This window comes from Oncorhynchus kisutch, linkage group LG14 (assembly GCF_002021735.2).
Source record: "Oncorhynchus kisutch isolate 150728-3 linkage group LG14, Okis_V2, whole genome shotgun sequence".
Lineage (NCBI taxonomy): Eukaryota > Metazoa > Chordata > Actinopteri > Salmoniformes > Salmonidae > Oncorhynchus > Oncorhynchus kisutch.
The window spans coordinates 75032462-75102532 of record NC_034187.2 but is presented as its reverse complement, the minus strand read 5'-3'; the positions used below and the strand labels follow the sequence as shown (position 1 = coordinate 75102532).

The window sequence follows — 70071 nt, the reverse complement described above, 5'->3', positions numbered from 1 at the left end:
CAACTACTACTACTACTTCTAATACGACTAATATTACAACTACTACTACTACTTCTAATACTACTAATATTACAACTACTACTACTACTTCTAATACTACTAATATTACAACTACTACTTCTAATACTACTAATATTACAACTACTACTACTACTTCTTCTAATACTACTACTATTACTACTACTACTACTTCTAATACTACTAATATTACAACTACTACTGCTACTACTTCTAATACTACTAATATTACAGCTACTACTACTACTACTTCTAATACTACTAATATTACAACTACTTCTACTACTTCTTCTAATACTACTACTATTACTACTACTACTACTTCTAATACTAATAATATTACAACTACTACTACTAACACTAACACTAACACTACTATTACTACAACTACAACTAGTATTACTATTACTACTATTACTGCTGCTACTACTACTACTACTACTACTACTACTACTATCATTACTACTACTACTAATATTACTTCTACTAATACTACTATTACTGCTGTTGCTGTATCTGCTGCTACTACTACTACTACTAACACTAACACTACTATTACTACCACTACTATTACAACTACTACTAGTACTACTATTACTACTAATACTGCTGCTGCTGCTGCTGCTACTACTACTACTACTACTACTACTATCATTACTACTACTACTAATATTACTTCTACTTCTACTAGTACTACTACTAGCACTACTACTACTGTTACTGTTAGTACTACTACTACTGCTACTAAACCTGTTACTACTATTACTTATACTAATACTACTATTATTACTACTACTATTACTTCTACAACAACTATTACCACTACTATTAATATGACTACTTCTGCTACTACTACTAATACTACTACTACTACAACTACTGCTACTGCTACTAATACTGCTACTAATGCTGTTCCTACTACTACTACTACTACTACTACTACTGCTGCTGTCTACTACTACTACTGCTGCTACTTCTACTACTAATGCTACTAATACTACTACTATTACTATTACTACTACTACTATTACTTCTACTGCTACTACACTACAAATATTACTTCTACTGATACTACTACTACTACAATTACAACTACTGCAGCTAATATTAATACTAATGCTACTACTACTAATACTACTACAACTACTGCTGCTACTACTACTACTGCTGCTACTTCTACCACTACTACTACTACTACTGCTGCTACTTCTACCACTAATGCTAATAATACCACTACTATTACTATTACTATTACTACTACTACTATTACATCTACTGCTACTACACTACAAATATTACTTCTACTCATACTAATAATACTACTATTACTACTACTGCTGCTGTTACTACTACTACTACTGCTGCTTTTCGAGGAACCAGATAAACATCCACCCTGATCTACCCAATATACTACCTACCGTGTACGGTCAGTTGCTAACCCGACTCTGACAGCAACAGTAAACCAGAAAAGCGGATGAGGTCTCTTAGATGTCAGTTAACACATAAATTGTTCCCTAATCCCTCATATATTGTGTTGCCATCGTTGCTCTGTCAAAACGTACATTCATCATATAAAGGGGAGTGACAGCTTGAACGCTGAGCACTTCTCAGGAAAAGGCAGGTGAGCTCAAGTGATCTGACGATCATTGCCATGTCCCTTAGGGCAACTCACACACTAACAGAACTCTCCCGACGTGTAGACATTTAATCTGAGGGTGGTGAAACCCTAGGTTTCTCTGGGGTGGGGAAAGGTGTGTGGAGGGGGGTGGGGGGGGACCTCTTGTTTCTCTCTGTGATATGTTAGCAATGATCTCCAGGTGGCATTTGTACACATTGTTGTGTTTCTGTCGGAATGGCCACTGTAGGTAAAGATCACAAGCTCAGGTGTTTTGTCTATACACACTGTTTCTCTCTCTCCCCCTCTCTCTTTCTCTCTTACTCTCCCTCTCTCTTTTTCCCTCTCTCTCTCCCTCTCTTACTCAATTCAATTCAATTGAAGGGTTTTATTAGCATGGGAAACATATGTTAACATTGCCATAGCAAGTGAAGTAGATAATAAACAAAAGTGAAATAAACAATAAAAATTTACAGTAAACATTACACTCACAGAAGTTCCAAAGGAATAGACACATTTCAAATGTCATATGTCTATATATAGTGTTGTAACGATGTGCAAATAGTTCAAGGGAAATACAAAAGGGAAAATAAATAAACATAAATATGGGTTGTATTTACGATGGTGTTTGTAATTCACTGGTTGCCCTTTTCTTGTGGCAACAGGTCACAAATCTTGCTGCTGTGATGGCACACCGTGGTATTTCACCCAGTAGGTAAGGGAGTTTATCAAAATTGGGTTTGTTTTCAAATTCTTTGTGTGTCTGTGTAATCTGAGGGACATGTGTGTCTCTAATATGGTCATACATTTGGCAGGAGGTTAGGAAGTGCAGCTGAGTTTTCACCTCATTTTGTGGGCAGTGAGCACAAGCCTGTATTCTCTTGAGAGCCAGGTCTGCCCAAGGGTCTGCCTCAATAGGTCTGCCACAATAGCAAGGCTATGCTCACTAAGTCTGCACAAAGTTAAAGCTTTCCTTCATTTTGGGTCAGTCACAGTGGTCAGGTATTCTAGTTTGCTCTGTTTTTTTTAGTATCAATGTATCAAGTAATTATATATTTTTTCTCATGATTTTATTGTGTGCAATTGTGTTGCTGTCCTGGGCCTCTGTTTGTGTTTGTGAACAGATCCCCATAACCAGCTTACTTAGGGGACTGTTCTCCAGGTTTATCTCTCTGTGGGTGATGGCTTTGTTATGGAAGGTTTGGGAATCATTCAGTTGAGGTGGTTGTAGAATTCAATGACTCTTTTCTGGATTTTGATCATTAGCGGGTATCTGGCTGATTCTTCGTTGTATAGAGTCTCAATTTGGTGTTTGCCCAATTTTGTGAATTGTTGGTTTGTGACTGGATCCCAGACCTCACAACCATAAATGGCAATGTGTTCTATAACTGATTAAAGTATTTTTAGCCAGATCCTAATTCATATGTCGAATTTTGTGTTCCTTTTGATGGCGTAGAAGGCACTTCCTGCCTTCTCTCTCAGATCGTTCACAGCTTTGTGTAAGTTACCTGTGGCTCTGATATTTACGCCAAGGTTTGTATAGGTTTTTGTATGCTCAAAGGCCGGTATTCCCAAACTACCCCAAGGGGTACGATCAATGCCGTCGGGGGTACGCCAAATAAAAATGTGATTCGCATAAAAAAATATAAGCTCAGCAAAAAAATAAACTCAACTGTGTTAATTTTCAGCAAACTTCACGTGTAAATATTTGTATGAACATGACAAGATTCAACAACTGAGACATAAACTAAACAAGTTCCACAGGCATGTGACTAACATAAATGGAATAATGTGTCCCTGAACAAAGAGGGGGTAAAAATCAAAAGTAAGTCAGTATCTGGTGTGGACACCAGCTGCATTAAATACTACAGTGCATCTCCTCTTTGTGGACTGCACCAGATTTGCCAGTTCTTGCTGTGAGATGTTGCCCCACTCTTCCACCAAGGCACATGCAAGTTCCCAGACATTTCTGGGGGGAATGGCCCTAGCCCTCACCCTCCGATCCAACAGGTCCCAGACGTGCTCAATGGGATTGAGATCCAGGCTCTTCGTTGGCCATGCAAATCCGACCATCACCCCTGATGAGACAAAACCGTGACTCATCAGTCAGCACTTTTTGCCAGTCCTGTCTGGTCCATCAACGGTGGGTTTGTGCCCATAGGCGACATTGTTGCCAGTGACGTCTGGTGAGGACCTGCCTTTACAACAGGCCTACAAGCCCTCAGTCCAGCCTCTCTCAGCCTATTGCGGACAGTCTGAGCACTGATGGAGGGATTGTGCGTTCCTGGTGTAACTCGGGCAATTGTTGTTCCCATCCTGTACCTGTTCCGCAGGTGTGATATTCGGATGTACAGATCCTGTGCAGGTGTTATTACACGTGGTCTGCCACTGCGAGGACGATCACCTGTCCGTCCTGTTTCCCTGTAGCGCTGTCTTAGGCATCTCACAGTACAGACATTGCAATTTATTGCCCTGGACACATCTCAGTCCTCATGCCTCCTTACAGCATGCCTAGGGCACGTTCACACAGATGAGCAGGGACCCTGGGCTTCTTTCTTTTGGTGTTTTTCAGAGTCAGTAGAAAGGCCTCTTTAGTGTCCTAAGTTTTCATAACTGTGACCTTAATTGCCTACCATTGAAAACCGTGTGAAGTTATTTGGGTTTTTACGAATTATCTTTGAAAGACAGGGTCCTGAAAAGGGATGTTTCTTTTTTTGCTGAGTGAAAAAAAATATATATATATACATGTATTTATTTATTTGTAATTTTTTTCACATTTTTAAACAGTCCATTTATGTTTTCTAACGGGACTATACACTTGGGTGAGGTTTTTTTCTTGCCTATGTAGCCTCGCTTCACTACCAAAGATACAATTAAACCATCTAGTGTTCTGTGAAATAACAACACAATGCAGGTAGCCTAGTCAAGCAATTAACATCCAAAGTGGCAGGTAGCCCAGTGGTTAACGTGTTTGGCCAGTAACCGAAAGGTTGCTGGATCAAATCCCTGAGCTGAGAAGGTTAACAAAAACAATACTAATTTGTTTCTCCCTGAACAAGGCAGTTAACCCACTGTTCCCTACTAGGTTGTCATTGTAAATTAGGATGTGTTCTTAACTGACTTGCCTAGTTAAGTAAAGGTTACATTAACTATTACTCCTCCACTAACGGTCTGTATGTAGCTACTGCTCATTATGTTTGCTCGAGAATTGTTTAAAAAACAGTGAGGTCCGCGTCCATGGAGATGTTCTATCTCTGCTGGTAGTACTGCTACTACCAGCAGTACTACACCTGCACCTGTTGATGACACAAGTTGTTCTGCATCCATAGAGACACATACCAGCTCTACTGGTAGTACTGCTACTACCAGCAGTACTACACCTGCACCTGTTGATGACACACGTTGTTCTGCATCCATAGAGACACATACCAGCTCTACTGGTAGTACTGCTACTACCAGCAGTACTACACCTGCACCTGTTGATGACACACGTTGTTCTGCATCCATAGAGACACATACCAGCTCTACTGGTAGTACTGCTACTACCAGCAGTACTACACCTGCACCTGTTGATGACACAAGTTGTTCTGCATCCATAGAGACACATACCAGCTCTACTGGTAGTACTGCTACTACCAGCAGTACTACACCTGCACCTGTTGATGACACAAGTTGTTCTGCATCCATAGAGACACATACCAGCTCTACTGGTAGTACTGCTACTACCAGCAGTACTACACCTGCACCTGTTGATGACACAAGTTGTTCTGCATCCATAGAGACACATACCAGCTCTACTGGTAGTACTGCTACTACCAGCAGTACTACACCTGCACCTGTTGATGACACACGTTGTTCTGCATCCATAGAGACACATACCAGCTCTACTGGTAGTACTGCTACTACCAGCAGTACTACACCTGCACCTGTTGATGACACACGTTGTTCTGCATCCATAGAGACACATACCAGCTCTACTGGTAGTACTGCTACTACCAGCAGTACTACACCTGCACCTGTTGATGACACACGTTGTTCTGCATCCATAGAGACACATACCAGCTCTACTGGTAGTACTGCTACTACCAGCAGTACTACACCTGCACCTGTTGATGACACACGTTGTTCTGCATCCATAGAGACACATACCAGCTCTACTGGTAGTACTGCTACTACCAGCAGTACTACACCTGCACCTGTTGATGACACAAGTTGTTCTGCATCCATAGAGACACATACCAGCTCTACTGGTAGTACTGCTACTACCAGCAGTACTACACCTGCACCTGTTGATGACACAAGTTGTTCTGCATCCATAGAGACCCATACCAGCTCTACTGGTAGTACTGCTACTACCAGCAGTACTACACCTGCACCTGTTGATGACACACGTTGTTCTGCATCCATAGAGACACATACCAGCTCTACTGGTAGTACTGCTACTACCAGCAGTACTACACCTGCACCTGTTGATGACACACGTTGTTCTGCATCCATAGAGACACATACCAGCTCTACTGGTAGTACTGCTACTACCAGCAGTACTACACCTGCACCTGTTGATGACACAAGTTGTTCTGCTTCCACGAGCACATCCAATGATAGCATTAGTAATTCTACATTTGTTGTTCCATCTGTAGCATTTCTTAATAATATTCAGTTCCTTTGGCTTTGCCGCCTCATTACTGAGTATTGCTCTGTTTAGGTGGACTGTGACTTTGCTGTGATCTGCTAGGGGTGTCAGTGGGCTGACTATGAACGCTCTGAGAGACTCTAGGTTGAGGTCAGTGATAAAGTAGTCTACAGTACTACTTATAAGGAATGAGCTGTATGTGTACCTACTGTATGAGTCCCCTCAAAGCCTATCATTGACTATGTACAGACCCAGCATGAGACAGAGCTGCAGGAGATCTGACCCATTTTTGTTGGTTGTTTTGCCATAGTTGTGTCTAGGGGGGGGCATATTTGGCAGGGAATGCTGTCACCACCGGGTGTGTGTGTGTCCCCCTGTGTGCTGAGAGTGTCAGGTTCTTGTCCAGTTCTGGCATTTAGGTCACCACCGACTAGTACATGTCCCTGGGTCTGGAAATGGTTGATCGCCCCCTCTAGGATGGAGAAGCTGTCATTGTTAAATATGGGGATTCTATTGGGGGGATATAGGTAGCACACATGAGGAAATGTTTCTCTGTTGAGAAAATGTCCTTGTTAATTTCTAGCCAGATGTAAAATGTTCCTGTTATGACTAATTTAATAGAGTGTCAGGTCTGCTCTTTACCCAATTAGCATACCCCCTGAGTCCCTTCCCCGTTTCTTATGTGGTAGTTTGGTGGATGGGGCTACCAGCTCTCTGTAACCTAGAGGATAACCAGTAGGTCCGTCTCATCCATATCATGTTTCTGTAGGATGACAATGTCTGTATTTCCAATTTCTTTGATGAAGTATGGGTTCCTGCTCTTTAGGCCAAAGGCAGATGATAGTGGGGGGTTGGGCCTGTTGCTCTGCTCACGGCCTGGGCATATGTCCTGCTGTCATGTTAAGGTTCTTGCTGAAGGGGCGGGGGGCATGGGGGGGCAGAAGGGGCATAGTACTGATGTGGGGGGGACTACATAGGGTGTGGCTAGAGTTTGTTTTGGGAGGGGTCGACTGGTTGGGGTGGGGATGTGGCTGGTGGTGCTATGGTCTGGGTGTAGGTCCTCTTGGTGCAGATCCTCCAGGTAGAGGCCACTGCAGGTCTGGGGCAGTGTCTCGCTAGTCTGGGCAGGGTGTCCGTTTCTCGGTTGCTTCTGTGTGAGGTTCTTGGGCTGCGTTTGCTGGTGATGTCCTTCAGGGTCCTGGCAAAGGTGGGTAACTGCTGTCTTGTAGAGGTCGACCTGGTCATAAAGGCTGTTCAAGAGTAGTGGTGTGCCAGGTAAACATTTAGTTTTGAGGCACAGTCCCAGGAAATGCTTGCATTCACTTGCTGTATGGTGTCAGGGTAAGTCTTTTCGTGGTAGCAGGGTGGAGATAACCACTTGTGCGTTGGGGAAAGTGGAATACGCTTTTCAATCACTCCCTTTCCTGCTGGGCTCTCAGGTTGTTTGTGCCTTATGATGTGGCTGGGGAACCCTAGTCGGTCCTCTGACAACAGCTCCATGGCACCCCGGGGTGTTCGGACAACAGAGTTTAGCCACTTGTGTTTTAGAAAAAGTTACCTCTCATCAATGTATTTCCCATTTCATTCAATGAGGAGCACAATCTCTGTCTTTTGTCCTCTGTAGGTGTGGGGGTGTTGCCAGGAGAGCTGACGGGCCTGACGGGGGGGGGGCCTTGACTGTCCTGCTGTGGTGTAAAGACTGGTCGAGGTCTGAAGTGGGCTGTCCTGTTGGTTTCTCCGGGGGGATGGCTAGCTTTCTCATGAGTGGTTGATTGTCACACCGTAGCTTTCTCACCTCTTCCTGCAGTGCTGTTAGCTGGGCTGTGTGTTCCTCTGTTAGCTGTGCCATGTGTTCCTCTCTCTCCTCCTTAAGTTCTCTCACCTCGGACCAGAGTGCAGCCAGCTCTATCAGACAGTCGTCTATCTCCACCTCCAGCCCTCTGGGTACTGTAGAGGGGGTGGTGTTGTGCTGGTCTGTTTTGTGTGTCGGTGCTGTCTGGAGTGTGTGGACTAGCTCTCTAAGCTCCAGCATGTCTCTCTCCAGCTCTGTGAATTTATCCCTCTCAATGATGGAGGAACAGTGCAGTTGTGGGACCCGGGTGTGTTCAGTGCTGGTGGGGGGGGGGGGGGGGGGGGGTGACTATCCTCGTCTGCAGGACAGTTTGAAGAGGTGTGATCAGACTCACTCGGGGTGGGGGAGTCGTCACCAAGAGAAAGCTTCTCCTGCCTGATTCTGCGGAGGTCCTGTTGGAAATGTATGAAGTTGCCCTGCAACACCACTGTTCCATTCTTGTACAGGTTGACATCCCTCAAGTGGTGAGGGGGCTGTGCTTCGGCAACATGGGTGGGGTTATATTTTGCCTTGTTGGCCCTGTCCAGTGGTATCGTCGGACGGGGCCACAGTGTCCCCTGACCACCACCTATCTCAGCCTCCAATATCTATGCTGCAATAGTCTATGTGCCAGGGAGCTAGGGTCAGTCTGTCATATCTGGTATAATTCTCCTGTCTTATCTGGTGTCCTGTGTGAATTTAAGTATCCTCCCTCTAATTCTCTCTCTCTTCCTCTCTCCCTCCCCTCCGGAGAACCTGAGCTCTAGGACCATGCATCAGTAATACCTGGCCTGATGACTCCTGGCTGTCCCCAGTCCACCTGGTTGTGCTGCTGCTCCAGTTTTAACTGTTCTGCCTGCGGCTATGTTCACCGGACGTGCTACCTTGTCCGGAACCTGCTGTTTTCGACTCCCTTTATAAATACATTTGATTGATTCCTTGTTTTCCAGTATTCAAATTTTCCACCCAATGTCAATACTTCTCTCTTTAAAGAGGGTTAGTGTGTTCTTATAGCTGTGTGCCATTACCAGGGATGGTCTGTGTGGAAGACTAGGTTGCTTACATTCCCATTTTTGTAGCGGTCAGCAAAAAGTGTCTCTGGATTGTCCATGAGGAGCTTCTCTTTGTGGTCTTTCTGTGCCTTGTCATTTTTATATCCAAGGGGTACTGTACAGAGGGATGTCATGGAGCAGGGAGCCAAAGAGGCCTCTGCATTTGGGTGGGGGAGGAACTCTGCTGCCGTTGTTGGGCTCAGGGCCTTCACACCTCTCACTGCACACTTCAGTGCTAATTAATGTTGCAGTCGTTTCCTAGCAAGCTTTGTAGCCTTTTAACTTAGCATTCAGTCTTCATAACGTTAAATATCTAGAATTTATTGTAATGTTCTTTTCACTCTAGGCGTTCAAAGTAGCTTCAGACTGAACATTTCCTACTCAGTTCCAGGTTGGATGATATTTTGCTGGTTGCTGGTTTTTCAGAAAGTTTTCTGGATCGTCCTTGGCAGTAAGAATCCACGGTAAATAAAATCCTTCCAGAATCATTCCAGGTCATTTTGTCCAAAATCAGGCTGTAGATTTGGAGTTTCGATTTGGAGTGAGGGTTATGTTCTGGAGGGTAGTAAACTGTTTAACTTAAATCTATATTTTTGTAAAAACATGCAATGACCTCTCTCAACTCAATTTCATTTCCTTTCGATCTCTCTGCTTTCTCTCTCACTCTCCCTCCCTCCCTCTCCCTCGCTCACTCTGTTTCTCTCTCTCCCTCTCTCTTTCTCTCTCTCTCCCTCTCTGTTTCTCTCTCTCCCTCTGCTATCTCTCTTTCTCTTTCTCTCCCTCTGTTTTTCTCTCTCTCTCCCTCTGCTATCTCTCTTTCTCTCTCCCTCTGCTCTCTCTCTCTCGCCTCACTATTTCTCTCCCTCCGCTCTCTTTCTGCCATTCTCTTTCTCCCTATCTCCCCTCTCCATCTCTCTCTCTGCTCTCTCTCACTCTCACGCTCTCTCCCTCTCCCTCTCGCTCTTTCTGCTCTCTCCCTCTCTCTCGCTGCTCTCTCTCTCTCTCTCTCCCTCTCTCTCTCTCTTTCTCTCTCTCGCTCTGCTGATTCTATGGTTGACCGTGTAGTTCTATAGGCCAGAGTCAGAGTTTAGTGTCCAAATTATTGCCACAGATCAGAGATCACTTCACTGATTTGGGGTATTTATGACAACATTGTCTAATCCATGGTTTATATGTGATTATAACAAAGCCTGCTGGAAATCCTGGGGAGGATTCTGGAGTGATCCATCTGCAGCTTCCAATACCGTGATTCCGTACAGTGACCATTCCAGTCTGGTGAGAGAGGGGGATGGGCTTGCCCATCAGTGTGTGTGTGTGCGAGCGTGCGTGCGTGCGAGCGTGTGTGTGTGTTTGTGTGGAGGAGTAGCCTTTCTGTCAGGTGTTGGTACTCACATTAGTCACATAAAAACAAAGCATTCTGGGAGGTGCTGATGGGCGACACAAAGGGAGCATCCAGACTCCCCTCTGTGTCAAACGATACCCGATCCCCTCTCTCTCTCTCTCTCTCTCTCTGTGTTTATGTGTTTATGTGTGTGTGTGTGGCGAGGGGGGTACTGGGGATGGGGGCGTCTTATTGGCTGCCAGGCTGGGGTCACAGTGAGGTCGAGACTTACGTGATGGATGGACTACTCTGTCTCTACCCTGGGTTTCCTTCTCCTCCCATTCCCTTGCGCTCTCGCTCTCTTCCTAAATTGTTTTCTCTACTGCGGTCTCCATCTCATGCTCTCTTTCTTTCTTCCAATTCCCTCTCTTTATCTCTCCCAGTGTCTTTCTCTCTCACTCTCTTTCTTTCACTCTCTGTTTAAAATAAAATTCCTCGCAATATCTCTAAATGCATTTCATTTTAATGCATTTTCTCGCTCCACTCCTTCGGATTCAATTTCCCTCTCAGCCTTTGTCATTATTTTACAGATCACCATGTCTCTCTCCCCTCTCCCCCCAGTCTTCATCTCTCTTTCAGATGTGCTGGTCTTCCATCAGTCATTTCAGGCCTAAACCAGAGAAACCTCATCACATGCCCTTCCACTTTCTGCTCCCTCAAGCCCTCAATTCTTTGTTTTCCCTTCCCTCCATCCCTCCTCTCTTTCTTCTCTCTCTATCCCTCCTCTCTCTGAACCCTCCATGCCTGCTCTCTCTGTTCCCTCCATCCCTCCTCTCTCTATTCTCTCTCTATCCCTCCTCTCTCTGTTCCCTCCATCCCTCCTCTCTCTCTTCTATCTCTATCCCTCCTCTCTCTCTTCTCTCTCTATCCCTCCTCTCTCTCTTCTCTCTCTATCCCTCCTCTCTCTCTTCCCTCCATCCCTCCTCTCTCTTCTCTCTCTATCCCTCCTCTCTCTTCTCTCTCTATCCCTCCTCTCTCTGTTCCCTCCATCCCTCCTCTCTCTCTCTTCTCTCTCTATCCCTCCTCTCTCTCTTCTCTCTCTATCCCTCCTCTCTCTGTTCCCTCCATCCCTCCCCTCTCTCTTCTCTCTCTATCCCACCTCTCTCTGTTCCCTCCACCCCTCCTCTCTCTCTTCTCTCTCTATCCCTCCTCTCTCTGAACCCTCCATGCCTCCTCTCTCTGTTCCCTCCATCCCTCCTCTCTCTGAACCCTCCATCCCTCCTCTCTCTGAACCCTCCATGCCTCCTCTCTCTGTTCCCTCTATCCCTCCCCTCTCTGTCCCCTCTATCCCTCCTCTCTCTGTCCCCTCTATCCCTCCTCTCTCTGAACCCTCCATGCCTCCTCTCTCTGTTCCTCCATCCCTCCCCTCTCTGTCCCCTCTATCCCTCCCCTCTCTGTCCCCTCCATCCCTCCCCTCTCTGTCCCATCTATCCCTCCTCTCTCTGAACCCTCCATCCCTCCCCTCTCTGTCCCCTCCATCCTTCCCCTCTCTGTCCCCTCTATCCCTCCCCTCTCTGTCCCCTACATCCCTCCCCTCTCTGTCCCCTCTATCCCTCCCCTCTCTGTCCCCTCTATCCCTCCCCTCTCTGTCCCCTCTATCCCTCCACTCTCTCTCTTCTCTCCATTCATCCTCTTTCTGCTCTCCCCATCCCTCCACTCTCTGTTGTCTCCATCCCGCATGCCTTCATCAGAAGGCCTGAAGACTGCTGAGGAGAGGATCTTTAAACGGAGAGACAAGGCCGGTAATAGACTCATTATTATCATGTAAGTACAGGTGAGACTTGCTTCTAATCCAATAAAAATAAGAAAGTGATTGGCTGCTCACTACTTGACAGGCCCATGAAACTGATGTTTATTGAGCTAAAGTTCACCCTTGGGAGCAATAAACAGCACCATTCACTCTCTTTGTATTGCTTTATCGTTTGACATGTTTAGGTGGTTGTAATTCCTGGATTTTCAATTGTTCATTATAGACACTCTTCAATGACTTAACCTGACCTAGTTCACCTAGTTAACTGAGCTCCCGAGTGGCGCAGCGGTCTAAGGCACTACATCGCAGTGCTAGAGGCGTCACTACAGACACCCTAGTTTGTATCAGGCTGTATCCCACCTGGCCATGATTGGGAGTGCCATACGGTGGTGCGTAATTGGCTCAGCATTGTCCTGGTTTGGTTGGTGTAGGCCGTCATTGTAAATAAAAATGTGTTCTTAACTGACTTTCCTAGTTAAATAAAGGTTATTTTAAAAAACCTGTCCAAGTAGGGTTGTAAAATGTTGGTAACTTTCCCAGAATGTCCTGGTTTTCCAGAAATCCTGGTTGGAAGATTTTCAGAATCGGGGGATTAAGCAGGAAATCTGAGAATACTCCAACCAGGATTTCTAGAAAAACTGAAATGTACAACCCTATTTCTACCTTGTGTGAAGCAGTAGATGTAACTGGACTAGAGATAACTGTAGTAGCTTTTTTTTTAAACTGCATTTCCAGCCTAACGCTACATCGCACATTCTACAAGCAACATCAGAGAGACATAATGTCATCTCTCACACTCTTCCTCTCTCTCTCATCACCGTTCTCTCTCTCTTTATTTTTTTCTCGATCATACTGTCAATCCCTCCATTGGCTCGATCCCTTAATCGGCACCCGGAGACCCACATCTGTCGATGGTGGAATTCATTTTGTCTGCCACTCAGAGGGGAGGGGTCAATGGCTGCCGACGTGCCAATAACCAGACTACCCTGATGAGTTCTGTCTGTCTGTCTATCAGCCTGTCTCTCTCGCTCTGTCTGTCTGTCTGTCTGTCTGTCTTGTCTGTCTGTCTATCAGCCTGTCTCTCTCGCGCTGTCTGTCTGTCTTGTCTGTCTGTCTATCAGCCTGTCTCTCTCGCTCTGTCTGTCTGTATGTATGTCTGTCTGTCTGTCTGGTCTGGTCTGTCTGGTCTGTCTGTCTTGTCTGTCTGTCTGTCTGTCTGTCTGTCCGTCCGTCCATCTGTCTATCAGCCTGTCTCTCTCTCTCTCTGTCTATCTGTCTGTACATCTGTCTATCTGTCTATCTGTCTGTACATCTGTCCATCTGTCTATCTGTCTATCTGTCTGTACATCTGTCTATCTGTTTATCTGTCTGTACATCTGTCTGTCTGTCTGTCTGTTTGACTTTCAGGATCTGGACGTATGTCATTGCATCATGTGGGAGGTGTGTGTGTGTGTTTGTGTGTGTGTGTGTGTGTGTGTGTGTGTGTGTGTGTGTGTGTGTGTGTGTGTGTGTGTGTGTGTGTGTGTGTGTGTGTGTGTGTGTGTGTGTGTGTGTGTGTGTGTGTGTGTGTGTGTGTGTGTATACAGTGCTGTGAATAAATATTTGCCCCATTTCTAATGTTCTCGACATTTGTGGGTTTTCAACATGAACTGCTCGCTTCAAGTCCTGCCACACCATCTCAGTTGGGGTTAGGTCTGGACTATTTGTTGCTTTTTAGCCATTTTCCTGTGGACTTGATTGTGTGTTTTGGATCACTGTCTTGCTGCATGACCCAGCTGCACTTCAGCTTCAGAGCTGACAAGGTAAAAATCTGTTGTTCTGCCCCTGAGCATGGCAGTTAACCCACAGATTATGGCAGCCCCCCCCCCCCCCCCCCCCCCCCCACACCGCTCTGATTCAGTGGGGTTGGGTTACATGTAGAAATCACATTTCAGTTGAATACATTCAGCTGTACAGCTGACTAAGTATCCCCCTTTCCCTTTCAGCTGGCAGACGGATGGCCTGACATTCTCTTGTAGAAGTTTCTGATACAGAGCTAAATTCATGGTTCATTATATGAAGGCAAGTCGTCCAGGTCCTGAGGCACCAAAGCATCCCCAAACCATCACATTACCGCCATATTGGTCTTACTGTAGAATGCAGTGTTTGGTTTTCGCCAGCCATAATGGGACCGATGTTGTCCAATACGTTATACTTTTGACTCATCTGTCCATAGAACCTTCTTCCAAGAGTCTCGATGATCATCCAGGTACTTCCAGGTGTTTTTTGGCAAACTTGAGTTTGCTCTTTTTGGAAGAGATGGTTCCCATTATGTCTGGTGAAAACCAAACACTGCATTCTACAGTAAGAACCTTATATCAAAATTCCTCCACGGTGAGGTGAGAGACTGATCAGCAACTACAGGAAACATTTGGTTGGAGTCATTGCAGCTAAAGGTGGCACAACCAGTTATTGAGTGTAAGGGGGCAATTACTTTTTCACACAGGTGAATAGGGTGTTACATAACTTTGTGTGTGTGTGTATTTGTAGCACACGTACATGCATGTGTGTGTGTGATAACCACAATCAGTTGTATTGAGGGCCCAAGGGCCTATTGCTGTGGGTGTTTACTTGTACTGTTCAGTGTGTGTGTGTGTGTGTGTGTGTGTGTGTGTGTGTGTGTGTGGTGTGTGTGTGTGTGTGTGTGTGTGTGTGTGTGTGTGTGTGTGTGTGTGTGTGTGTGTGTGTGTGTGTGTGTGTGTGTGTGTGTGTGTGTGCGCGCGTGCGTGCGTGCGTGTGTATTTGCGTGTGAATACCTGTGTACCTTCAGCTGTCCTGTCCCTTTCACACTGTGATGGCTGCTGATGACGTCATATCATCCCTTTATCACATGTTCCTTCTTATCATCATCTGATGACTCTTCATCGGCTCTCTGCCTAAAGAAGGGAGCAGAAGTGAGGACAGACGTCTGGCATACCTGATCACAGAAACACAAAGTGTTGTTTGATGATATCTTCATAACATAGGTAGGCCTATAGGTTAATGTATACAAGGTGAAATTTATCCACAAACACATACAGACAGACGCACACACACATAGTGAGAGAGCGAGCGAGAGAAAGAGAGAATTTCAATGGTGGATGTCTCAGATCTGTTTAGCATGTTCAAACATCACCTCGTGCTATTCTTGTCATTGAGCACTAATGCGAAACCCCAAACTGTTTATGGCGTATCCTTTGGAGACACTATCCACTTCACAACATTGATTCATGTTGAGAAAAAAAAGATAGAAACGTTTTGGGAAGAAAAACTGGCTCTGTGCTGTCTACTCCCCAAAGGAGTCTTCCTTGGATAGAGAAAAGTCTGAAGAATAGAAAACTAAATGGACAGATTCGTGATAAATAACGTTTCAAACTTCTGAGAGGGTTTTAGTTTACAAATGGAACGCATTAAGTTTAACAAATTGTTGAAAGAGTGTGCGCGCCAGCCCGAATGTCCGCGCCAGCCTGCCTCAATCACTCTTGCACAGATGACATCGATAAACACAACAGAAGTCCAGAAAGCAAGGCTTGCTGGGAAAACGAAGAATCAAACAAAGTTAAAAACTGAAGTAAACCGTTGAACGAATAGATATTTATTTTTGTTGCTAACAATGCATTTGAGAGTTGCATCCATTAGACTCATCTGAGAAAACTTAATCACAACACAGTAGTATTTGGTTCCTGTTAAGATGATTTAGTTATGTTTTTAGCAAGTGAATTTTGTCAGATAATATAACAATCAGCTGTACATGTTATTGAAAATGTAGTGGTTTGTGCTATCTTTTTTATTTCCACAATGTTAAGCATTAACTTCTTTGAATAAAATTGAAAAGGGGAGAGTGCAACCCAGAAATTGTAGGGCCTATATCGGAATTGCATATTATAACATTTGTTTATGTATTGGTCTAATGGTTACAAAAACAAATGACAAGAAAACGTTTCTAGAGACATTAGCCTACTATTACTATGATCTTAACGATCCAGTTGAAAGAGAAAAAAAATGAAATTACGATATTATATTAGACGCTTCCTCAAATAATTAGTTTTGGTCTAAAGCATTCAATTAATCTAGTTTACAAAAGATAATCAAAAAAATAAACAAACGAGGTTGTTATGGCAAACGTGCTAATACCTTTCCGATTCAGTTGAATCAGTTAAAACCACTTGTTGAAAGTTAATATAATTAGATTATGGTACTTTTACCGCCGGAAAAAAAACGGTTGGTTTCGAAACGAGAAAAATTATAACATTAGGCCTCCCTAGAATATATCAAGACAAATAGAAATAGTCCCGACATATTTAGATTTCACTTGAAAATGTCATGTGAGCACTCAAAAGGTGTTTTTACATTTGGATAATAAAATGTTGCATTACATTATCCAATGCTCAAGTTGTTTTGCACAAATTGTCCTTCCTGGTCCAAATCCAGGATACACGATGAAATATTTATTCAATTTCATAATCTACGTCACCTCCTTATGTCAAAACTTTTAAACATCTATTCCCCCATCACAAGGCCGTAATTGTTTACGTCAGACATCTATCATCGAACACTGTTTATCCGTGAGCCTAATGGGTACCATCCTCGGAGAGGAATGGTGACTGCGGAATGACCCCGAGTTTTCTTTACTTGGTGTTTTTAATTCAATCCTCTTCGCCGTGGTACCCAGAGTTCATACGGTGTTCGTCGCCCTGGTACCCAGAGTTCATACGGTGTTCGTCGCCCTGGTACCCAGAGTTCATACGGTGTTCGTCGCCCTGGTACCCAGAGTTCATACGGTGTTACTGCTGGTGTGGGGGAACGTTCAGTGGTTCCAAAGGCCTCGTGTAGGCTACAGAAAGAAAGAAGAGAATAGCGGATAGGCTTCATATACACAGACGGATATGAAACTCCAGGCAAAAACTACACATGTTGGTAGCCTATAGCCTACAGCTGGGTTATTTTGGTAAATATTATGTATTTTGAATTCAATTGAATACAGGCCTAGCCTATATCATAAACTGACATAGATATGGATCATAGCATGCATCATAGATAGAACTGCTGTAGAGCAGTTGCTAAAGATAGCCTACGTTGACTATAGTAGGGAGTATAGTAACGTTGAGTATAGTAACTCTAACCATAGTAATATCTGATAGGTTGTCCTAATATTGTAATATTATTGCATGAAAATACATTTACAATTGAACCATGGACCAACTATGAATCATGAAGATTATCGAATGAATGTTGCAAGAACAACGTTTTATTTGAAATAGTATTGGAAATTATATTTTCTGTTTTGGCCATTTATTCTGGATAAAACTCGAACATTATAGTATAAATGTAATTTTAAGTATTTTGAGATTCAAATTGTCAAACTACAAATAAATAAATAAAACCCTGTTTGTGGTGGACATGTTTTACAATGACATACATGTATTTTCCAATGGGCCTGTGTTAATACATGTCCTTATTTCCTTGTGCTTCCTGCGTTATTGGCGTTTTAAACAAGTCTACACAAGTAATCGCATTAATGATTTCATAAGCACGGCCCTGCACGGTGACGCAAACGATATAGAGACAGACGCCAGCTCTCTCTCTATCCTCATGGCAAACAGAAAATATAATACCAACGGTCATTTTGTAGATATCGATTACATTTCGAAAGATTCGAAACACAAACAAGGGTCTAGGTTTATGTTAAAAGATTATTGGACAAATTTGTGGAATTAAATGTTATGTAAAATGATCTCTTCGAATTAATACATTGTGATCAATTGGCTTTACTGAAAATTATCTTGCAAATTTCTATTATTTCAAATAAAATATTTGAAGCAAGGAAAATAATTGTATTTTAAATCATGTGAAACAATGAGCTCATTTTGGATATGCTACAGGCTCAACATTGGTGTAACATGTTATCGTAATTGAACATGCAAATAGGGTATTCACTATGTAACATTCAGTGAAAACACGTGTCATATTAGCAGGTCAGATTTTGAGCAGAGAAAACGACAAGTTCATTAATTGACTATTGGGAACTTTTGATCACATATGGACCATTGTATGTAACATTTAAGAAGAATTGTGTTCACGAAAATAGCATATATTTATATCTAAATAACATATATATTTAAACTGTATATACAGCCTAGGGCCTCAACCAACTGGTAGGCAGGCCAATGTTTGAAAGTGGCTAGACGACCGAAAAAACATGACTGGCCTGGTCTATCAACCAACACAAATACCAAACCCCTGATGAACATCGTTGTTTATACGTATGACTATTTATACAGAAACACCCCTAGTATTCAGCAATGACGGTGTCTTTCAGGATTGTACCCTCACAAAAAAAGTAAAATGGGACAACAAGATGTCAATGTCTAATCAAACAATCCTTTTTTTTGTGTCCAAAACTGATCAGATGGCGGCCCAATTTCAAACCAATAAGGAGAATGTCTATCATTAGAAATAACTAAACGATTCCCAAACTCTCCACGGAAAAAGAAACGTCAGCATCACTTACGTTGCTAGTCCAATCTCCTGAGAGCCCGAGCTAGCTGGCGAGGCCTAGCGCACAATAGCAGCTCTCTCAGGTGGATTTCAACCTCGAGTTCAGCTAGCAGACATGTTTTGCCTGAAAAACGTAACGTGAAGTGTTCAGAATAAGTAACAGTTCTTTAAAGAAAAATCTGTCGTTTTAGACCAGTGTGTAAACTTACTGTTTTGTGGCAGCTTGAAACTCATCCAATTCATACCAATATTTGCCTTTGCCACTTTCCAATGGTCGCAATCCAAATTCACAATATAAAAGAAAAAGGCAGGTTAATGTGTTCGGTGTGAGAGTGGTGAGGACGGTGAATTGGCTTACTATTTTGGTTTATTTTCATATCATATTCACATATTTTTTTCCCTCAATGGAAGCTATTGAAATGAGGAACAATAAAGGTGTAAGTACCAGCCCACGTGTGTCCAAATAATACACACTAAACCCAGTCAACATTTGAAAATAGGTCCGCTGTGTTTGTATGATTGTTTGATTCAACATCGCTAATGGGAGATGAAGCACAAGTAGTCCTACCGTAATCCTTTGTGTTGTGTGTGTGTGTGTGTGTGTGTGTGTGTGTGTGTGTGTGTGTGTGTGTGTGTGTGTGTGTGTGTGTGTGTGTGTGTGTGTGTGGGTGTGTGTGTGTGTGTGTGTGTGTGTGTGTGTGTGTGTGTGTGTGTGTGTGTGTGTGTGTGTGTGTGTGTGTGTGTGAGTGTGTGTGTGAGTGTGTGTGTGAGTGTGTGTGAGTGTGTGTGTGAGAGAGAGAGAGAGAGAGAGAGAGAGAGAGAGAGAGAGAGAGAGAGAGAGAGAGAGAGAGAGAGAGAGAGAGAGAGAGAGCGATAGAGAGAGAGAGAGAGAGAGAGAGAGAGAGAGAGAGAGGGAGAGAGGGAGGGAGCTCCTGACTTCATTGCTGACTTTATACTGGGGCGGCAGGGTAGACTACTAGTTAGAGTGTTGGACTAGTAACCGAAAGGTTGCAAGTTCAAATCCCCAAGCTGAAAAGGTACAAATCTGTCATTCTGCCCCTGAACAGGCAGTTAACCCACTGTTCCTAGGCCATCATTGAAAATAAGAATTTGTTCTTAACTGACTTGCCTAGTTAAATAAAGATTTAAAAATACTCTCCAGTCATTATGACAGACACTCATCTTCCCGTATGACCACTTACAAGTAGTGCATTGACATTTCTCTGTATTTATTGGACATAGTCCTACATCTATCTAATAGATCAATGGACATAGGCCGACATCTGTCCTCTATTTGTCCTTCTCAATGTGGATCCGAAAGCGCATGACTCCCATCGCACACCGTTGGTACTTGACACGTCATCTAGCACATTGCAATATTTGTACCTGCACCTTATGTACTGCCGAAGCCAAGTCTCTGCCCATATTCAACCGTGGATCTAGAGCATCCGTTCTGACGTATCCTTTCCCAGCCTTATGCCGTCAGGGGGAGATGCCACACATCTCTGGTACCGTGAGGAGCCTGACAGACACACCGAAAATGACAGGAGCAGAGGGGCTCATCCTTGTCAATATCCTCCTCTCGATGTTTTAATCTATTACCTTTTTTTGTCCCTTCAATAAGCCAGCAGCTCGATAAGGTTGTCATCGCGAATGCCACTGACTTCTGCGCTCTCATCCCTTCCGTGGAAAAACATGCCTTTATTATGCCAATAATGCTTTACCCCATGGGACGGGAGTGCGCACGGCTGCATGCACTGACAACGTTGAAACTGGAACACATAAAGCCCTATGCTGGAGAGATAATGACGTTGAACTTCGGACATGAGAAACCTTAAGCTATTGTATTGTAGTCGATTACTATAGTCGGGTCATTCTCAGAGGCCTGTATACAGGTACACTTGCAATGCTATCATATAAGAATAACACTATTGTAGTAGCATCTAGGGGCATATGGGTCATGTCTTCCACTTTGCACGGGTCTCCTTTGACAGATATGGGCTCTGTTCCATTTTGACGAGAGATCCAAATTTGAATGCTTGGTCATGCATGGCGAGAAAAAAGGCCTATGATCATCCTTTTAGCCACAATAAACATACATCCAGAAAATGTCGTAGAGGCAAAAGCACTTTAATACACATATTTTGACCCGTAAACATCGCGCTGAAAAACCCTTTACATGTGCTCTGCTCGAATAAATAGTAACAGACAAGCCTTATAAGACATACGTCATCATCGGTCTCCAAACTGATAAAACTCAGTGTCCAATCAAGTATAGGCTACATGAAAGCTTGGCGTATCATGCAAACCTCACACAATACATTCAGATTGACACTCGCGACACTAGGATAGTACAAACACAGGCCGGAAACACAGGTTTGAAAATGATTCGGGAGGTATTCTAAGAATGTGCCAGCAGTGATTCCACACATAAGAGTTCTCCTGGCTGATTGTGCGTAAAACACAACTCCTAGTGCAAACAGTCTGCGAAAGTAGTGCTGCACTGTCTAATGAATCAATCTGGCACACATGAGGTATTTGTTTCGTTGTGCAGATTGTGTAGGTTATAAATCCAGCTCGTTGTGGAGCAATGGTACACTCTGCAGCATTTGACTTGGGAAAGTATCCCATGTGCACTATGATTACTCTACACATGAACGAACAATTGGAATAGAAATCTGACAGATTTGAACTCACAACTCCATGAACTGGTCAGATGTGTTACCCTGTTTAAACCACAAATTACAACACACCATAGATGAACCACGTAGCCAGGACAATAGCCCAATCTCATTGTCTCAAAATTCACCAAGTAGTGCATACATTTTTATATTTACCTTGTTCAAATTAATTTAACCTATCCGAATTAGGACTTGTATATTATATTTACTATATGTAGACCGTTGCCACGCGGCAAGGATTCTTTAGCTGGAGGAGTATGGGTCAACCCCAGAGGACACTGTTGAAGAGGCTGGAGATGGGGTGGAGGGGGCGGAGAGGGACTTCTCAGATCCGGCTGCTTTTTCCGGGCAGCTATCCCTCGGGTCTGACACTGCGGCATTGGTGGGCAGCAGGCATTCCTTCTCGCGCTTCTTCTGTTTCATCCGGCGGTTCTGGAACCAGATTTTGACCTGAGTCTCGTTCAGCTGAAGCGCTGCCGCGATCTCCACGCGCCTCGCGCGGGTCAAATACTTGTTGAAGTGGAACTCCTTCTCAAGCTCGGTGAGTTGTTTGGTGGTGAAGTTGGTCCGGACGGTGTTGGACTGCCCCCCATAGCCATACTCCCCTGATCTGCCTGTAGAGGAATGAAGGGAGAACATGAGGGCTACCTGGAGGTCAGGACTAAATAAAGGCCAAGGAAGTTGGAGAACAGACACATTTCTCCCAACTTATGATCCTTAGAAATCGTGTGCCATGCACACATGTTTGGAAAGGTACTGTCATTTTTACGCACAATGGTTTAAATCCACCTTTTTGATCGCCAGAAGTTAACATAACTAAAAGTAGTTCAAATGTATATGTTCAAATGCACAACAATGTAAACATTGCCACAATTACTTTGTGACATGTTAATTTTCACGCATTCAACCTTTCATGCATGCTCAAATCACTTATGATGACATCAGTGGAATGCTTCGTTACTTTCTATTCAATATTTTACGAAAGGCAAACAGTTCATCACCGTTTTCACGCGTCATGCGTGGGTATTAGATGCCTGCTTAGATGTCCACTTTCTCCAACATCCCAAAATGTCCCATGCATTCCAGATATCACACCCAAGACAAACCAGACACCATACCAATAGCTTACCAGGCCTACAACTCAGGCTTACAACTGGTAATTATATATGGCCCAACACTTCAAAACACGTCCTAAAGGAGAGTTTGGCCAACTTGAGAGCTGAATACCATAGAACTGAATGCCATGTTGTTGCATCTAAGAAGCGTTCCATAATGTCACTCACCATGCGTAATTTGGATACGATCTATGTGGCGTCAGAATGGCTGCCATGACATTGTGGTGTTGTGTCAGTGTGTCATTGTGAAATCATATCTATTTGAAACTGCAATGGCCAAACCTTCATCCTCCACTCTGCACTTGGGTTACTTCCTCCAAAATCTGTCTTTACTACACCTGTTCCAATAATAACAGGCGGCCAATCGATCTATTACTCACACTCTACATTTGGGTTTATGAGAGGTGCATTCATCTGTCAACTTATGCATGGTACGGCACCCACCTGTCTTGGGCGGGTTCCTCTTCACTTTCATCCAATCGAAGGTCTGTGCGTTGGAGGCGCTCTCGGAGGATAGGGGCGAGCAGCACGAGTCAAGGTGGGCCGCGTGCAGGGGTGACAGCGGGTTTGAGCACCCAGAGAAAGGAGGCAGGTTCGCCTGCTCGTGCCCGCCACCATAGGTGGCGTGAGCGTACTGGAGCTGACCCAGGGGCGCTCCCCCGTAACCTTGGCGATGCTGCGGTACCATGGACGAGGAAATGTTGCCGGAGTACATTAATGGGGCGCACTGGGGGAAACCCGTGGCCGACTCCACTTCCTGGTTCAGTGCGTAATGGTTGTAGGTGGCACAGAAGCCCTGGGGTCCATAGCCCGAGCCGCAGGCAGGATGGGCCCCATAGGCTAAACCCAGAGAGCCAGTAGGAGTCTGGTAGGACCCCGTTTGGTGAGGGATGCCATCCGGGGAAGACCTATTGGGCATGAAGCGCTCATCCGCCCCACAGTTGTTCACGGTGACTGCGCAGGACTGGAATGTAGTAATTCCGTGGTCTGAGTGGAAAGCCCTGACTGAGCAGGACCCGCCGTCGCCGCTCATCACAGAGTAATCTAAGAAGCTGCTCATTGTAGCATTGTCTCAGCGGGACTGAGACCGTCCACAAAAGGCCCGGTCTTCTGATGAATCTCTCCTTGTCTCACCCTGGGTGACCGTGCCACCTTACCGGTTCCCTGCCTTATCAGATAAGGGAGGGGGCAACACAGGGCGATATCAATGAAACGGTGGGTGGTCACGTGGACCGGGTCAGCCAGTGAGCTGCTTGGCCCTGTCCCCTTAGCTGTGACAGATTGGTGTCTGAGTGGGTATTTAAATTCCAAGCGCTCGTCGATCAAGGTGACGTGCTTCGGCACTAATGTATTGGCCGAGCAAACAATGAGCCCGGAGGCAGACACCGCAGACAGCGCTCAGGTCGCATGTAGAGCGGGGAACAGCAAATACGGCATCCACTCTATAGCCTGCCCAGCTCGGATGACTGTCTGGAGAATAGTTATAGGCTATCCCAGACCCTCCAGGAAAATGACCTACTCTGTTTCTTCAGTATGCACGAGGTAAGGTGGCATTTCAAGATGAACAGGGGGATATGGAAACATAACTGAATGTATTTTGAGAGAGAGAGAGAGAGAAAGAGAGAGAGAGAGAGAGAGAGAGAGAGAGAGAGAGAGAGAGAGAGAGAGAGAGAGAGAGAGAGAGAGAGAGAGAGAGAGAGAGAGAGAGAGAGAAAGAAAGAAAGAAAGAAAGAGAGAGAGAGAGAGAGAGAGAGAGAGAGAGAAGAGACTGTGTGTTAATGTCATCAGCTGCTTGACATGGAGACGTGAGTCCCGCGATGATATTTGAAGACCACAGAGTTGACCCATCACCAAGAATCATAGTGACACAGTTTTAATAGCGTTGCTCCAAAGGCCAGTCTACAGTGTAGGTTCCTCTCATGATCAAGTGATCAGCTGATTTAATATTGTGAGGTCTGTGTTGTAAGGCTCCTACAGCCTGAGGAGAAACTGCAGCTTGATTATCCTGTTATGAGACCGTTTGAGAAATGAATGGTGATGAAATATACTGTTGCAGAGAAAGGGTAAAATATAGGGTGACTGGTACTCACAGTCCTGGTGCTAAGCTCTCTCAATTGAATACAAACGGATTTATTGGCATGGGAAACATGTTTACATTGCCAAAGCAAGTGGAATAGATGACAAACAGAAGTGAAATAAACCATCAGAAATTAATAGTAAACATTACACTCACAAAAGATTCAAAAGAATAGAGACATGTCAAAGGTTATATTACTGGCTATGGACAGTGTTGTAACAATGTACAAATAGTTATTCAAGTAGGGGTTTGTTCTTCAATGGTTGCTCTTTGCTTGTGGCAACAGTTCACACATATTTCTGCTGTGATGGCACACTGTGTTATTTTACCTAGTATATATGGGAGTTTATCCAAATTAGATTTGTTTTCAAATTCTTTGTGGGTCTGTGTAATCTGAGGGAATTATGGTCATACATTTGACACGAGGTTAGGATGTGCATCTCAGTTTCCACCTAATTGTGTGGGCAGTGGGCACATAGCATATCTCTCTCTCTCTCTCTCTCTCACACACACACACACACACACACACACACACACACACACACACACACACACACACACACACACACACACACACACACACACACACACACACACACACACACACACACACACACAAAACCCAAGTCATATAGGCTCCATCATAGTCACAAAGTATGTTTTTATATAACGTCACAAAGACATGTGACATGATGTTTCAAAATCAGTTGCAAGCTGAACTGTATGATCATTGTTATCGCACACAGATAGACACATATCAGAAGGGCACATATCACACTCACACTTTAACAAAGACAGAGAGAGGACGAGGGTAGAGTGAGAAGAGGGGGAGAGGGGTTTGCGCCCCTACTGGATGATGAGAGGACTGTATGGCCTAGTGTCGGTCATTCTTACAATAGCATCTTTTCCTTCTCAGCAGTATTTACCCCGCGATAGTAGATTAGCTCACATTGAGCTTCTAGAGCACAACCCGTATGAACGCTGATAGGGCCTATCTTACATTTAGCATAAAAACGGACTGACACTACAAGACTCTTAATTCTAAGAAATGCAAGAAAGTATCACACTCCTTCCTTACTCTTCCATTTTCTCCCTTCATCATCTCTCTCTCTCTCTACAACGGCGCACACAGCCTAGCCCCTAGTAGTGCGTGGGCGCAGCATTGAATCTCTTCCCCAGGCCATGAACGTTCCAGAATACGCTTTGTGCGAACATGGAATGGGGAGAGAAAAGGCGCATTGTTTCGGAATGATTTCGTTACCAGCCTTTGGAAAGGAAAGCCCACGTTGGACCAGAGTTGTATAGCCTAGGCTTATGTAGCAGCTTTCCTCTTCGCATATGTGCATAGCCTATACACGCCCACTGCCAGTTTGTTTTTAGGAAGTTAAATATTGGCTAAACGTCACTCCAGTTAAATGTAATAAGACTATGCACTTAACTTTGCAATGATACGTTTTATGATCGATCCATGCTATGTAGCAACCGGTGGTTAGCATGCCCACAAGCATAAGCATGTTGAGTGGTGTAGGAATGTAATAATTCTACTCAAATTTCATACAACTTCCACAGTAAAATGGTCAATACACACATTTCTCCAAGACTGTGGATAAATATATTTCTGCAAGAACAAAACACATTTATAGCCGAAAGCCATTTTGCCCTAATAGATTATTCTTATGAAAATCTCAATTTAACCAAATGTATTTCTTGGCATAGGCCTACACTGTTCCCCAATCATTAAATGCATTAGAGCTATTTTTAGAAAATATAAAAAGTTTAAAATGAATACTAATGTATAGGCCTGCAGCAGCCTGTTTTGAAATAGGCTACTTATAGCACGAGGGGTGACATGCTTCTGCTGCCCGCTTCCCTGCACGCTTGGAGAGCCCGCGCGCTGTATTTGAACAGCTATAAAAATGAATTATTACCAAAAGCCTACAAAGCTTCAGCATTTTTGGCTTCGAATTGCGAATCCCATCCAAAAACATTTTATTTGTGCGTTATACATCACAATTGGTCTCTTTGATGCCATTCTTATTAATGACGGGGTTTGATTTATGAGCTCGGAAAACATGGCCCGAGCATTTGCCTCCCCATGCACCCAGCACTGGGAGCTCGCACTACAGGGAGCCATGCTATTGCTAGCCTACCATGTTTACAATTCTACTAACTTTACAACCAGAGCAAGTAAAAGAGGACATTTATTCAAAATATACTGTAGTAGGTAAGCTTATGGAGTCTGTTGTATAATCGCCTCTGAGTTACATGAAATTGGACCAGAAAAGTTTTCTAAATAGTTTCTGATTCAAAATTGTAAGATAATGTTTTTATTCCCCAAAAAATTGAACTAATATAAACGTAATTCTCGAATTCCACTGCTATTTAAATCTGTGAAAATAATTTTAAAGGTGCTAATTTGAAATGAACATAAACAGAATACAATCTCAATGGCTCTAAATTGGTGCATTGAGATTATTAAACCTCATCGATGAAGATTTGTGTTTGTTATTTTTTATCCCAGGAAATGTTATCCTTACAATATAATATAAACCAGGCATTTATTAGAATTACTATAGAATTCATACTCAGAGATCAGGCTATATTGGCCTACTTTTATCAGACTATTTTGACTTGCAAATTAACGATAGTAAATTTGTATTCAGGATGAACTAATTAACATTTAATCGATTGGTTATTCCTCCTTTCTATTTTTTGGACAAATATATATTTGATCCAAATTACACTTTACACTTCATAAAACGGTTTGGATAATAATAACTGTACACAATCTTGCAATTTCCTTATGGTAAGTCAGATTTATTTCTAACAAAAATAGTAATGGAATTGTAAGCTATACAAAAATAAAATTACCAGAATTCATATTATTGTGCACCTTTACACAAATTGCATCTTGAGAAATGAATTTGTTATTGTAATTACAAGCCACAACTGTATATTTGTCCAGACTCTTACCTTGAATTAACCGACTAATCAATTAATCAATAAAAATAAAATGTGCCGATCATATAGGCCTAAAACAACCACCAAAATTAAATTCATAGTTAAACCAGAGTTTGAATTCTTTAAATGTTCCGGTTTGAAAGTCTTGTTCTATTTTTGATTGATTTCAATAGCTCAGATGTTGCAAGTCGATTGTAGTTAGTGACTCCGAGAAAAAGTAGAAGCTGTCCGTAGATATGTCCAGATTGTCCACGGGGCTGTCCAGGGATTCTGACAAACTGGGCGAAGCGGCATCGGAGAGGTGAAGGCAAGAATCCGAGGAGAATACTTGGAAGTCGTGTATTGAGACGTCCAGGGCCGCGGGACTACCACCATTGTCCGGGACAGTTGCAGAGCCGGAGCCTATTGTTGGCACGCAGCCTGGAACAGTGGGTGACGGGTTGAGAAAATGTTTCACATTTTTGTCATTGCTGCTTAGTGGCGAAACTGTATAACTTTGGGCCTCGCCATTGTGCGGACCAACATTCTGGAGCTGCTGGGAAGAGCTCAGCGAGTTATGCTGAAAGGAGCAGGCCTCTCTTTCCATAAGGGCCCCGGTCACTGTATTGAGGCTCTGCTCAAACAGCGAGCCATCATCCTCCTCGTCGTTGCTCTGGATTCCGTCCCCGGCGCTCAGTCCTTTCCCTTCGCCATTGTGGTTCTCCTTGCATTGGGTCTGCCTCTTGTGCTTCATCCGGCGGTTCTGGAACCACACTTTGACCTGCCGCTCGGTGAGGTCCAGCAGGGCGGCTATCTCCACCCTTCTCGGTCGGCACAGATACTTGTTGAAGTGGAACTCCTTCTCCAGTTCCAGGAGCTGTGTGTTGGTGTATGCAGTCCTCAACCGCCGGGAGCCCCCTCCCCCTCCTCCACTTTCTAGAATCTCAGGGGAGCCTGAAACAGCAGCACATAAACCATAAGATTAAGAAGCATTTCAACATGAGCAACAATTACTTGATAATGCGCATATTACGCCCGAATAGACACAAACCACCAGAGAGTAAGTAGCCTATTCCACACAGTGGCCACTTCAGCAAAATGGCCGCTCATTCAGAGCAGCACCCAATGCATCCCTTTACCCACAAATATTATTGCAATATGGATATTGATAAATAAATGCACACTATTACACTAAGTCCTATAGTGCACCATATGTACCTAATTTCCCCTCAAAATACAGCAGAGAGAGAAAGCGGTAGTGTAGTCCAGGCCGGTGTAGGCTAGCTGATATACTAATGAATGCCCCAGCTGCCCCGCACCGCAACACTAGTCCATCACTCTTCATTACTGTCACACATCAGAACTCTGGCACTGCTCGGCGAGGAAGGACAGCGTGGAAATCAAATACATTATTTTAAATTACTTACCTTTTCCCAAACTTTTAGGGGAAGTAGAGTAAAAAAATATGTTGATCCCAATGCGTAATTGTGAACAGGAAATTAATGTCGAATATGCAACTTGGTAATGACTAGCCTATTACCACTCCTTCAGGTGCTTAGAACGTGCATTCTGCATAAAAAACTCGTCACTTTAAATTGCCCCATAAAAACCACCCACCTTTCGGGGAGAAGCATACAGGTCCAGTCGTTATGGCTGTCGCCGTGGAATTCGGCAGGTGATTCTTCTTGGAGGCTTTCTTCTCCCGCATCCAGGGGTATTCCGGGGGTAGGGAGGCGGTGGGCAGCGGGCAGCATCCATCCGGACTGAGTCTGGGCCGGCTGTGCCTCGGGTGGCTTCCCGGGTTGAGGCTGGGAATGGTCTGCTCAAAAGGAGGAGGAATCAGTGTCGAGCGTGAAAGCGTCGAACTCTTGATTGATGAACTTTGAAATGAATCACCGACAGGGGGGAAAGATGTCAGGCACTCAGCAAGCGACGGCTGACTATTGATAAAACCGCTCTCTCGCTCGAATTCGTAATTCATCTCCGGTCACTGCGAGCCGGGGAAAGTTTGCTGCGTGTATTTTTATTTGTCGCGGCTCAATGAGAAAGATATACTTTTTTCAAATTCACTGATTACGGCCGTATGGTGAACGAGCTGCTATTAAACTATTGAATTCATGGAGACAAGGTGGAAATTGGAACGAACTGCCTGTCACATGATTACTTCTGCCCAATGACAATTTGGGGTTTAATCAAAATAAGCCACTGTCTGCTTGATTGATCTAAAAACTCTGGTAAAGAACGCCTCGTCTATGCGGGGAAGGCTGTTTTTATTTACACCTTTGTCTCGTCCCTTAACCCCCCCCAGTCAACTCCACTAAGCTATAAATGTGTTTTTAGAATGGCCGCCTGCGCGCTGTGACAGGGAAGTAGCTACACTTGCTCGTGCACTCTTCTTTTCTGGTGTTGAGTATGTCAATAGAGAACGCCCCGCGCCACGCAAATCACGCAAATCACGCCAATAGCTAGCTACATGCTATGCCTGTGGTCATTAGCAAATTTAGCCATTCATGTAGAGTTCCGTCAGGGAAAACACACCGCAAAAACTAATACTGAGGGCTCCTGACAGAAACAAGACCCAACAATCCAATGTGTTCCAAAGCGGTAGAGCTAACCATATAGACTGTGTTCATAGACGTTCTGTTCAATACAAGCATCTATGTGCTATATAGGCAAGGCTCATACATTGATACACACAACTGGGAACTTAGAGTCATACTTATTGTGGCTAATGCTCACTACGATGCCATGTTACTGTCACCCACTTGTGTGCAATACATTCATTACACATGAAGAAGTTAAATATTGTGCATAACACCCAAATAGCCTATACGCACGCGCACGCGCGCACACACACGCTATACAAGTGGTGTATGTATTAGCAATCGGATTTTATACAATGATACGAACCTAATGCAAAAAAAGATATTTCAAATGTCAAATTCAGCTAATTGTGCATCTGCATACCAATCATGTTCTGCTTCACTTTAGTCCACAATGCTTTGGGAACCGTTACTCGTTCTATACCTCTATAAAAGACAGCACTTACACCACTCTGCATAGTGCTCCCGGGTTCACTAAAGTAAGGTTGACCGATATTCTAAAAAATAATCTGGTCTGGTCTTTATGCTGCTTCTCTTGCGGGTTTTCGCCGGATATGGGAGGTTTTAGAAGGCGTCTGAGGCCAGGTGTGGTGGGTGTTGGGTGGACAAGTGGAAGAATGGAGAAAAGGATCTTCTTTACATTTGATCCTTTTTTCTCACACATTTTTAATACCCCTTTGTTTTATTGCACAGTATAAACCAAACCTGCCATGGGAATAGGTCATTTTAACGAATACATTGCAGGGAGATTCTGTAGAAGGACATGTGTATTGACTGAGCAGCTCCCACAGTGTTTGGTCATTTGCACGTCCAGTACAATCTGTGAAAGACACATTTGGGATGTTTTTTGTCAAACAGCCAGGAAGTAGCTATGTGTTTTCTTTAGAAAAAAACTGGAATAGTGAGTTGAGTTGAAGAGAGGAGAAAAATAAGTGGTAGGCCTCGCTCAGTTTATTGCTTATATACCAAACAAAGAATCCTGGAAGCCTGCGCGCGATCAATCTTACTTGCTAAAAGGTCTGACAGCTCCGTGCCCTCAGAACACATTTAAGGCTTCTAACTCTCCCCTGGATCAAATGCAGCCAGGAAGCGGGGAGAAACACTGGCCACTCAGATTAGAACACGTTTCTGTTTGCAATCACAGCTTTTCTGTCGCTTAAAGGGTGTTTTAAGACATTAAAAATACAAGGGAAATGTAGCAGATGGGCGATAATGCGCGTAACCGTGAGTAGGCTAAACCAACATCTCCATTGCATTTTTCTTTCTGGAATTTATTTGTGCTTGTTTACAAAAGTCCATATTTTCGTTGGAGCAAACATTTGGGTTTGTTGGAGGTGAGAAGAGTACGCAAAGGACGGGGCTGCTGAGGAGGAGAAGGATGGCTTTTGGGAATTACGCATAGGCTTTGTCTGCAAGGCAAGGAGTGGGTGGCGGCTTTCTGTGAACCCAACTCCGACCTACACACATTTTTTACAGGGTTATTCTGAGGGAATGATTTAGGACCCCTTTCCCACGGATGGAAATACAATGAACAACAATTCATTTTTTTCAAAACAAAAAGTTATTTATGGTGCGTTAAAATCTCCTACATATGAGTCAAATCAATGCTGTGTGTGTGTGTGTGTGTGTGTGTGTGTGTGTGTGTGTGTGTGTGTGTGTGTGTGTGTGTGTGTGTGTGTGTGTTTTGGATCCAGAGCTGCTCAGTCTATGCTGACAGACCAATTGTTCTAGGTTCCCCTGCTAACCATATGTCAGGATCACAGAGCTCTTGCCCTATAATATCAGTCATTTTGTCATCGTTCTAGAGGAAATAAATTCGAGTACAGCTTTTGTAAAACTTTTCAATAATCCTGAAATGCATTTGAGGGGAAACTATCAATTTACTAGTAAAGTACGTGTCTTCGATTGTTGGTAGGGAAATAGTGCACCGTGCATGGTACTGAATGTTGCATCGTGTTCTGCATTATTGGTCTGTATTGACCTGCTTTATATATCAATATGCTCATTGAATTATGTTTGAAAATCTAAACTTGAATGTAGTCAAATTAATTCAATAGAAAATACGTGTTATTCTATATGTACAACAGCTTTCTTTTTCAGACATGTGTGAATTCAATTTGGGCGTGCCACAACAAAGGAAACTGAAGTACACATTCCCTAAAGCTAGTCTTCAGAGAGACATACACAAGCTATAGTTGTCATACTTATTTTACGTGATTGCACAATATTAACAGCTGAGATTATGTTGACTACTTTTTGCTTCTTCTAAACCTGTATAATTATTATTGTGAGCAGCGAATCCCGCGGCCCACATAGGCCTATTTAGCTGCATCAGATAGCATATAAATCAAATATTCATATGTCCTGTACTCCACCCCCTTCATTAAGTCTCATCTACATAATTTACATTTGTAAATAACTATAATTATGAGCTTAACAGGCCATTTTATGCATCCTATAGCGCCATAATACATTTGAAACAGTTCCACCTAAAATGTAGTGATTGAATATAGGCCTATCAGCAAACGTTTCCCACTAACGGTTTCTCATTTAACCTATTTTATCCTAACAGATACTGCAGAAGATCCTCGTGAAACGTTTGTTATTATGGATGTGCCCATGCGGAGGAGGAGCGGAACAAGGCCACCGCAAGAGCTTCTGAGTTTCCCACGCGCTAGAGGAGACAAAACAAGAGGCCTACAATGTTTTCGTGATTTATTGTCACTACAAATTAAATATGATGTTATAGATTATTAATGATATTACAGATTATGAGATAATGGGGATACTGTTGTTTTTATGAAATAGTCTACCCTCTAAAGTCCTACCAGTTTTTTTCTACCTCACAAATTAGGCTATTTATGGGATATTAAGGTGTTTATTATTACTATTATTCTTATTATTATTCCTTCCTTATTGTAGTTTGTGCCATTGTGTTCTACGTTCAAATTCCCTCGAAATGAAGGTTGAAAGATACATTTATATTGAAAATCATTTCTTTATTTAACCGAACTGCAGCAGGATGGAATGTAATGACATTGAAACAGAAACTTGGTAATATCTGAAATATTTTTTTTTGCAATAAAAAAAATTCTAATGTCTGTCCTTCCTTCCAACCTTATTGCATGATTTACATTCGTAGAGAAATCAAATACCTCCTCGAAGAAAAATAACACCAGCATATTATGTGCTGCTGAGAGTCGTCTGTCTGTGGTCTGTCCGTCGTCTGTCTGCCGTCAGGTAAGGGGTAGAACTAGAGGTCTGTTTCCAATAACCTTCTCCCCACATACAAAGAGCACAGGGTGGTTAAATAATACTAAAGAACTCCATATTACGTCAGAACAAAAATAAATAAAATGTTGAAAGTCCAACAGAACACAATTTGGGTAGGTCATAGGCTGGAGCTTCCAGACCTTCGTTTGTGTGTGTGTGTTTGTCTCAAAAAACCCTGCACATGATTCCTATAAGGATCCTTCCACAAGTGCAACAAAATGCAAAACAATAACACAAACACATATATTTAACTGTGGATAAATAACAAAAATTCACATCAAAAAGAATACCATAATATTTGTTCATATACCCTGTTTGATTTTTGTTTTTAGAAACAAGTTAATGATTAAATAGGCCTATGCATTTGTGCCCCCGCGTTTATCATATCAGATCATATGTCTTCGTGGAACAATGTCACCATAGCAAATAGACATCATATTTTAAGCAAAGTGATTACTTTCCTATCCTACTTCACACATTCAACTATTTAAAAAACAAAACGTAAAACAAAGAAAGGGTGGCAGAAGCTACTGAAGAAGAGAAGGAACAAAGCGACGGTAGGTCTGGAGGTATAGGACAATGGGGCGGAGTGATCCGGGGTGCATCCAGGCTACAGATGCGTCAGTTTGGGCGCTTCCTGAATTCTTCCCTGAGAGTAGTGCGGCGTAAGGTCTGTGTACGTCGGGTTCGGATCACACAGTCCGTGATGGTGACTATTGCCCATAGTGATTGCTCCATTGTAGTCCATGTGTGTGGACGGCGGGTGCGAGAGATGGGTCAGGCCGAAAATGGAGGACCCGTTGTTGGGCATCGAGTCGATGTAGCCTCCGCTAACATACACAGGGCTGCCCTGCTGCAACTGCGCCCCATAGCCCCCATTGCCTTGGAGAGGATGCGCGTCATACTCGGGCGTTGGCGAGCCGCCAGTCCCTGAATACCTCTTCTGAGAGGGCGGGCAGTTGTTTAGTGAGCTGTTCAAGGGAGGAGGATATGACGTGGACATACCGTATGCATTATGAGGGGGCTTATTATAAGACGTTGGCGACTGGGACTCATAGGGGACACTGTTAACCAGAGAATGCATAGAGGTGAGGTATCCTCCACCCCCACTACCGGGAGATTGACCGAGGGGGCTCCGAGGGGAATGTCCCCCGGGAGAGGGCATCATGCCGCACCCTTTCTGATCCTTTTTGTACTTCATCCTGCGGTTCTGGAACCAGATCTTAATCTGCCGCTCCGTGAGGTTGAGCAGGTTAGCCATCTCGACCCTGCGGGGTCTGCAGAGGTAACGGTTGAAGTGGAACTCCTTCTCCAGTTCCACCAGTTGTGCGCTGGTATAAGCCGTACGGGCTCTTTTCGACGCGGCTGACCCGCCCGGAGGGCTCTTGTCTCCTTGGCAACTCTCAACTGCGCGGAAGAGGCAAAGGAAGACAGTCAATCAGTAACCAACCCCAGCAGCAAGCACAAGAACAAGACCCACAGAGTGACAAGATACACATAGCTGATAACACACGTCTCTCCACAATGGACCGACTCAAATACACATATCATTAACAGTTCTACAAATGCAGATAAAACAGAGATGTCCCAGTAGACTGTGGATGTTACTAATTTAATTATATCAGACATATCATTAACTATGACTCTATACATGCTGAGGCCGGCTCTTAAGTGTCAGCCATACTTTACGCAAAAGCCAAATTAAAGTGGTTATAATTGTGTGTGTGTGTGTGTGTGTGTGTGTGTGTGTGTGTGTGTGTGTGTGTGTGTGTGTGTGTGTGTGTGTGTGTGTGTGTGAGAGAGAGAGAAAACGAAAGATTAGATAGGGTTGTTGGACCACATACATACACAGCCGTGCTGTGCATTATAATACCTCCTATATCTCACTGGAGCTGTATTCAAACATCTGTATTCCTCAAGGCGCATGAGCTAAACCTCGCCATGCCTTCTCCATTGAGTCTCACCATGCTGAATGGCTGGGGCTCGGCCGCTGCACAGCAAGGTGTTGGTCTAGTTACCGTTTGTGGCATGTTGCCAACATATAATAAATTGTACTTCTAGCTACTGTACAGCCAGAGGCTGAGCGAGAGGAACGCAACATGCCACCATGTTCCTACTGGGCACTGACACAAGATGAAAGTTTAGTTTAGATTTACATTTGGTTGAGTTGTCAACTAACTTGAATTCGACATGAAATCAACCAAAAATGTTGATTTAGGTTCAAAGTTGGGTGAAAAAAATACAAAATTATCTCATGTAGATAACTTTTTGCAAATCTAAAGAGTTTTCCACATTGATTCAATGAGAATCACATTTAAATTGTTGGTTGAAACGATCTGGAAACAACATTGATTCAACCAGTTTTTGCCCAGTTAGATTCTTTTTTTTTTTAATTGAGGAGAGAAATATTGTCATCATCTCAGTTTCAGAAACGAGGCTACTATACTGCTGCTTCATTGTTCCTTTATTTAACTAGGCAAGTCAGTTAAGAACAAGTTCTTATTTTCCATGACGGTCTAGGGGATGCCTTGTTCAGGGGCAGAATGACACATTTGAAACTTATCAGCTCCGGGATTCGATCTTCCAAACGCTTTCGGTCCAACGCTCTAACCACTGGGCTACCTGCCGCCCCATACTGCTTTAGCTTGAGCAGTATGGGAATCCTAATAAAACACCTTTAAAAGGTAGGAAACATGCTATAATCATTATATAATCATTATGTATAATTATCCAAATAAAACATTTAGTAATTATACGGTTTCAAACAAGAGCTACTACTGTAATTGGAATTATTGACATATGGTTGAGGGTTCTGTGAATTATTGGCATATGGTTGAGGGTTCTGTGAATTATTGGCATATGGTTGAGGGTTCTGTGAATTATTGACATATGGTTGAGGGTTCTGTGAATTATTGGCATATGGTTGAGGGTTCTGTGAATTATTGGCATATGGTTGAGGGTTCTGTGAATTATTGGCATATGGTTGAGGGTTCTGTGAATTATTGGCATATGGTTGAGGGTTCTGTGAATTATTGACATATGGTTGAGGGTTCTGTGAATTATTGACATATGGTTGAGGGTTCTGTGAATTATTGGCATATGGTTGAGGGTTCTGTGAATTATTGGCATATGGTTGAGGGTTCTGTGAATTATTGGCATATGGTTGAGGGTTCTGTGAATTACTGGCATATGGTTGAGGGTTCTGTGAATTACTGGCATATGGTTGAGGGTTCTGTGAATTACTGGCATATGGTTGAGGGTTCTGTGAATTATATTCATACCTGTGCGTAAAAAGCAAGCTTTAAAATACTTTTCTATTCAATCAGCTTTAGCTGATTTCTGCACAGCGTCTGTTTGGACGTGTCAGAGTTGGACCTACATTAGAGCGGCTCCTGACATTATACCTAAAACAGACATTGCCATTCGCTGCACTGGAGTTCTCATGAACAGAAATTCCATGCAGCCTTGTTTACACGTTCCACCACAGGAATGTGAGACGTAATCTACACCTCCATTATGTTGATAGAAACACTAATTATTTTGTTTAATGATTCGTCTATTTGAGCGTCATTATTTCTATACAGCCTACACTTTCTGTGTCTGAACTTCTAACTCGAGTGGGGCGGGTGTGGCTTCGTGACAATGATCGCAAGAGCAGCTGCTCACCGATTTGAAGGCTCCAATGCAGTTCCACCTCTGACACCGCCAAAACATCCATCCGCTATGCGGGTGTCTTCTAAAACCGGTAAACGCTCGATCTGATTGAATCTAGGCCTCGGGTTTGAAAAGGTCCCTTTGGCATTAATTTGGCAGACATCCTGACAAACTCCTGATAAATGTGATTCACTAGATCTTCTAGATGCCTGAATGCCCCACTTATTTAACTTCTCACCAAATATATTCCCAAAAGGTGGCCATAAATAGGCCTACTATAGCCTATGGAGACAATACGATTTGGTAAGGCCATGGGAATTTAAGCGCCTTTGAACTTTGGGTTACATGTTGGTAAACAACTTCCTCCCCATCCCCTGGCTCTTCCTGTAATCAAAACAATGGAACAAATTGGAACAGCTGTTTTTGCGTGTTTGTTTGTTGTCCTGCACCCAACGTTGTGTGATCCGGGCCAATATGTGATGTTTATTCTAGCATCAAGTCAACGCTAGGGCATACGGACAACAAATGGTGCATGAAGTAAGGCCTGAAACTATGAGGAATGCATCACAATGGAGTATTTATAATGAACAGGACTACATCATAATATGTAATAAAGGATGCGTTATATATCAACATATTAAGATGACATTGGAGTATGCGTAATAGGCCTCTGGAATGCATAATGATGGAAGAACCATATGACATCACAGGAGTGTATGCGTAATAGGACAAGATTGGGATAGATAATAAAGAATACATCACAATGGTAGAACAATACTTCGTTCAGTTGTGAGGCAAACGTTTGAGAATATCAATGTATGCAGCATAATCAAACCTTCTATTGTAACCTTGGTTGGTTCTTCTGTTTACGCATGAATAATGAGGTGTATTTTATCACGTGTTTCATCAGCAGTGGGGGTCTAGGTCATATACCTGAGCTGGAGCTACTGGTTTTAGGCTTCTGGTTCTGACGGGACTCTTTCATCCATGGGAAGATATGTTTCCGGGTGGTGGAGGTCGGCGAGCCGTGTACGGAGCCATTTGAGTCGGCTTGACTGGAGCCGTTGCTCTTGTTCTGGTTGAGAGAACCAGGGGACTGTGACTGGGGAGGGGGTGGCGGGACAGACACCGACACCTGTGGTTGATTGCTGTCGGTGAGGACGGGTGGCTGCGCAGCCTGGATGGCCGTACTCCTATCACAGCTCTCTGCTATCTTCCCCGGCTTCTTCAGTGCGACCGAGCCGTCTGGGGACTGCAGGGAGCAGGCGGGTCGATGGTACTCACTTTCCACATGAGAGGCCCGGGGATATTGAACCTGATTGGCGTCATAACTGAAGCCATTTGCGCTTTGATACGGGTAGCCACTGTAAATTGCGGAGCTGTCGAGGTAGGTTGCCTTTTGCATCTCGCCGTTTCCCAATATTTATTTCAGAAACTGACAGGGTCTTGACACCCTTGTAGAATAACATTGGCACCCCTTGGTCACGTGACGCCTCTCCGCCAATGGCCTCCTCGGGTGAACCTAGGGTTACAAGAAGCACCGTGAGGAGAAGAAATGGTGACGATCCATCTTACTTTTCAATACAGGGCTGACACCAGCGACTATGGAGGCAAGATAGGGACAACAGTTCTCTTGCTATTATCATTTACCTTCTGTTAACAATACAGGGCACAAAAGCATGCACAAACCTCATATCACCACCTGCACTTACGGCACACCAACTGTATCAAAATAAATAATTTTATAAAAACATATAGCCAATTGTGCCATATTAATAATGGTGCCAAAATGAAATGAGAAAATACAGTTTAACAGGTTAGTTATAGAACACAAAACGATTGGCCTATGTTGTGTACAAGGTCAGAAGGCTAAAGGTTGTCATTAGGCTTTATTATATTACATGTACTATTATTATTTGTTAGCTAAATTGCACCTAAAAAAAATACACCTCAAATCTCCCATAGGCCTAATCGTTGGACGGAATACGCGGGCCAGCCCTCAACGCGGTGTGCTGTAGTCTACCCCAGCCCAACCACCTGGCTGAAATCTCTGTCTGTGCTAAAAGCATAAACAACCACATTCCCTAGTTTTTGCTGCATATTTTTGTAGAACCAAGATGGATGACAGGGCCAGGAGGAAACCTGAAAAACCGGGCGGGCATCCGCGTATCTCCATGACCACGACGTGAACTTTACCTCGCAGGCCTATAATAATGGCTCCTGTCGCTGCTGTCGACGCGGGTGCCCGTCCCGGTGATGTATGGGGGTCAGTAGCTGGCGGGATGCAGAAAGCCGGCCGAGGAACAGCTAGGCTATGGCTCGATCAGGCACACAGAGATCCGGGATGTAGCCTAGAACTATAGGGTTTTACTAGCCTTCTACATGGCTACTCAAGGAAGAAGCCTAGCTATTGTGGCTACAATGAGTAGGACTGCCCAGTCACTGCTAGCAGTCTACTGGCTGAGGTTGGCAAACTAGGGTCATATCCAACGAGAAGTTATTGAAATACTATCCAATTGAATTGATAGGTATTTATTTTAGTTATTCGATGTGGGCAAATGGGTACAATACACAAGTTTGTAAAATAAAACAGTTGGGTTTTCGTTAGAGTGATTTCAGGCTTAATTTGTGAAGCCTTGTAGTCTTAATAAAGCAACAATAGGCAAACGCTTTTGCCACAGCCGCTCTAAAGGTACCCTAATGGACATTATGTTTATACACAAACAAACAAAGAAGAGATTAAACATAAACGAGTCATTTGATGCAGCAGTATCAAGTAACAAACTATTTCAAGTCTGAAGCTAATTTCATAGCTACTGGCGACTGGGATAGGTTCATAGGCAGATTAATGTAGGCTATTGTGGAAACTTAAATGAAAATAGGAACACATTGTATAGCATAGTTATCGCAGTCCAAAGACAGTTAATTCAAACAAATTACTGAATTTATTCATGACAAAACGGTGAAAGTGGAGAAGGTTTGTGACGTATGATATTAATTATATTTCTATTCAAAATAAATATATTACTACTCTATTAGGCTGTTACAATGTAGTACTAACTGTGGGCAATTGTAATAATAGTGATATTAATAAATCAATCGTATCAATCATAAACATTACCATTATCTTAATATACTATGACCTATAAGATATTTTTAAATCATAGAAAATTGATAGATAATTAGTTAACTACCGCTCGTTACAGACAATGCACCACGACAAAAAAAAACAGTCTGAATACCAGACCCTCTTGCCCTCAACACACCGTAGAAAGAAAATGAATTATACATCCCATCACAACATCTGCTCTTAAAGCCATGATCTGGAAAACCTATCAGAACGCTTTTTGATGCATTTCCAAAAGAAATAGTCCGGTACAAACAAGAAAGACAGGGGAGAAAAGAGAAGACAGACTCGAGCCTTCTAATGCTCAACCCCCCGCTCCGCGCGAGAGAGAAATCTGTCTGCCTGTGTTGTGTGTGAACTCTTCCTGAACCGAGATGTAAGTCATACAGTGATAAATCACCGCGCGACACAAACTCTGCCATTTACAACCGAGAGAGATTTCTGGCATGCTTACCTTTTCCTCTGACGACGAATGCAGAGCACAACGCAATATTTCTCATTCAACGACAAAATGGATCAGAACACTAGTCCAGAGAGAAAGTTTAGCTGGGGTAGAATCAGCAGGACCCGCCTGCACCTAGCTCATACAGGACTCATCGGCCACAACAGAAAAGGGAAGAGGCGACTGGCTCTGTGTGTAGAAGAAACGAATTCCCTTTTTTTCTATTCGACGTCGATGGGTAAACCGAGATTACGAAAGCAGGCGCGAGCACTTGGGTCGCCCAGATAAGCGCTATCTGCCCTCACGGTTGAACTTATCACATGCTAGAGCAGTGCCCATGCCTCATACCAATATTAAACCTAGGCTATGCTGGACTATGTGTACAAGTACGTGCACAAGTACCATGCAGACATCACCAGACCAGTGAACTCCCCCGAAACATAGCGTCACCATAGACAAGAACAATTATGCAAATGAACTAGCGCCTTGAACACAGAAAGCCACTTCAAATCGTGTGGCTCTCCTCCCCCACGTGATGAAGTAGTATGGGGGAAATATAGCATTACAAAAACCACGAACACCCATCCCCTAAGTGTTTTATGGCATTTGTTGTTATTTATTCCACACAGAATCGAATAACATAAGTACACAGATTTACGCAGCACAGCAGATGACAACAGCACATTACCATTACCAACATTTTAGCATTTTATGTAGCCTATAAAGCCTTTTGTTTACGAATGGTTATTTTCGTTGCAATATTTCACCAATTTCAAAGTTCCTAGGATGGAATAGGTATGTTTCCTGAATGGTATAAAAAATCAATAAACGATGCGTTAATGAACAGGGGACGCCGCAGATCAAAGCCTTGGTTGGGATGAACCAAGGAAAAGACCCCCCATCAGGCTCTTGGTGAGAAAAATGGAAAGGAGGTACACGTCCAGAAGGGAAAACAGAGGAGGGAGACTAGAGAAACAGGGGGAGAAAGAAACCGAGAGAGTTTGGGGAATCCCTCTGCATGTGAATGCTGACGTTTGCGGCCAAGGCAACAATATTTATGTCCTCTTGTATCTCTAGGCAGTAAACACGTCTTGAGCACTGCTTCTCTTGTCTTCTGAGGCCGCAGGATGGATGGATGGAAGGAAGGACAGAGTCAGCCACACAGTAAAAAGATATAGACTAGAACATTCGGACGGCGTGGGAGGGTGAGTGGGACAAATATTCACGTGTGAGGATATTTTTTTAGCAAACATTGCCTTTCTTTTTCAAGGCAGAATAATGACTTGGTATAATTATTTTCTCCTTTGTGTTTCGCCGAAATGCCGAGTCGTGATTTCCATTAATGTGGGCCCTAACTACGAGCTGAGATGTCATGGAGATAGTGGGAACAGAAGGCAGATTGATATTAATACAAACGAATACAACCCATCAAACATTGTTGGGCTTTTTGGCAGTAGCGTTTTGCTAAGTTTACAGCAAGTTATTAAGCGTTGTCTATAGTCTACGCCTAGGCTGATGGTTTTCAGAGATAGGATTTCATTTTAAAGGAGCAAGGCACCTCTCCAAGAGGTGCGATTCCCCCCATCGTTTTTATAGTGACAAATTAGACTACAAAAGACATGTGGAAGAGAACGAATTATTGCTCTCAGGCGTTTCATATCACCACAACAAGCTGTAGGAAATGTAAGTTACAGGCTATGGATATGTGTGTATGCTACACGCATGTGTGTGAGGGCAATGGAATAGGCGTCTATGCGCTACTTATTAGAATTGAATAAGGATATGACCATCAAGCATTTGAACATAAATCGATAAGGACATAATATCGACTTACCGATGGCAGGGCAGGATCTCGTGAAGACTGTAGGATGGATGGTATTTATTTACGCAAAATTCTGAAAGAAAAATGTAAATGAAGGTTACTAGAGCCATACTGTTTTTTCCCTCATAAACCTATAGGTCCAGGATTACACTTAACATTTAAATGCGTATCATTATCGATAAGAGCAAATGTAGCCGCTATTCAAAAACCGAAATATTGTGTCATATTGTAGTCATATTTGTTCGTTTGCAACAAAGGTAGTTAATGTTCTTTAAATAAGACATATCATCCACATTATCAGAAATAACCAAATGTTTGGCTAGTAATAAAAATAACACACCTTAAAACCAACAATCAGATGTATCGTTCAATTTTCAAATTATTTTTTACAAATTACAAAACTATCCTGAAAACAATGAAGTAGCTTGCACTTTTGTACAGCTTCTCTATTTTTGGGTGTATTTTTCTCCACCATTGGAATTGGATCGAATAGTCATTAGCTCTCGCGCAACGGCTGCCCCATGTCCCCGCGCCCATAAATCACACTCGAGCGCCATGACCTCAGCGCGGCCGCGCGGTCCTGGATGGCACTCCGTCTTCCATTATATCCTCGTTTCCCTGGCGGAGCGGCACAACCCTACAGCTTTTCTTAACTTTTTATGGACCTCAATTTGATTTATCCTTTCCCGAGAAGACCCATGGATAACACCACAAATTAATATATTTTATAGGGAAAGGAATTACAACTCCGAGCAGGACGTCATGACTGCTTTCACCTCCTCTGTTTTCTTCTTCTTCTCGCCAACAGACGTTCAAATGGCTGGGTTTATTTGCAAACGGATATGTAGGCCAACTGCAAATCTGATGTATCTGGCTATGGCTGCCTAACCTGCATACGGTTCTCTAGCTGAACAAATAGCGAGTCTCTGTAGCATAGCAGAGGAATCTGAGGATTCTGATGAAAATGAAACTGGGGAAAATTGTAATTATATATATTTATTTTTTGGGGGGAGGGGGATATTTAAAACACCAGTGTAGTTAGGCTACACCATGGGATGGGAAATTGTTATATAGGCTTGGAAACTAAGCTCAAATGTTCCCACGGTATAGTGAAGGAAATATCAGTGAAGTTATGTTTAATGTAATTCATTTTAGTAGCCAAAAACGTGAATATCGATACTCTTTAAAGATGTTCCAGTCTTAGTTTTCCAGCCAGGCAAAACCATGGAGTCTTTTTTCTTACTGACCTCTGCTTCTCGCGGCAATAACTCACGACAGTAACGAACAATCGTCGGAAATACCTCAAAATAAAATCCATCCTCCCGAAGCACGAGCTCTGACTCTGTCCGCGAGGAAAAACATATCCGTCCGTGACAGCACTATAATACCGTCCACAAAAACCAAGAACATCTTTCTCTCCTCTTTCGCTCTTGCTTCCTCTCGTTGGCAAATGTCTAGAAAGCCCCGACTCCACTCACGGAAAGTGGGGTGACGCGCGCAATCGTTGTATGGCCAGACCGGGGCTCCGGTTTTTTCTTCGTGCCATAACACTGTATTATGCGCCCTGCTCACGTGACACAACGTCAACTTAAATCCCTTTTATTTGAGCCTGTGAATCATTAATGGAGGCAGTCATTGCCCCTGAGGAGAAACGGATCACTTTGGAGGGAGGATAAAGAGGGTGGATGACACTGCAATGTATCTGGCAAAGGGACATATCTCTCGCAATGCCACTTTACATTCACACGTCACCCGATTCCAAAGCGTGTGTGTTCGTTCGGTTTTGGAGGCTTTCGAGTGGCGCAGCGGTCTAAGGCACTGTAACTAAATGCTAGAAGTTTCACTACAGACTTTGGTTCGATCCAGGGCTGTCTCACAATTGGCTCAGCGTCGTCCGGGTTAGGGAGGGTTTGGCCGGAATAGGCCATCATTGTAAAATAATAATTTGTTCTTAACTGACTTGAATAGGTAAATAAAGGTTAAATATCTTCAGTGCCCATTTAAGTAAACAGAGAGTGCTAATCCCGATGCCATATACTGTGATCATTGGCCAGCTAGCCTTGAGCCACTGGCAGAGCAAGAGAAGCGTTTGCCGCTGCGGTGTGACTGTGAGATACAGAGAGGTCTTTACGGGTAGCGGATGGATCACTCAACACCTGAGTCACCCCTTACTAATTTATTGAGAGATAAGGCTGGGGCTATTGTGTGCAGAGGCCCTCATCATCACCCCACATCCCGAGCTATAGTCTCCAACCACTCACTCACACATTCAGACAATAGCCTACATGCTGGCGGACCAATGGAAATCAAATGTCTTATAGTTAGTTACCTGTCCGAATGCTGAGTTAAAGGTGTGCGCCCCGGTACCCGGGAGGTGTGTGTGTGTGTGTGTGTCAGTCAGTCAGTCAGTGCTGAGCTGAGAGGGCATAGTGCATGCGGGAGCTCATTGAACTGAATATTTACCCCCCTGGTCAGTGCAGGGACCCTCCATTCATCCTGCAGCTCTTATGCATTCCCTACGGCCAGTTGAGTAATGCTGGAAATTATAGGTTCGCACAGAGGTCATACTCAATTCCCAGTATGGGGAGGGGGAAGGATCAGGTGGTAATATGGCAACTAGCCTACTTTTATGAGATGAGGGCCAACGACAATAGTAATCTTTGAAATAAATGCATATTCTCTTGCAATCCATAATAGGTCCACAACTTAAATTATGAACGTATTGTGGCGCACTACATGATATCGTTTAGCCATCCCGGGCATTGCCTAAACCTTGACCGGAAGAGCAGCCCTTCTCTCCGCACCGTTTGGCGCTTGATTTCCGTCAACACTGAGCAGCGGGCGTGGAAATGTTCCTCCACCATAACTATTAATCACGCCAAGCGGACATGGAGCGCATCCCCCTCCCACATCACAGCACCCTTTGTCTTCTCAAACTACAACTTGAGCCGTTTAAACTTTTTAAACCTGAACAGGAGGGAACAATCTCTTATCAGTTTACATTTCAGACCACTTTATGGATGATTGGGAGTGAGGAGGCTATGCATTTATTATTTATGTTGGATTAGAATTAAGGGGGAATCAGATTTGATTCGCATTAATTCATGTTCTAGTTTTTGTGAAGAGGTGAAGTCATTTAAACTCATTTTTAGAGTTTGGCCTGTACTTTGGGATACATTTTAGTGATACAGAAATGTGATTAATATCTTTCTCTGTTCTTCTAGTTCGGCCAGATTTGCATACCACTCCACCAGCACGGAGAGCACGTGCATTGCAACACCGGAGAGCGTCTGGGGCTGAGCTGACTGTGGACGGAAAACAGACCCTTTCTCCCACGCCACCTTTCGCCACCGCACCTGAACTTTTCCCTGACCCAAACCGAGGCGCAGAGAGTCGAGTGTGAAGTTATTTTGGTTCAAAAACAAGGAGAGGATGGAGACTATATAACCAATAAGAGCTATACCTTCCTTTTCAGCTAGGAACGTTTTGGATCCTTGTTTTTAACGGGCTCTTGTTGGTTTCAGCAGTTGATTAACCTATTTCTTGGTTTGTATGTATACATATATTAAAGTTAGTAACATAAAGCTTGTAACCTAAATCCAACTTCCAACATTTACCGGCCTTGAGCCGTAGACTTGAGCCGTAGACAGTCCTCTCCACACCGCTCCGTCATTGGATGTTCGCCAGACTGCGGTGCATCTCCACAATGTTGACATTTGAAGCTCTTAACAGCGAGCCTTGGGTTACCGATACACTCAGCAGAAGATAACTCTTTCTCAGGGGTTTACATCGGCCAACATCAAGGCTAATGCGAAATTCAACGCCCTAAACTGGTTTGGCGTGCATGCTAAAACAGAGAACCCTCGGTCGATCTCGCTATACTCTCCATAACGGACGGACTCCTGTTGTGGTGGGGGTTTGTTTCAGTATGTGCTGTAGAAATAAAATTGTAGTGGTAATAATGTTGAATTTTGGTTGTCATATTTTTTCATGCATTTCCATTGTAACGTTTGATAGTTTATCGTTATATATATTTAGTGTAGTGAAGAGCTAATTAAATAAAGCTAAGAACAAAACACAAAACGTCTTAATTTGACCTCAGAGCAATAATAATACTGGAAAATAATAATAATAATAATACACATTATGAATGGCACATTTCATTGAATTAGTTCTGGGAAGCTTTAACTCAAACTAATACATAACGCTCAAAGCCATTTTTAATTTATGTATATGCCTATCATTCTTAAAACGTATATTGCATGCTACATGAATCTTCCATAACAACCTATAGCCTAGTCAGTCTTTCGTGGAGAGGATGAAGATCTGTTAATGTTTAACTGAGTTCTTGACTGTTCTTTGTGTCTTCTCTGTTTAAGGCGCCCTTTCAACAATGTGGACAACACATTCATGCCCAATAGCCTACTGATATTTGCCTTCTAAAATTGTGCATGTGGCTTAGCTACACGACGAAACACACGTTAAAATGCACATAAATTATTCATTTTAAAAGTATATTTTTTTACAAAATGTTTAGTAAACAGTCATCTTTACCTAATGAAGACTGAATACAGCTTTTCAAACAACAGTTTTTACCAAAATCGAACAATCCTTACAATTCAATAAAACGCAGTTTTATTCATACCATTACGAATAAATGCGTTTTTGTATCAAAAAAATACAATTATAAGTGACAGAGCATGCTGTGTGTGAATAAACATGGTAACTCTTCCTCGCGCAGGGTCATTGGGTCGCTGTAAGGTAAGGTATATTGTGATCACGTATGTCCACGCCAATATACACTTGGGTCGAGTCAATTGCATTGTTTCTTTACAATTACCTTATTTATGCTCAATTAGCGAAGTGGCATTTCTGTGCTCTACAGCCTTGAATGTAAGCCACAGGTCATGAGCGCACAAGTAGTCACACTGCATCTCTTTGTCAGTCTCAGCAGCATTATAACAACGGGATATCGTTACATCTTTTATCCGTTTATTTTACAATATTATATGAGTTCTCTCAACGTCTATGCCACGTTGCAATTCCATATCCGCCTCCTCGGTGTTTTTTTTGTATTTTTAAGGTACATCTGCGCATAAATACGATGTTATGGAAAAGCACAGATGCTATACAGAAGTTTGTACTTTTCCACATGCTGAAGCGCCTAGTGCATAACCTCTAGTCCAACTCTACCGCCTAGGTGTGCGCCTTAAACACGAGCTGAATGCATTATTCGACCATAACAACTACCTCTAGTCTACTTTCATTGAACACCTACATCTTCATATTCAGATTCCAGGTAACCATTTAGAAATTGATAGTTTTAAAGTTAGCCAATGACTACATGACGGTTACGCATTTTGGCCACAAGGAACCAGTCGCCTAGCAGAGGAGTCTAACCCACAGAGCTGCGGGTTAACATGAGGTTGGTGTTGGTATTGGTGAGCAAGAAAGCCTTATAACAAAAGAACAGCTGAATATACACAATTATAAATCAATCCCAACCAAATATCAATGACCTGGACAGTTACAGTGCTCTCAAACTTGGAAACAGCAATGGAAAGCACAAATTATTCAGGAAAGAAAATGTAAAAGTCTACTCACAATCAGACATGACGGTCTCTATCCAGCAGGGAAAAGATGGTAAGGGGCGAGAATTTAGCAAAAGGAAATATTTGATTCGTGCTCCGCGGTGGATCACTTCAAATGAGACTACTGCCGATTTTCATATCTATTTCTGACCCGAGGGCATTCATTATTGAATAAGTCACGTGAGCAAGCATATTAACATTTTAGTACATTGGGAGTGACCTCTATTCGGGTTTTAAATGAGCTCAAATGTCTAATTTAACCATCTCGAAATCGTGAGAGACTGTAAAACATGTGCCAATCATCCAAAATGGCAATTTCTCAACTCCACCTCCGCGATATGTGCTGGCACAGAAAAGGCCTAGACTAAGTTGGTAAGATACTTTTTTGTAATTTAATTTGTTTCCTTAATACATTACATTTAATTGCACTTGTATCCACTTAAAGCTCAGATGGAGATGTAGATGTCTGAAGATGTAGCCCTATCATGCATTCCATTCCGGCTGTGCCCAAAGCCACTTGATAAGAAAACACTCATTGTACATGCTATAACATTCCACTCAAGCCTACATTATATAATGCCACATAGTCATGGCTTCTGTGTATCAAGGATGGACCATGGATGCTTGTAAAGTCGAATCCCTAGATTAAACGTACTTCTGATGGAAAACCATATTATGGCCTTGAATAACTGGTTATTCATTTTGTTCACATATCCCACTCGCAAATCACTGTTAGAGATTCCATAATTATACCAGACTACCTTTAATTTACTAGAATAATGTAGATCATTTGGAAGGGTCAACTAGGTCCGTGATATTATGGCTACAGTAAATTGAATATGTTGTTTTCTCTAATAGGTCTAAGCGTGGTCTATCTCAATCCTTCATTTCGCACATATGATCTGACATACGTGTTTGTGTGACGAATAGCAGCTTAGACTATTTTGAGTAAATTAGCAGCACGGTTGCACACCTACACGTCATTTTGTTTCCGCAAAACAAAAGAAAAAGCCACGGAGGTCTGGACATTGTGTGTGTCGTAAGGTCAGGGGTCACGCGGAGTGCTCCGAGTCGATGATTGGCCAGAGACGGCAGTGTCCTCTAGTTAAACCCTCCGATTGTTTGACTGTATCAGGTAGTGACCAACACTCACACGCTGGTACACTAAGGTTTGAGGGGTAGATGCACTTCATCCTTATAATTACAAATGAAAACAGTAGCAGCCAGATACGTGGATGGACAAATACTTTGATAGAACAGGCCTATATGGAGCTACATAATACATTGGGGGACAATGTATTACTATGGTAGTATCCTATTCGCAACACTCTCATACTGTTGTAAGGCTGTCATGTACAGCTAATTTACAGATGATCAACAAATATGCACACAGTATTCCGTTTATTACGTGTTAACTGGGAGAGGCAGGTAGCCTAGTGTTTAGAGCGTTGGACCAATACCCGAAAGGTTGCTGGATCGAATACCCGAGCTGTCATCGTTAAAATCTGTCGTTCTACCCCTGAACAAGGGAGTTAACCCACTGTTTCCCGGTAGGCGGTCATTATACATATGAATTTGTTAATGGCATGTCTAATTAAATTAAATACTTTAAAACTGTGTATGTAGCAGATATACATGGCTCGTAAATTAAACTGCTTAGTTTAATAGCAGATATTTAGCACTCTGGAAAGTCCACGGAGAAAGATGTATCTGGGTGCCCACTTTACCCACGAGGCTGTTTCTGGATGATGTTGCATCTTCGGCTGCGAACCTATATTTACTGATTACCTTGGGTCTGTATGAATGCACCTAGTGGCCTTTTGTATGTATTTACAGACGTTTTGGGAGTTGCCTATAAGAATATCACTTGTTTGACTTGTTTGGTCCAGAAAAACATAGAAAGTGGAAAAACAAAGCAACATTCAAGGCCCAGCTCTCCGTCCAGTTGCTTTTTTGGACCAAGCCTGATAACAACATACCGAACGAGTTGAAAGTTATTCTGTCAAAATAAGGTAAGAAACAAACTTTCTAAGATAATATTTTTGAATGTTTAAAGATAATTTTTCTTCGTGCATAGATATCCATAATGAAGTGAATTTCTTATGTGCATATCATCCATGAGGCACGCGCACATTCGAAGCACTGGATAGCTAATTCAAAGGTTTACTCCCTGTTTGGGAATAGTGTTATGTCATTAAAGACATAATGGAAAGTATTGTTACGTCATACATTTTAGAAAAACAAGCATGATGCGCATTGGGTTTGCAAGCCTTGTTAAATGATATATCCACGCCCTTTGTGCCGCCTTTGACATATAGGCTATGGTATTGTTACCATAGCATTCATTCATTTAATCTATTTCAATGCATATTACTCAGAAATATCCTACAATATCATATCCAAACCAGCCATATAATTTAAGTACATATTTATTTCACGGGAACAGTTTCTTGCATGGGCCTAAATTACAATACATTATTACAACGTCCATTAATCAGACAACATATACAAATATTCACAGTTTAGAGCACACCACAAAATATGGACAAACTAGTCTACACGGCTACACGAACAAACAAACAAACGAGGTTGCCTTTTTTTAGCCTACAAAATGGATTCAGTATTGTGCCTTTGCTATGATTTGTCTATACTCATTAGGGGTGAAAGTCACCTGGACATTACACGACTTAATAATACATTCAACAGTAAACCAACTCACTCACACATCACGAGCTAAACCCTAACTCTGACACTGTCTCATTCTTAACCTGCTGAGAGGTCTCAGACGGGCACCCCGAGCTTTCCTAAAACATCGTTTTCCTTTCAAGTATATATTTCCATGAGAATAAACAAAATTATTGCATAGAACAAAAGTAAAAATGAGGCCTCACTTTTATCTCTCGTCTCATTCTCTTTTATTTTAATTCTATGCAATGATACATATAATCCAAAGTCCTGTGATACATTCGAGTGTGAGTTATCCTTCTGTCTTAATAAACAAATACATTTCAGTTGCCATCATGGGCAGCAAGTGGCGGATTTCGAGCTAAAAAATTAGGAGAGAGCGAAAAAACGGAGAGAGGAGGTTGAGGTTGAGGTTGAGAGGGGAAAGGGTATTGAAAGGAGGTGACAGGCCCAAAAGCCAAGAAGGGGGTAATACCATAGGGGACATACTCGAGAATCGGTCCACAAAATTCCGTTTCTGTGTTCTGTTTGCCATTCTCAGTCTGTTGGTTTGGCGCGAGGGTTCCATCACTATAGGGTCGCGGCGCAAGGCGTGGGAACGAGCTGCTGGTGCGTGCCAGTTTTGATTTGCTGCTGCTGCTGGGCTCCCGAGGATGAGCTCGCAGAGCGGATCTTGGTGTTCGGAAGCTTATGATCTTTCTTCCACTTCATCCTTCTGTTCTGGAACCATATCTTCACCTGACGTTCGGAAAGGCACATCGTGTGCGCGATCTCCACGCGCCTGCGTCGGGTCAGGTAGCGGTTGAAGTGGAATTCTTTCTCCAGCTCGAGAGCCTGCTGGCGGGTATAGGCAGTGCGGGACCTCTTGGGCACTCCTCCACTGTAACTAGCATTGACTGGAGAAATCAAGCACACACACATACAATCAAGCAGGTGTTATCTCCACTAGGCACATTACACATGTTATTCTTCATAAAGGTTTGTTGGTAGTCTACTGGGGAAATAAAGCCTACGATGTTTTCTGGGGGTTTCCCCTTGATTTCTGCTGCGTAGAAGTACCTTAATTTGGAGACGCCATGTGTACAAGCGCTCGCATCCAGGGACAAATCAAGCCTTGGAAAATGATTAACAAAATCAGCGGGGCTGGATATTACATTTTGGCTGGGGTCCAGCCATGTAGGTAGTTTGGTTTAAAAAGCAACAAAGACCTCATGGCCCCGGCAGGCAATAAAATTTACGAGGGGTTCTTAATTACCGACCCCGCTGCTCGATGGTCGTAAATTGCCATTGTAAGGGGTGCTACTAGTGCTGCCTCAATGGGCGTGCATACGTTCCAGTGGTGGCTTGCTCAGTGGTTCCGGTATTTAAACGTGGCGATAACTCACCAACATGGACCTTCTTCATCCAGGGGTAGACCACCGGCGGTTCCTTGCCCTTCTGACCACCGGGATACGACTCAGTAGCGAGGCTGCAGTCTTTGCTGACGTCCTCCACCACACCGCTGTCTGGGACTGGGTTGAGGCGAGGGCCATGGTTCTGGGCAATGGGCTGAGGTTGTGCCTGATGCCTGTCGGTAAAATCGTCGAGTCCATTACTGGGGACATTACCGTAGTCGTAGCTCGGTTCTGTGTAGTTTGACCTCGGATACGACGCCTCGTCATGATGGGGAAAGCCCGAATCTTTTGGCCGTTCGTAGTACTCAGTAGGGGCGGGGATGTATCCGTTCTGTTGATATTCGTCGCATGGAGGAAAGGAAGGTTCGATATAGTTCGAGTTTATCAAATACGAACTCATGATCATTAATTTGTGAAGTGCAACAATACTAATTTTTATCGTGCTGTCGTTTTTCTGATCTCCACCAAACCCTCCTACTCTCTGTCAAATGTACAAAGTTGTCTGGTCACGTGTAAACCGCCACCAATCACCACGTCTCCTGTGGGCATCATGTAAACAGGAACCAATGGAAAGCCTGGCATTGGCACAACGAAAATTGCTCCGACTAGCCTACGTTGTGTTTTCCTTATTAAATCAAAATATATCAAGAAAAAAACGATCAACTCACTTGTTTATCACATAGCCTAAACTAAACTAGAATAAATAAACCCTTTATTTAGCAGTAAACCACATTAAACCACGGCCTTGAGGAGATGATGATGATGTTGGGTATATCTTACTGTTGCACAGGAAAAGGATGGGCTCTTTGGAAATAAGCAAACTGTAAGTGCTCTCTTTTCTGTCAAATATGACATTGGAGCTCATTTCCAGTCCATTGCTGTCCAAAATGCTTTCCTTTCTAGTCAATTCTGAGTTGGTAATTCCGTGAATAAAATGTAAATCTGTAAATCTGTATCTCACTTGATTTGAACGACAATAAAACAAAGCAAGGTTGAAAACATTGCACGTGCGCCGTTAAGCACCTCTCATGATCATATTCAGTCATTAAAACTAAGGAAAACTCAGCATTTTAATTTAAGAAATGTTTGTGAAGGATAACATCAAATAGTTTACATTTGGCTTCTCATATGATGATACAAGATGGCAACTGAATAGCAGGCCCAAATAAGACAAGTGATTTTGACATGGCCAAAGGTTCTCATTTTCATTTCATTTCATTTGAGTAATTTAGAAGATGCTCTTATCTAGAGTAACTTAATCTATACATGAGTAGTGTTAGTTGATGAGAAATTAACATTTGTGTTGAAATTTGTAGCAACTCAAAACAAAGGTGAGGGTTCAACATGCACATCCACAGACTCATATTCTACTACTAAAGCACATTTGAGTAACCACGAAGATAGGTCTAATACGAGTCATTTTGTGAAGCAAATGACTGTGATTGACTGTAACTAACCTGTGGTATGATATAGTATCTTTACTATACATACATTACGCTGTTCACTTTCCTCCAAGATTCAACATAAAACACCCATCAGCGTTGGTGGGGTTTTAAACTATTGAGCTGGACACCAGATAATGGTTACAACAGCAACAAAACTAAGGGCATAATAATAATAATAATAACAATAATAATAATACATTTAGTGTATGCCTACTATTAATACGTTAAACCACTACAACAACTGAAAAAAACAACTACAACTAAAATAACTATATTTAAGACATCATCTGAAAATATCATGACCATGTAGGCTAAAATTAACCAAACACACTTCTCGATTCATTTCACTATGACAAAATGTCACTATGACAAAAGTGCAATTATATACAGTTTATAATAGAAGCATCCCTGACCGTATCTCTTCTGTGCCATCAGTATCTCGTCAATTGCCATCTCCAAGACCTGTTCGCCCTCCAGCTAACTATTACAAATCAGAGGTGAAAATCTTGAGGAAGCCAGCTCAACCGCACGAGCAACACTACGGAAGGTGTCTGCGACCGTCTACGTGAAGAAGGCCCGGTGTGCGGTGGCAAGGGGATGCAAAACTTCGGAAATATTGAAGGCTTTATTTTTTATTTTTTTCTCTCCCCCTTTCTGTTCGCCCCCTAAACAGCGATAACTTCTCTCTGACCCCAAAGTGACACCGTTTCTATGTTGTTTCTGATTAATCTTTCCCATTGACAGTCTTTGTTAAACAACAAGGCGTGCCCTTCCCCAACGAGGCGACATTTTCATATTTGTTAGACGCAGTGACCTGAAGCTCACCCCGGACTTGGACTTCGGTTTTCCAGGGTCTACTCGACTCTGGGTAGATTACGGAGCACTTAGCACCGGTCAGCACCTAACAGCGCCCCCAAAATATATTTTTTTAAACCAGTACAAAACCCACGATAAAGCGTAGGTCCATCTGAAAAAGCCTTGCGTCGACTGTGCCACTCCTGTAGGTAATGTTAGCCAACTAAAGTGAAGTTTCGGTGTCTCCTGGTCAATGTTTTCTTTAGAATGGTATAAATATGTATATGTGTTGAATTTGTTTCACACTGTTAGGCTTCTGTTAATGTTTCTCACCTAGGCTCATGTTTTTCCTGTTCAAACAAGGTCCTCCTCGGAGCTTTGTATGTGTAAGCCATCGCTATGGGATTTTCATTTTAGTCAGATATAGGCCTATATGGCCTTTTAAGCATCGAAATAGCCAAAGTTGTTAGGTGTTATATTACAATTGAGTGTATTTTACACCTGTAACTCATCGTGAATGACAAGGGGAATCTTTTTTGTTGTTGAGGATCTGGCCTCCAGAACGCATGTAACCAAGACCACCTGAGGGTCTATCTATCAGCATAATGTCCACGGTAAGAATGCTTGACTTGATATCTAAATGTCCACTCTAGTGTGCTATATAAGTGTTATATAAATATGGTCAGGATTGGCTGTTATCCACTCGCTAGCCGTAGTACCCTTGAATGAGCGACAGTTTAAAGGGTCCGTAATCCTTTACAGACTTTTACAATTTACTTGTTGCTATACTATAGTGTGTGTGTGTGTTATACACAGGTTTGGAAACGTTCAATTTGGAATGCGTTATAAACAAGTCTTTTTGCATGATAAAAACTCATGAACTGTAAAAATCCTGATTTATGATGTTCAATTCCCTTCATTCCCTTCAGTTGAGAAACTAGTTCTTTCGAGATGCTGTTTTATTTTTGGAGTTTTGAAACAGGCGAAATATAAACACAACTGTGTGTGAGTGGCAAACGTTATGATCTGATAAACAATTGAAACGACTGAAATATGCTATTCAAACAACCACATTCAGTGTTTTACCTTTTAGGGTGGAAATACTGACGTTCACGAATGGATGTTTACGATTTTTTTAAATTAGAAGCGAATAAGAAATGTGGGCCTGCATGGTATCAATCTTAGGTTACAACGTGATTTTGGCTATTGAAATGTTTCTGTAACAATTATTCCAAATCAAAATCCTCAAAAACATCCATGTTAATTAGCAAAAGAGCAAAAAAAGTCTAGTTGTGAATAAGAAATAATTATTCCTATTATTTATTGACTTAGAAAGGTACTGTGAGTGAAAGAAGTAGATTGCCACTCTTTCGGTCCTTCCCATATATAACGAACATATATCATACTGACACTGTACTGTAAATTCAGATGATAAGAAAGTGCTCTGACGATAGTGACTGATCACATATGGTTGCTAGATCCCTTGTCTGTTAGGAGGACCAGGCTGCAGAGGACAATGTTCCCTCATTATTCACGAGTCGGTTAAGGTAATGTTTTGATAATGCAACATATTGAAATCAAGAATATATTGGGAGTGGTGTGTAAGAAGGAAGCTATAGATGTATATTTTGGCCTAAACATGAATGCCACCCACAGAGCACCTCGCACATTTAACACACGTTCAGAGGAAGATGGGTGGGTGAAATAGTATGATTGCATTCAACATTTAGTTGAAGTTGTCTTCTTAAAAATGGGACATAAATCAAAGCAAATGTAACTGCATCAAGTGACTGTTTTATGTAGATTGTAGATACACAAGTGTTGAACAACATGGCCTTAATAGGTCTGTGTTTTCATAGCGTACTATTTTGCCCAACCCGTTTCTTCTAAGCTTATACGACAAAGCATATACTATATCTTCTTCCATAGACAGTTGTTAGAACGGTGCCATAACCCAATGCGTTATCTCCTATAACATAAAGATCACTTGTGGGAGCCACAAACATTGAGTGGCTAATGGCTATTTCTTTATTTCTTTATGATAAAGACACCTTCAATTATCATATTAGTCATTTGGCTCTTGACTCTTTTGCAATAAACGAAGACACTGAATTACCAATAGTTAGGCTATTGTATAATAGGCCACTTGTTTGTGGCCTAAACGAAATATGAATGACAAGTTCGAGAATAAATTGTTGCTAACACGGCTACGGTGGATCTCACAATTTCGAGTGCACCGTTTTTATGTGAGCTTTAAAGAGAAAAGGCCTATGTTACATTTAGCAGTGTGTTTAAACCAAATTGTATCTATTACAATAGAGGTGCATATATTTTTTAAATGATCTCCATGAAACACGTTGGTTTACACACTTTAATGTAGAATAAGATAAGGAAGGCTTGATCTCACATTTTCACAACTTTACGGGAAAGGAAAACGGCGATTCGATCCTGTTATGCAGATCCATCCGCCATTAGAGGCTACATCCTATATCCTAATGCATTTTCAAAACCCAATTAAGTACGAATGATATTTTGTTATTACTAATAACAATTGACTGTTCTCATTATAAAATAAACATATTATTTCTTTGTAACCAAAATCACCTTCTGGATAATTTTTTGTAAAGGCTACAAACAGGACTTTTTCCTCAGCAGAAGGAGAGAAAGACTACATATTTTAAAGGGGTCGGGGGCTCCATTTGGGGGGCTGTGGGCATAGTCTACCCATCATCCTGTGACCGGGGTAAGAGTATCAATCCTCAAAATGCAAATGTTTCCCTCATATCCAATGCAATTTATTCAAAGGATATTCACCAATCAACCGCCCTAATAAAATGCCGCCACTCAATCTTGGGTCTGGGGACGGACGGGGGTCCACTCCCCTCGGTCCCAAACTCGGGGTCGCCCTGCTTTCAGGGTTCACCTGGAGTGCACCGTCAAACATATGTAATTCAAAGCTATTCTATCTTTTGTGTGGAGAGTCAAGATCGCTATTATAACGCTGGCATCAGGCCCCTGCTGAACAGATGACGGGAGACTTGTTCAGCGGGTAAACTTTTGACCCCAAATGTTCCTCCTCTTCCCCCGCTATATCGAGATCATCAGTCCCACCCCTGCGAGGCTGTGCTGCCCAGGCGAGGTGTCTGGCTGCTTGGGAAGAAAACTTGATTTGCAGTATATCCATTTCTGTTATCATTACTGTAATTAGTCTAACGACAATCATAATTAGTGATATAACAGGCAGGTCTATAATATAATACCTGTAGTTGTATCTCTGTATTGTCTCACTGTGGGTGTTGGTTACAATGCACCCTGTACAACATCACTAATGTACAACATCACTAATACAAGCAAACCGCTCAGGGATGAATGTCCTTCATTCTTTTGTGTGAGTCTTTTTATCTCCTTGCCTCACATAGGCCTAGTGTTTTTGCTAAAATGCCCGAAAGGCTCTCCAAATAAACTAACGCAATATGCTAATTATATTACTTCACTGCAATGTGTAATAAGGCAAGCAAACCGGTCAAGTATTATGTGCGTCCTATCATACTATTGTATTTGTGTGTGTTTCCCCCCCCTCTCAGCAGCTGGCTGCAGGTGACACTGAACTTGGCCTAAAGCGAGCTCTGCTGGTGGCTGGAGGATGCAGATTTATCTTGCTGCTATGGCTGACCTCGCGGTGAACCGCGCACGGGGGATGGTTAATATTTTTCTGCCTGGCATTGTCTGCCTAGGACCCCGATTTAAGATTATTTTATGTGTAACAACGGTGTAATTTTCGCCCCAGACTTCACAATGATATTGGCATAGAATAACGGTTTCTCTTTCATGTTCTACACCATACAACTGTGATGGAAATGAAGTCCAATTTCATTGCATTGGCTATTTGTTTACACGACGGAATCTTCTATGTCGACTGTTAGGGGAAGGGGGAGCGGGGATCAACCCACCTCAAATCATCAGATGATTCAGAGTTTCAATTCCATCTACGTACTGACATATTATACTTTGAGGGTTTAGTTTCTATATAAACACTTTTCATTGCAATTCGTTTTCTGATGTGAAATAGATGAAAATTGAATTCACACCTCTGACGGGGAAAGTTATGATGTGCCTGTAAGCACCAGTTTCGTTCTAATTGGGCGTAATTGCAATCTGTGCAAATACATAAGAGCAACACACAACAATGGAAATTTCGAACACACCAAAGCACTCTTATACACAACAAATAGACCAAGCCCATACTGGTCACTCATCAGCAAACAAGTAAGTAGGCCTAAACAAGTAGGCCTAAACAAAATCTACACTATAAGCAAAACAAAAAATCAATTAGGCTATAACCTACTTAATAAGAAATGATGATGCAGAAACATTTTTCTAGAAAACGAAAACATACTCAATCTAAAGGAAACTATTGTGATTGGGCAAATGCGTCACAAAGTCAGACCAACACTTGTGACACATTTTCACATCGAAGTCAAAGCTTTATTGGTATCTGAGTGTTCATGTCGGCCCGGAGGCACGCGCCCAAGCTGGGCCATGAGGTCACCATGAAGCAAGAGTGACACTCTCCAACTGAACTTTACAACCCAAAAACACAAAATGACATGGCTGACGCAAAACGGAATTCCTTTCCAAGTGTGGCCCTGCTGTGTTTTATCCTCTATTGTGTTTACTCTACAGGGCGTTTGGCTGTCTTAAACCATTTCAACAAGTTTGGAACACATGAGGAAACCTGACCAAAGACACACCTAGAGCTTCAAACAAAGTGTAGATCCTGTGCCTAACTTGACAATTACACAGATTGAAAAGCTACATTTACCCCAAAAGTGGTTGTATGATAGTTGAGTACCGTACACAAACATATTACAGTTTAGCAATGACATTGGAAACACCATAAAACAGCTCAAATAGCTTTATGGCTTGTCCAGCACATTAATGGCTATGAAGAGTCCAAAGAAGCCCCGTGTGTAATACAGGAAGTGAAAAAACACGAATTAAAAAGGAAAAGGGATGGACAGAAGCATAATTATCCCACATGCAAAAACGTATTATGAGTTACACCACAGATGGAGGGAAACTAGTTACACTAGGAAGGAAGCAATTAAATATCCATGAGCCTGAACCAACCCTGGCCAACATCTGCCGAGAGAAACCAGGATTCAGCTCAGCACCACTGACAAATTAGCGTAATGGGCTAATATGGACAGATAGCGCGTCCGAATACAATCATAATTCTGTTTCAAACAGGGTGGCTGTTCAGAGCCAAGGGAATGGAAGGCTACAGGCTACTCAAGGGCAATAGAGGCAGAAACTTACCTCGAGACCGAAGCTGTCTTCTCGTGTGCGTCCGGCATGCAGGGTCCATCGCGAGGCGTTCTGGTGAGCAAGGAGTGGGTGTAACGGTCAAGGAACACTTACAGCCTGCAAGGAGAGAGTCAGACGAAGCCTCGCGTCAGTGCGATTATATGTTATGTGCAATATACTGTCAACTCCCCAAAACCATAAAACTTACTTTAATGGCCACCACGTGACAGTTTATGGCCAGTGAGCCTATTTGGCCGCGCTCCGGATGATTTTTACGATCTAATTCATAGACAAAACCCCCATTCATTTGGCACCCAAATGTCAGGGAGCCGGAACCGGCCTAATAAAGTTTACGTTTCGAAAAGTGAACTGATTCTCTGATAGTAGTAAACTCGAGCAGATGGGACGCAGAGCCCCTCGAGCCGGTCACTGGCAAGAAGGACCCGCTTTATCCATACGCACAAAGGTGAGTAAAGTGTGCAGATATAGATTTAGCTACCTGTTGATTTTCTCGACCTTGAAACTAGCTAGAAAAGTTTAACTTTTAAAGTTTTAATTGCAATCAATGGAGTGAAAGGCCTATAGTCTTGACCTAGAAAAAAACCAGTTACTGCAGGCCTAAAAACTTTACATTCAACAACAAAAACATTACAAAAACATACACACTTTGGTTTTTCCGTGAGGCACATGAAGAAGTAAGATAAAGAATCGAAATAACAAATCATTTACAGTCTCTGTTGTTCCAGTAGAAAGTTTATTATAATCAGCATCATCACTGTAATATTATTTTCAATTTCCAGTCATTCTTTAAAAACATTTACAAAAAGCGTATAGCACGATGAAGCTATACACGTAGGCAATGGGATCCACGATGGAACCCTTCACATCCAACATAGAGGGGAACGTACAAGAAACACACATTGTAAGAAGCTGCGCCAGGTGAACAGATTTACAGCAGCTCGTGTAAAAGAAGGATACAAAGGCACAGCTACACGCAACGGGTCAGAACTGCGGTCCCGTCACGTGTTCACAACGCACAGGCTTATACGTCTGTCTACAATAAGGAACAAGTTATCTAAGTTTGGTACAATACATTGAACAAATAAATACATACTTACATATAAAACAAAGGCTATACACAAAAGCAACACCATTTTTTTATCAACTCATTAATTATTCGAGTTTCTATACTGTTTTACAAGTGCAATAGGCTACACAACTTTTATTGGATAGTTAATGGACTTTTTTGCGGTAAGTTCGCGTTGATTCTATTTTGAACAAGAAACAAGTTAACAAACATGTATTTCCCATTGGTTTGTTCTCTAAGACAAACAATGTACAGAATGTTTCTTTTTTTACTCACACAAGAATTATCACGGTCAAAATAAATATAACTATAGAGGAAAGTATTTTTGAAAAGGCCGGAGTTTGGACAACTGCATGTTCACTGTCCCAAAACAGCCATCGGAAAGTCTTTCGCAATGTAAAAATGAATGGAAGTTCTCCCAAGCTTTGTATTATTTTATTAGAGCTCATCGGGGAACCAAATATCAGGGACGGTGGTACCCTACACCCCCTGCCGCTGCCATGCTCATGCTTTTCAGTTTGTTGTCCTTTTTCCACTTCATCCTTCTGTTCTGGAACCAGATTTTGATCTGGCGTTCTGATAGGCAGAGCGCGTGCGCTATCTCGATCCTCCGTCTGCGGGTCAGATACCGGTTGAAATGGAACTCTTTCTCGAGCTCCAGGGTCTGGTAGCGCGTGTATGCTGTCCTCGCCCTCTTCCCCTCTGGTCCAGTGAGACTGTCTGGTGGTAACACACAGGACGCAACAATAAACCCATAATCAAAATAGCAACCCACACAACAATGTTTACTAATTCTTTATGCAGGTTTACCTGGCAACAATGCAAGGACATTTTTTTTTTATTGATCAATAATGTTTACCAACGCTTTATGCAATGATTATTATATGGTATAAAATGTACTTTATTCTTGATCACACTTCGATGCAGCTCAGTCCACATATAACAGTCCACATAAACACTATTCACCTTTCCCACACCATAAAATGTAGTGGAAGTGCCAATTAATTACCAAAAGTTTGTCTTATAAAAATACCATTAACATTTAGCATAATACAAAATTATGGCAAAAGAAAATCCTATATTTAAACAAAATGTTCACCTCCTGCATTTTGGTAACATGAAAATGTTCTGTTTTCATGCCACGTTGAATTATTTTCCAACGCTTTGGGTACAAATATACAGGTGGCGTAAATCTCGCCATTACACCGCTTAACCATTACTACTATCAAATACAGATTATTTCTCTCTTATGGGATGATTCGGTTAAATACTTTTTACCATCGAAAATGGCAACAAGCACAGTTTAAATGGCTATAGGACGTCATGTCCACGACAAGTACAAAACATAAACATAAACGTCTACCTCATCAACATGTAAAGCTATTTTACCATGATTTATGTGCAGTTTCCTCATCCAGGGGTAGATCTGAGGCTGGGCACCGTCGGTGAAATGTTGGGAAGTTGTCTGCTCTCTTCCAGCGGGCTTATCTTCCTCGAGGAGGGGGGAGGCTTTCGACACACACTCCTGGTTCAACAGCGTGCCTCCGTTCGAACTCGGGGTCGCGCAGGGGATAGTTATGGAGTTCTTTATGGCTCGGTGTTGCGGTTGAGACTCGCTGACCGGAGACGAGCTTGTGACAGAGGAGGAGCACCGGAGCGGATCAGGTGCAGGCGAGAGGGGCGCCGTCCCAGTGGCGCTCGCGGGCTGGGTGTAACTGGATGGCTCGACAGAGGACGTTGTTGCCGGCGCCGACTGGTTCGGGGAGTAGCCCTGTGCCCGCTCGTTGGCCACAAAGTGCCCATTACCGCGACCGACAGTGAGGTCCATCCCGTTGTAACCATAACCTTGCCTGCTGGAATGCATGGTCGTTGAGTCCCTGTATTGGTCGTTTGCTGAGCTGTGGTCTCCATAATTATGTAACTGGAAGTCGGCGCCATTGGGATAGCGACCGCAGAATGAGTTTACAAAATAGGAGCTCATTGATTGACTATTCAAATACTGTTGTTTCGCAGGTATTTGTTGTTTTTATTTTTGGAGAAAATAGTAACGTGTGTGCTTGATTTGTGGCTCTTGATGCTTTTGCTTCTTCTATAGCACCCTTGCACAATTTATGATGAATTAGGGAAATGAGTAGAACGTGTACTTGATTCTCTCTTACGTAGGCACCCAAATATGGGTTACGGCTGAGAATCACGTGCTTTTGTTGACCAGTCGTAAATCCTGCTTGATGACCTCCAGAGGTAAACTCGTGCACAAGTAGGAAATCTGGGTGGGATGTTATGGGCGCGCGCCTGGGAGTGCGCCTGGGCAGGGCGCTCGCGGGGCCCGGGTTGCACCTCTTGGATTGTCCTTGCGCGCCATCCTCCGGCCACAATCTCGCACTGCCTGCGACGGTGTTTGAGGCGTGGCCTCTGAACAGGGTCGTTCAGAGGTTAACGACCATTGCGGCAAACGCATCGCCTTCCCAAACAATACAACAAGAAACGCACTGAATAGTGAATATACAACCTCTCCACTGACACGGAGTACAGAAAGAAATTCAACATGAAACATTATCCTTATAGTTGGGAATAAAACACGTACAGAAGGGCCTACAAAACAACACAACTAGCCTAAAATATCAAAAACAATTGTTTAGCACCTTACATTTAGTTGAATATTTCGTTAAAGCGTGTTACAAATCTTTGAATTTTAGTAATCAACCCTTGAAAAATCTACATTTGCATGAATATCCTCCTTAGTTCAGGCTAATGGTGTGAACAGCATGGTCAACCTGCAGATCAACCGTTATTCCTAAAATTGTTAGATGCTCTCAAAAATTAGGCACTTCAAATGAATTACTGTTTCGTTTTTTTAAGATGACAGAAAGTAAGCTACCGTACAATAGTATTATTAGACAATTATTTACCCCTCGTTTGAAATTCCATAAATACTTAACGTGAATAAAGCACGTATTGATCAACAAAAATTGCCAGAATTAAGTAAATGTGATGTTTAAATTGGTTCAATGTACGTGCGTAAAATTTTGTTGCGGTTCCAAATGAATAGCCTAAGCTCTAGCAGACATTACAGCGAAACAATAATATCAATTTTATTGTCATTATATTTTTTTGCCAATATGGATAACTTAAGTCAATTTAAGAACAGGAAAACGAGGAGCAGAATATAGTTCGAAAGGAATCTAAACACACGAAGTTCGCATTCGATGAAGAAAGAATGAATGAAAATCAAAGTAAGAGAAGAAGGGAATTTAGAATATATATATATTTTTAAATGATGTCTGACAATAGAGGGAATAAACAGGATTTCTTGGTTTAGGAATTTTAGTGTATTTTACATGGACATATGCATGCCTAGGTGAAATGAAATAATTTCCCTTGGCCTCTCTCGGCATCTTCCCCACACCCATAGATAATGTCCTCGGAGTGAGGACGCGAATGTAGTAGGCTATAGGACTCTATTTCAACTCAGATAAGTCTTGTCAAGTTTTCAAAATAGAAAGGTAAGGCACCGCACAATGACAATCTAAAATTAGGTTCGAAATATGATACGAAGAAAGCCCTATCAGTATAACAGCAGAAGTAATACAACTGTAGGCTCAAAACAAGCAATGGCAATAAGAAACACATTACTACATTATTTTAGCAGAATTTGGTTTTAAATCATGTTCATCGGTGTGGAGTTGCTGATTAGTTGGTGTAACTTAGAGGTCACCTGTACCTAAAATAGAAGTAACTGTTGCAGGTGCAGGCAGAGCAACAGCATTTAAAAAACATTTAGCCTTACAAAAGATACTGCTCATTCCGTCTACTTAGTAGAAAATAGTGCACTCCATATGGATTACTGGACACTCAGGCACGCTCGCGACGGCCAGCTGCAACCAGTTTTACAGGAGTAGGCTCTGGTTATCCATAGTCCATTGGACCTCTCGGTCCTATAGTCCCCAAAAGACGATAAGCCATATTTAGGCTACACAACGCCCCACGCTGGCACTAACAGCGTGATGGATACGTCTGCGTGTCTGTCCGAAGGATGCAGACTCACAGAGGTAATATGGCCCCTTCAGGCACCGCAGGAGCCGAGGAACAATCTGCACTCAGGAACAGATGTGTACAGCGGTGTATGAAGGAGCCCTCTATCCGAGCCCGGGTCTTGACTTTCAGGGATAGTTTGAGAGAACGCGTTCAAACATGCTCCGGATGTTGGAAGGAGCGAGGATAGGTTCTGTGCTTTATAATGGCCAGGATTGTTTGTGATTGAGGTTTTAAATAGGTTGTTAGCGAGAGAGAGCCTAAGAGCTAACATCTGATTTATCAATGGCCAATAGAAACAAAGTTCCCAAGAAATTATCCCACCCAGGGGACAAGGGGCAAACCAGGAAGTGGGAGAGTAAAGTGAGGGAAAAGGTAAAAGACTAGAAAAAAACGAACAAGACTAATGTCCGCATCTGGTAGAAGCGTCAGGATTCGGCAATCTGTGTGCGTGCTAGTGGCGCACATAAGCGAGGGGAGCGCATGCTTCCCAGACCGTAAAAGGCCAACTATTTGAAATTCAGATCCGAACCTTGATCGATGAGTGAGTAAAATTTCACGACGCTTCAGTTTTATTTGCTCATAAATGTAATTAGCTACGTGGGCTGTGTTACACGCGCAATAGCCTAAACTGTTCAATCTGCATGCATTTCAGATACCCTAGATTTTGTATAGTGCAGTGGGGCCGCAGCAAGGCCATTTTCTAATGTCCACTCGAGTGGTTGCATTACCACTGCACATCTCGACGATGGTATTCAATTGGAGACGCTAAGGTCAAATGGAACAAATTCAACGGGTAGGTGAACCGTAACAGATTCGCTTGTAATTGAAGGAAACTAAGCGAACTGACACGGACACAGCAACTACACACGCATTATTAAAATGCAATACAACAGTATGCTATTGTGCTGTACTCCTTCTTTGGTATTGATGCCAATTGTGACGTTTTGGTCTCTCAGAGTCTTATTTGTGTCAGTATTTTGAGGTAATAGTCTTGCCATATCAATTATGACGCTTTGGTCTCATGTTCTATTCTGTGACATATTTTTGAGGTAATCATCTACGGTCCCATGAATGGTGTCTATCTGTGACATACAGAGATCTTATGTAAAGAACACTGACTATCTGTTGTCCTAATCAGAACACCATTTTAAGCGAAAGTGTATTTCCTTTCTAGTCTATGGCTCATAATGATTGTATTTGTTTCTTGGTATACTCATTTGTCAACAAGTCTTGGTGTTTTATCATTCTTTGGGACATTTTTGTAGACTACACCTTTAAATGTTATATTCTATTCTGTAGGCTTTTGAGCCGGACAAAATAGGAAGGATTAACTTAAATTTCGTAAACGTCCAATACAAAAATGTCAAGCATATACAGTAATTCACAACAATCAATTCAAGCTATCAGGCCCTACATGATAGTGCCAATGCCATTACTGAACAGCACAATATCACATCACTCTTATTTGTGTTGCTATAAAGTTTATAATTATTATAGGTATGCACAATATCGAGATGAAGGGGTCATTGATGAGGGTATTCTTTCTGTGATGTGGTGCTGATGTTACCTCGTTGGGGTAGAAAACAGGAGAGGAAGACAAGAACACTCTAGATTAAGCTAATATAAGATAGTATACATTATAAAAGTTTCAGTCATTTAGCAGACACTCCAACCCAGAGCGAATTAGAGTAGTGAGTGCACACATTTTCGTAATTTTTCCTCCTGGACTCGGAAGTAAACGTAACACCGTAAACATAAATCCGGGGCACTCAAATTAGTATGATATGTTACATTTATGTGTATGGTATGTATTAATTAGTCATTCATTTCGTATGATGTGTTACAAATTCAAATTCGTATGATATGTTACGAATTGCAAAAGTTGCTAAAGTTAACTAGGTGGCTAAGATTAGCTAGGTTAACTAATATGTTATGTATTTGCAAAGTAGTAAGTAGTTGCCTGTGATGAACATAAGGCAAACGTTTGCTAAACATTTTCCTTATACCCCACCTATCCATCCTCCTTTCATGTATTGCTTCAAGTAAACTTCTGTGTTATGTAACCATAGCAAACTAAACATATCATACTAATGTGAGTGTCCCGGATTTTCGATTGCTATGTTTCTTCTAGTCTATAAAACGAGGCAGAATTTTTCTTACTGGTCCCCTGTGGGAATCGAACCCACAACCCTGGCATTGCACGCGGTCCTATACAGCATACAGTATATAGATTAACACAACTGCAACACAAGATACACATTGATTGTGAATCGTGCTAGACAACAGCACTGTGTTGTGGTTGAACTGTGCTGGCACAACCATGTAGACTGAAAATGGCGAAATGGGAACAAAAGTCATAACCAAACGAAGACCACACTTCTCCCACAAGAGGGCGACAGAGAATAGCCTATTGGCTCCAGTCGCAATACCCAGCTGCCGACAGACCACCCAATTCAAATTGCAACAAATAAAGAAAACACAAATACCATACATGCATGCTAATAAGTTATTGAAGTTCTCATAATGAAAATGCATAGGGCTACACAAATATTGAATGACATAATTATATAGGTCAAGCCCAGAGACCACATCAACTACAATAACAATGATCATAAATAATCATGCAAATTATGACCATATCCTATCAAATTATCAAATTATCGGAGAAAACCCATTTTAACGAAGCCTAGAACACTCCAAACCAATCTTCTGATAGTCAACACTTTAATACTAGACAAGCATAGTAATGGTATTTGTTTGTATTTTTATGCTCACTTTATTTAATGAATGATTCACAAATCATATAAAATCATAATCATGATAAGCAAGTATTCTTACCGTGTTCAGGTCTCATGGTGCGTGGGGATGTTACGAGAAGAGGACGGACAGGTGCAGTTGGCGCGAGGTAGACCGGGGAAGATCCCCTGTTGTGCCAGTTGGGTCCCTGGACGAATCCACGAGCCCCCGGGGTCAGGCGACAACGCGCTCCCACTCAATCCGTCCATTGTGCCAAACCGAGAACGACGGTATTGAACCAAACCGTCCGGTTCCAAGAAAGGGACACGGCTCCTTGCCACTGCATAATACAAAACTCAACTCAAAAGCGAAACAGCATTACCCATGACGAAAATACATAAACAATGACATTGAGGAGCAAAAGCTTTTACAGTACAGAAAGGGTTGTGTGGCAGACACAGGCTGTTAAATGAGTGACGTTCTCTTCTGGAAAATTATATATAAAAAAGTTCATGTTCACGGCTCCATGCCATGTGACCAGTGTGGACCAATGGGAAAGGAGGAGCCTCTTAAAGCTGTATTGCTATTTTGTACATTTTCATAAACAACAACAGATTTATGACCTAGTGAGAGAGGGAGAGCAAGAGGAGAGAGGGGGAAAGCGGGTGGGGAGATGGAGAGAGAGGAGAAGGGGCAGTTCAGAGCTAGACGCCATCTTACCAGAAAGAGGGGGAATGCACAGTTAAACATTCAACATTCATTTCCCCTACTCAGTAGTCTACACATACACAGCCTGTCCAGTCTCATGTCCTCATAGTTAGCATACTTTTGCCCATTGTTTCCCAATCTCAGTCCAGAGGACCCCAAGCAGCGCTACACAGCTGGTTCAAATAATCTAGTCATTATCAAGCTTTGATTATTTGAATCAACTGTGTAGTGCTAGAGCAACAAACAAAACAAGCACATCTTGGGGTCCTCAGGACCGAGTTTTGGAAACACTGCTTTAGCCTCTTTATTAAAGGAGTAGTTCACTATTTTACAACTTGATGTTAGATGGTTCCTCACCCTGAAAGTAGTCTATGGGCCAAGAGAAACTGTAATCCATGGTTCAGTTTTCTTTAAACAGCCACTACACAATTCAGGTAACCTTAGCCACCACAAGCTAAAAGTCTATGGCAGTTAAAGGAGCATGTGAGCATGTTTAAAAAAAGAAGGTAAAAATCACATGAAATCAATTCTAATCACATACATATTTAGTTTGATGTTACTTAAAGGTGCTTTGGCTATTTAAAAAAAAAACATGCTCACATGCCCCCATCAGTTCCAATGATTGTTAACTTGTGATGTGTGTAGCAAGCTGTTTAAAGGAAACTGAACCATGGATTGCAGTTTCTACTTTCAGGGTTAGGAACCATCTCAAATTAAGTTGTAAAATAATGGACTACTCCTTTAAACACGTGTCATGGGTTTCATCAGCTCTTTTCACTTTTCCTGCTGAATGAGCCAGATAGTATGTTATGTAATAGTATAATTTGTAGGCTTAGTGTTGTCCATATTTATTGTCATATAAAAAGAAATGTAGAACTAAATGAACGTGAAAAATGAAGACAAGTATTTTCATCCATGCATAATTTAAGCTAATACCGTCTATTTTGGCATGTTGACTATATGTGCTTTCTTAACATTTTGTCTAAAGTTCGTATAAATGTATGGTTGTTTTACAGGAAATTCGGTACGAAGCTATTTTCAAAACTGAAGGCTTTTGTTTTTATTGGATTCATATTGTGTCTTGCATAATGTCAAAATACGAATACCTCCGAGTCAAAGCAGAGATGTGGAGGGAGCATATAGGTTATTTCTGAACATTGGAGCAGTTCTCTTGTATTCATTTGATTTGAAAACAAACACACTATTTCCCTAATTTACAAATAGCCTACAAACACATGCAAGCAGACACACTCACGTCCACCAAAAATGTGATTGACGTATACGAGGATGCAAAAATACACTAACAACACGACGTCACAGAATTTACAAAGACTTCAATTTCACACATATACAATAAGTTATACAGTATTGAAATTCAGTGATACATTAGTAGCCGAATAGGTCTGTAGTCTCTGAGGTAGGGTATTGGAATCATGCGAATATGTATTACAATCTCTACATGGCCCCAAAAGACAAGTTCTCACAAATATAAGCTATAGGAATACGCCAAACCGTAACAGCTACAGCAGTGCAATATAACGAGAATAAGGGACAGTAAAACGTTAAAGCCGTATTCGCTAGTTGATTCAACAAAGGCACTTTTACGCAACATTTGCATTTATTTCCATTTGAAATAGAAACAAATAGAACGCGAAAAAGGTCCCTTTGTCTAAGTCAATTCAAATTGGAGGTAGGCTAAATTCGGATGTTGCTTGGATTTAACTGTCGCATTAGGTAGTTCTCTGTTCAGGAATGTTA

At 42.4% G+C, this 70071-nt stretch overlaps 5 protein-coding genes and 1 long non-coding RNA gene across 9 annotated transcripts; 1 reads left to right on the top strand and 5 right to left on the bottom strand.

Moving 5' to 3' along the window:
• Nucleotides 1-20905: 20905 nt before the first annotated feature.
• Nucleotides 20906-24199, bottom strand: hoxa1a (homeobox A1a). Its single transcript, XM_020499961.2, has 2 exons — nt 23037-24199; nt 20906-22091 (listed from the first exon to the last, which is right to left on the bottom strand). The coding sequence occupies exons 1-2, from the start codon at nt 23650-23652 to the stop codon at nt 21721-21723; spliced, it is 987 nt and encodes a 328-aa protein (XP_020355550.1). The 5' UTR covers nt 23653-24199; the 3' UTR covers nt 20906-21720.
• A 501-nt stretch (nt 24200-24700) lies between these two features.
• Nucleotides 24701-31149, bottom strand: LOC109903325 (homeobox protein Hox-A2a-like). Its single transcript, XM_020499960.2, has 2 exons — nt 29227-31149; nt 24701-28563 (listed from the first exon to the last, which is right to left on the bottom strand). Exons 1-2 carry the CDS (start codon nt 29588-29590, stop codon nt 27797-27799), a joined length of 1131 nt encoding a protein of 376 aa, XP_020355549.2. The 5' UTR covers nt 29591-31149; the 3' UTR covers nt 24701-27796.
• Nucleotides 31150-33190: 2041 nt separating this feature from the next.
• Nucleotides 33191-69008, bottom strand: hoxa3a (homeobox A3a). 4 transcript variants are annotated; one of them, XM_031788970.1, is made up of 5 exons: nt 67708-69008; nt 59760-59864; nt 42543-42603; nt 38073-38661; nt 33191-34892 (listed from the first exon to the last, which is right to left on the bottom strand). In XM_031788970.1, the coding sequence occupies exons 4-5, from the start codon at nt 38542-38544 to the stop codon at nt 34096-34098; spliced, it is 1269 nt and encodes a 422-aa protein (XP_031644830.1). In that variant the 5' UTR covers nt 38545-38661; nt 42543-42603; nt 59760-59864; nt 67708-69008; the 3' UTR covers nt 33191-34095. The 4 variants fall into 4 exon arrangements, with proteins under 4 accessions (XP_031644830.1, XP_031644831.1, XP_031644832.1 ...); XM_031788971.1 differs by lacking the exons at nt 59760-59864; nt 67708-69008 and adding an exon at nt 43832-44035; XM_031788972.1 differs by lacking the exons at nt 59760-59864; nt 67708-69008 and adding an exon at nt 42871-43005.
• LOC109903332 (uncharacterized) lies at nt 44341-46499 on the top strand. The gene is made up of 2 exons (XR_002257020.2): nt 44341-45656; nt 45755-46499. It is a non-coding gene; the product is annotated as an uncharacterized LOC109903332 (long non-coding RNA).
• On the bottom strand, nt 50533-52813 carry hoxa4a (homeobox A4a). Its single transcript, XM_020499965.2, has 2 exons — nt 52192-52813; nt 50533-51702 (listed from the first exon to the last, which is right to left on the bottom strand). The coding sequence occupies exons 1-2, from the start codon at nt 52604-52606 to the stop codon at nt 51377-51379; spliced, it is 741 nt and encodes a 246-aa protein (XP_020355554.1). The 5' UTR covers nt 52607-52813; the 3' UTR covers nt 50533-51376.
• hoxa5a (homeobox A5a) lies at nt 60483-63766 on the bottom strand. Its single transcript, XM_020499966.2, has 2 exons — nt 62224-63766; nt 60483-61554 (listed from the first exon to the last, which is right to left on the bottom strand). The coding sequence occupies exons 1-2, from the start codon at nt 62813-62815 to the stop codon at nt 61298-61300; spliced, it is 849 nt and encodes a 282-aa protein (XP_020355555.1). The 5' UTR covers nt 62816-63766; the 3' UTR covers nt 60483-61297.
• Nucleotides 69009-70071: the final 1063 nt, after the last annotated feature.

Coding starts and splice junctions, on each gene's coding strand:
- LOC109903325 (XM_020499960.2), bottom strand. CDS start 29,590: ATGAATTACGAATTCGAGCGAGAGAGCGGTTTTATCAATAGTCAGCCG. Junction 28,564..29,226: donor TGTATGCTTCTCCCCGAAAG/GTGGGTGGTTTT, acceptor CTGCTGTTTCAG/GCTCCCCTGAGATTCTAGAA.
- hoxa1a (XM_020499961.2), bottom strand. CDS start 23,652: ATGAGCAGCTTCTTAGATTACTCTGTGATGAGCGGCGACGGCGGGTCC. Junction 22,092..23,036: donor GAGGAACCCGCCCAAGACAG/GTGGGTGCCGTA, acceptor ATTCCTCTACAG/GCAGATCAGGGGAGTATGGC.
- hoxa5a (XM_020499966.2), bottom strand. CDS start 62,815: ATGAGCTCCTATTTTGTAAACTCATTCTGCGGTCGCTATCCCAATGGC. Junction 61,555..62,223: donor GAAACTGCACATAAATCATG/GTAAAATAGCTT, acceptor TGTTACCACCAG/ACAGTCTCACTGGACCAGAG.
- hoxa4a (XM_020499965.2), bottom strand. CDS start 52,606: ATGATCATGAGTTCGTATTTGATAAACTCGAACTATATCGAACCTTCC. Junction 51,703..52,191: donor GATGAAGAAGGTCCATGTTG/GTGAGTTATCGC, acceptor TGATTTCTCCAG/TCAATGCTAGTTACAGTGGA.
- hoxa3a (XM_031788970.1), bottom strand. CDS start 38,544: ATGCAAAAGGCAACCTACCTCGACAGCTCCGCAATTTACAGTGGCTAC. Junction 34,893..38,072: donor AACCAGTAGCTCCAGCTCAG/GTATATGACCTA, acceptor TCTTCCGCGCAG/TTGAGAGTTGCCAAGGAGAC.